The sequence below is a fragment of the Pteropus medius genome, unplaced genomic scaffold (genome assembly GCF_902729225.1).
Source record: "Pteropus medius unplaced genomic scaffold, Ma_sr-lr_union100, whole genome shotgun sequence".
Classification (NCBI taxonomy): Eukaryota; Metazoa; Chordata; class Mammalia; order Chiroptera; family Pteropodidae; genus Pteropus; species Pteropus medius.
Window position 1 is genome coordinate 12,671,209 of NW_024340849.1, and position 72,089 is coordinate 12,743,297.

At 41.4% G+C, this 72,089-nt stretch overlaps 1 long non-coding RNA gene across 3 annotated transcripts; it reads left to right on the forward strand.

The window, feature by feature from the left end:
* The first annotated feature begins 9,750 nt into the window (after nt 1–9,750).
* LOC120584772 (uncharacterized) lies at nt 9,751–36,540 on the forward strand. 3 transcript variants are annotated; one of them, XR_005648140.1, is made up of 5 exons: nt 9,751–10,108; nt 16,359–16,485; nt 29,223–29,345; nt 30,264–30,428; nt 35,288–36,540. It is a non-coding gene; the product is annotated as an uncharacterized LOC120584772 (long non-coding RNA). The 3 variants fall into 3 exon arrangements; XR_005648139.1 differs by lacking the exon at nt 16,359–16,485 and having other exon boundaries at nt 35,288–36,535; XR_005648138.1 differs by lacking the exons at nt 16,359–16,485; nt 29,223–29,345 and having other exon boundaries at nt 35,288–36,533.
* Nucleotides 36,541–72,089: the final 35,549 nt, after the last annotated feature.

Below are 72,089 nucleotides of genomic sequence, written 5' to 3' on the forward strand. Positions count from 1 at the left end.
GCAATAAATAGAGCGATGGAAGGCACAGGCAAATAGACCAATGAAACAATCAAAAGCACAGAAACAGACTCACTCTGGACACTTGAAAAATGACAGAGGGAGTGCATAAAAGCAACGGGAAAATATTTCTTTAATTAATAAATGGTGCTGTGATTATTGGTTATTCTTATGGAAGGAAATAAAATTAGGTCCCTATCCCACACCGTACACAAAAATCAATCCCAGAGATATTAAGTTCTAAATGAAAAAAAGCAAAAATTGTTTCAAAATTAGGAGGCTATTTTTATGATATCACAGCAGAGGCTTTCTTCAATATGTCTTTAAAAATACAAGCCTAAAAGAAAATTTTGATAAAATTCAACTACATGAAAAGATAAAACTCCTGTGTAACAAAGGGTTTCATTAAGTTAAGAGACAAGACTTAAAATGGGACATATTATTTGAAATGCATGTAATAATGGAGGATTAATATCCAGATTACATAAAGTATTCTTACAAATCAATAAGAAAAAGATAAACAACCTAATAGAAAAAAAAAAAGATCAAGGACACAGACGAGAGACCATATAAGGACACAGAAGAAGTGGCCATCTGCAAGCCAGGGAGAGAGGCCCCGGAACAAACCAAACCTGCCGACATCTTGATCTCGAACTTCTAGCCTTCAGAACTGTGAGATAATGCATTTCTGTTGTTTAACCCCCAGCCTGTGGTGTTTTGTTATGGCAGCCTGAGCAAACTAATACGGGCTGCTGCAAGAAAATTGGCCATGTCACTAGATTGTAGGCTGACTATAGCATTTTCTATGAAATCGAACATCTTCTACGCCCCTGCAAAACTTTACCTCTCCCCTCTTAAGGCCTCCAGTTGGGCCTGAGGATGACATTGCCATAAGACAGAGTAACAAGAGAAAAGCAAATTCTCTTACATATACATGGGAGCCTCCGTAGGAATGAAGACCCCCAAAGTGAATAAGCCTGAGTGCTTAGGTACTAGGTTGAACAAAGAGTAGCAATTACAGAAAAGTAACTAAAATATACAGGGAAACTAAATAAAGGAAGACAAGAGTTATTCTAACAAGGTCTTTTCCTACAGATTTCTTTCAGCCTTAACTCCCCATCTCTGATGATAAGAATGGTTCTTTCCTCCTGGTACAGGGAGGGCATCTTTTACCTGGGAGTTTTATCTCCTGCTTTGAGGAAGAAAGGGGGAAGTCAGAGTGCGCTTTTTGTACCTGCCGTTTTCCAAGAGTCTTCAGCTCAAAGTAATCCAAACTGGCATATTTGGGGGTAGCATATTCTGCCATCCTTCACCCCCGCATTTTCGATTTTGCATTGAACTTATCATCCTCCCTTCCTCCATCTACCCTTTCTCTCTACTTTCTTTCCTCTTCCCTTCCTACTGTAAACATTGGTCTTTGGCTCTGTCCAAGATGCATGTTTCTGGCCAGTCACTATGAAACCCACTCATTAACCAGGGTCGTAAAACAAAACACTGGTCCTTCCGTTTTCCTCATGAAGTAATCAGAGCCCAGGATACTGTCACAGAGGGTCCCTGAGTCATTTATCTTCTTTCCCACTGCTATCGTTGACTCTTCATCCATCTAATCATCTGTTGCTAGGGTGTTTTACTGGAAGTTCGGCTATTATATTTAAATTGATTTTCCAGGTAGGGACGAGAAGAGTTCTGCAAGTTTTGTTATAAGTCAGGCAAGGAGGTTCAGGAAGAGAGAGAAGTCTATACCATCTACGATGTATCTGGCTACAGGCAGCAGAAAATTGTTAACCATGAATTAAACAATGAAGGCATCTTGTTGTCTCATCTAACAAGGAACCCGGAGGAATGCAGACCAGAGCTGGACTAGCTGCTCAGTGATGACATCAAAAAGCTAGGCTCTTTCTATCTTTCCTTTTCCACCATCGTCCACGTGTTGGCTTTTCATCTTTGTGCATAAGGCCTCATAATTACAAAATGACTGCTACAGCCTCCAACGTTGCAACAGAATTCCAAAATAGAAAAAAGTAGTGTGGAGCGATGGGGGGCAAGAACTAACAATAAGATGACTTTTTTTTCAAATACCTCTCAATAAAGGAAAAGGTTTTGCAAAAGATTCTGTCACACATCTCCTGGGTCATATAACTGCCTCTAGCTACAAGGGTGGCTGGGTAAGTGGTGATTTCGCTTTTCAGTTCTCTGGAGGAAGTCACTCGAGGAGGAAAAAGATTGAAATGGCTGTGTGTTAGCCAATTGACCATATGCATCATACATAACTCCCGACACTCAAAAAAGCTCTGAAATCACAAAAATTCTTAACTTTACCTCTACTCAAAGTCCATAAGGGATCAAAAGGTAGAAGATATGATGAAATTAGAAGAAAGCTATCTCTGGCATTGCCCAGCGCCTCTCCTTGCACACTTGCTCAAGTCCCACCTCAACACTGTGTGCCCAGAGCTACCTGGATGTGGGTGCTTTGCTTAGTGCTCAGGCTGTGTGTATCCTCTGAGAATCCTGGAATGCTGGAATGGGGGTCAATGACCTCTAGTGCTTGGACTCATTTATCAGGCAGACCCTGTTGGCAGGAATCTATGCATACACATAATTAATTCAGTATTAGACAGACAAGAGCCAGTGATAATTTACCAGAAAAGAGAGCTCACATGTAGTGTGACCATTTAGGCCCAAAACAGTGTTTGGAAGGAAGGCTCTGGGGGCAAAGGCTTGTATTGAACTTATCATCTTTAAAAAATACCCAGCGGACTCTTTAAAGGAGAAAGAGAAGAGCATAAACCTTGAGGAGGTATTAATAGGTATTGCCAGGATGGCTCAAAGGTTAGCCTATGGTCAGGCAGGATTATAGCCCAAGTTAATCCTCAGACCTTTTAGGTTTCAAGTGTACAGGGTTAAAAACAATAGTAGAAATGTTTTGTCATTTGTATGTGAAGACAATATTGATAACTCACATCAGTAGAGTGTCTTCTACTTATTTTTTCCATAAGAGCAGTAGATTTGTGTGGGCTGTTCACTGTCTCCCTGTCCCCTCCCTACCAGAAAAGAATGTTCTTTGAGAGGATTGAACAGGGTTAAGGACAGACTGTGTCTTTGCACAGAACAAGTAAGTGGCCTGTCTCCTTTGTAATCCCCTTAAGCCTCTGCTTCTTTTGGTCATACCAGACGCTGCCTGAGGCTGAGCCTAAAGAGCATGCTGTGCTTTTCTAGCCTCGTGTTCTGTCCCTAGCCCCTTCTCCAAAATGACTCCTCTCTAATCTGCCTCCAAGCCCTGCTGCCTCTACCCATGCCCTTCCCGGCCCTGAATGAGCTTCTTCAGCTCATCTTGGTAAAATCAACCCATTTGTCAAGGTCTCTCTTAACTGTCACTTCCTCTCTAATCCTTCTGGGACCTCATCCAGCAGAGTGGGCTGTTCTATGCTTTGTGTGCCATGGCATCTTGTATTCATGATTTATGTGCACTTGAATTTTAAGACTTAAACAGGTATTTTTTTGTGAACATACATGTCTCTGTCTGAGACTATGAACCAGTCCAGGTCAGAGACTGAATCTCAATCACAGTGGATGCAGTGCTTGCCCCAGAGAAGGCACCCAGTAGAGATTTGGTAGATGAAGAAATAAATATCTCCATACTAGATAAATTAACCCATCGTGAAGCTTGATTACAGTGTGGTTTGATCTCAAATTTTAAATTTTAATTGAAATAGGAGTATTGTGGTATTAATGATCACTTTATCACGAACAATTTTTTGGGGAAAAAACAATGTTAGAGGACTTATATTACCCAATTTCAAAAGTTACTATAACGAAGGTATAATTAATTAAGACTGTGTAGTATTTATGTAAAGATAGACAAATAAGTCAAGAGAACAGAATAGAGTCCAAAAATAAACTCTTATATTTATGGCATTTATGGTCAATTGATTTTTAATAAAGATGCCAAAACATTCTTTTTCCGCAAACAGCACTGGGAGAATTATGTATCCACATTTTTAAAAAGTAAATTTAGACACTTACTTTCACCACACACAAAAGATCATAGACCAAATGTAAAAGCTAAAAATACAAAACTCCTAGAGAAAACAGGAAAAAATTTTGTGACCCGGGTTTAGGCAAAAGGATCTTAGAGCACTAAAAGCCATAAAAGAAATGAATTGATATATTGAAGTTTATTAAATTTTTTAAAAATTATGTTTCAAGAGATGCTATAAAGAAAATTAAAAGTCAAGCCACAGACTGGGAGAAAATATTTACAAATTATATACCTGATAAAAGACTTGTATCCAGAATACATAAAGAACACTTACAACTTAATAAGAAGACAACTCAGTTAAAAAATGGGCAAAATACTCGAATAGCTATTTCACCAAAGAAGATATACAAATGGCTAATAAGTACATAAGAAGATGCTCAACATAATTAATTATTAGAGACATGGAAGTTAAAGCCACTTTGTGATACCACCTCACACCCACTAGGATGGCTATAATAAAAAAGAGACATTACCAAATATATAGAAAAACTGGAACCCTCATACACTGCTGCTGAGAAAATAAAATGGTACAATTGCTTTGGAAAACAGTTCTGAAGCTTGCTAAAAAAGTTAAACATAAACATGTCTAGCAAATCTGCCCAAGAAATCTACCCAAGAGAAATGAATACATGTGTGCACACTAAGACTCATACATAGTGACATGATTCATAGTAGCCCCAAACTGGACACAATCCAAAGGCTTATACAAACTAGCGAATGGATAAAGACAAAGTGGTATATCCCTACAATGGAATACTATTTACCAACAAAAAGGAATAAAATACTGATACATGCTACAGCATGAATGAATCGCAAAAACATTAAGCTACATAAAATAAGCCAGACGCAATAGACTAAATAATGGATGACTGCTGACGTTGGATAATTTTTGAAGCTGAGTGGTGAATACATGTAATGAACTAGTCTCTATAATTTTGTATATGCTTGAAAATTTCCTTTATAAAAAATTTTTAAATCCCCCAGTTACTGTTTTGTTCACCATGGTTTTGTTTGTTTGTTTGTTTGTTTGTTTGTTTTTAAAATGTTAAGTCCACATACTGGATTTAATGGAGCAATGGCTTCAAAGTTTTGAACCTAGAATTAAATACCCAGCCAGACTATCAAACAAATGTAAGCTTGAAATGACATTTTCAGACATTCAAGAACCAGGGAAGTTTACCTGACATGTGTCCCTTTGAGAAAAAAAATTTCATTAAGTGTAAGAAAAGAGAATCGATATTCTATTGATGCCTAAAATATTACCCTTCTAGTGACACATGTTTAGGGACATAGAATCATTGTTACTTCTCTGCAGATAACATCCCACTACATTTTTCAAGTACATAGTAAATAATATTTATAGTATTTAATTAAATTATTATTCATATTTATATTATATAATATTGTGAATGCTGCTTATAGGCTCTTGATTTTTCAAATTTGACCTATAGACACATCGTGGAATATTTATGTTTACTGAAAGGGATAGTAATATTATAAATCTTCACATCATCAAAAGAATGGTACAGTTGGCAGAAACTGGGAAGTGGAGGGAGGAAGACTAGAAGATGGTGAGAATGGAGAGAAAGAGATACTGTTTACAGTCGAAAGATCAAGAAATAGAGGTTTAATTCTATTATTTAAAGTTATTAATTTGTGAGAGACTGAACATACAATCAGACAATGTCCAAACCATATACGAAAATAGAAATTTGATCCACAACGTGCAGCAGCCGGCCCAGGAAACCAGCCCCTTACCTATAATAAACGACCTGGGAAGACAGACAGCCCGCTGTAAGTCAGACTTGCAGGAAGCCACACTGCTGTCTCTAATGACAATCCAGGATGCTGAACAACACATTCTGTAACAATCAGCCCCAAATGGCCAGGACTTGATTAATAACCGACAGCTTCCCCAATTTTTGTCCCTATTTCCAACCGAAGACCTACCAGAGAGAGCCAAACGCTTCACCAATCGCATAAAAACCCTTAACCAATCAAAAAGGATTCCCCACTTTTAATGGACCTACCTACAGCTTTCCAGGCCAACAGCCACCGATCAGAGCACACTGAAGCCTTCTCTTTTTTTCCACGATAAGGCTTTCCCACTCCTATGCCTGCCTTGGGTCTCTGCCAAAACACAGTGATGGTACTGACTCTCCTGCTACAGCAAGCTCAGAATAAATGGCTTTGGCTTTTCTCATTTGGTTGGTCTTCATTTATTTCCACAGTGACTCATTGAAGGACAAAGAGATAAAAATATAATTAAAAAATTTAGTGAAGGAGGGAAAGGGGAGAAGAAAAAGTAAACTCCTCATTTTCATGGTGAGAAGGCGAGAGATATTATTTAAAGAGATAAGTCAAGAAACAGGTATATATTATCTAGAGTTATGGGGGTACTTCCTCATGATTTAGAAGCGCAAAGGGTCCTGAGGAGTGGTGGGAGGGTGGGGGTGATAGGGGTAACGGGAGGAGGGTGTTTTCTTTTCACTCAGGAGCCTTTTATAATATTTTAACTTTTGTTTTCCTGTTGATTCATTACTTCTATAATTAAATGCATTTCTGGATTGCTGCGTTTTATCCCTCTGGATAAGAATTCTACTTTTAAAAGTAGATGCACCTAAAGAAGTAAAAGTCCTTGACAGTGACCTTGGCAGGGAAGACTCAGGCAATGGGAAAGACAGGAAAGGAGAAAGCGGGCAGTGCCAGGGGAGGACCAGATGGGGCCTGGGAAGAAGTGGGTGCTGTGGGATGGGTGTGGTGTTGAGCAGCCATGGTACGCATGGTGGTAGGTCATGGTTGAAGGATATCAAGACATTTAAACTTTCCTACCCCACACTTCTCCTGGGGACATTTGTTATTTAGTCCAGTAACAGACACACAGGGTTAGACCCATGGCAATGACTGTGATTGGAGAAGAATCTGCAGAAACAAGGTTTAAAAACAGTAGGATTTAATACCAAGAGGCAAAGCAGAGATTGATCTGAAATTCCCAAATACATGTTTCCTAAAGAAATCGTTAATCCACTTTCACTCACGATCTAAAATAAAACTGTCTGTTCTACTTTATATTTGTTTTAAATAGTGACTATTTAAGTGTCTGATTCTTTTCCTTTCATATCGTTTGTGGGGGTGGGGTAGATGAGGAATACTTAAGTAATGTTCTTGGCAGCTCTAAGTTAATAATTGAGTTGGTGTCCAGAGCTAACTGAGGAGGGGGAGGTCACAAAAGCCTGCTGTATTATTTAAGAAGCCATGCAGCTTGCTCCTTATGCATTAACACTACAGAAAGGACCGAGTGTGGGTACATTATTATCTTTAAACACCCACTAAGTGGATGCTTGGTACAGCCCGTCTGAGAGTGGTGCTGAAAACACGCCATGTGACTAGTCACCCTGAAGGAAGGCCTCCTGCATGCCAGCGCAGCAAACTGTTGGCACCACCTCAAAACTAAGACTTTCTTTTCAGCATGGTGTGTAGAGCTGTGAAGGACCAATCACTTCTGGCCTATATGATTCTTAAATGAAGATTCAACGTACAAATATTCATTCATCCCTGGCACCATTGCCCATCAGGATGCAGCAATGTCTGTGCTATGAACAACATGCTGCCCCTTTCCACCTCCCGTGGCTCTGTCGGTGCTCGGGGGTCTGTCCATTTCCCCATCCGACTGCATAGGAGCCTGGCAGGATCTCATGAGGCTTGGCCTCTTGGCTCTAGGGGTGCTTGTTAGGACCTTTCTGAAATCCTACCAAGAAATTTATTGAAAACATGGCCACTTTACAAGGTGCATGGTACAAAGAGAACTGGTTTGGTTACCAAGTCACTGGGGTTTTCAGCAACCCCCTCCATTTGCTTTGCTGGTAAAGTCCTACGAGGATTTTCTGCTCTGTCCTCACTCCCCTGGGCACAGGTACTCTCCTGGGATACTTCACAGTTTACTGGTGCATCAGAGAGATGTTACAGGAGCATAGAATCCTAGAGAAACATATTCAAAGTTATACTAATAAAAGTTAAGGCTGAGCACTACATGGAAGCTTCTATCCCTGCCTCCTTCGTGAGATTTTGAGGATTCAGTGAACATTTGTTGGCTTTGCCACCCAGTAAGAACTATTCCTTCTGATGATACTGTCTTTCTGTATTGCTATTTCCCACTCTCTTCCCAACAACTAGAATCTGTGCCAAATTCAACAGAATTTCTAATAGATTTAAGTCAAACACAATGCAAAGCCTGCTTTCTTTGAGAAGGCAAGAAAGTCACAGTTAACAGGCAGTGGGACAAGAAATGATATTGATCCTGAAAGGTTGTCGGTTCATTAAATTTGTTCTTCTCTTTCTCCATGATGAATATATGTGGACTACATACTGTACAGGTCTATCTGACTCAGGGAATTGCTGTCGGAGTTTAAAAACCAAGGTCCATTCGACACGATGAATGCTCTGTCCCTTCTTTTACCAAACATAGCTCAGTCTTGAATCTGAATCTCACATGAATGCATTTGATGGGCAGGACCTAAATCAATTGTGGAAACCTAGCTTCGAATGTCGTTTTCTGCTTTCTGTCCTCTGCCATTCCAGAAGACACACTAGCTGAGGACTGAAAGCACCTTAAGCTAGGCAGCCCACAGTCTCTGCTATGTCCCTTCTGGGCTAGAAACTCAAAGATAAATATGGCATTAACCTGTCCTGGAGGAACTCCCTGTCTAGCTCGGGTGATTGTCCTATAAATATGCAATTATGTTTCAGAGTGAGATGTACTAGCCACGTGCCAGATGCCATGGGAATGCACAGGAGGGAATGACTCACTGCCATGGGGAGTCATAGAAAGCTCTACAAACAAAAAGGTGACATCAGAGACCTGAGTTGTAAATGTGACATGAAGGTGTACAAGGAGTATCGCAAAGGAGGCAAGATGCAGAGACTTCAGCTATGGGATGAGGGAGGCAGCAGGGAAATGTAGCAGGGGATGTGCCTGGCTGGATGCTGGCCAAGCCCAGGGTCCAAGCACAGAAGACATTGCAACCAGCATGGCAGCCTTGCTCTTGTGTTACCCAGCTGTAGGGTTGTCGAGTAGAAGCTGTGTGGTAGTTAAGAGCTAAGGGCTCAAAGCCCACCTCTTCTATTACTACCTTAAAATCTCTAAGCTTCAATTTTCCCTTTTAGAAAATATTGATATTATTGGTAAATATCTTATAAGGTAATTTTGAGGATTAAAAATGATAACAATGCAAAACATTTGGTCAGGTGCCTGGATGTTTATGTCAGTCCACGTTAGTTACAATATAGTCCTTATTATGATTGTAAGGGTCAACATTCAAATCAGTTGAGGATGGAAGGATAACAAGCGGGATCTAGACAAAGGTGGTGGCTGGAGCCATATCAATGTCATGTGAGGTGGACAATCTATTCATCAGAGGCTACAGGTGTGAGATGAAGGACTCAGCATCTCAGAAGAGGCAGTTGGCAGGAGCAGGGTATCTAGGACCCAGTGCTCACAGCTTTTCCTTCCTTAGGAAAGTTATAGAGAGAAAGCTGGTACTTCTGCAAAAACAATTGAAACAAAGTTCACAGAAAATGTACAGTAGTCCCCCCCACACGTATCCACAGATTCCCTTTCCAGAGTTTCAGCCACCTGCAGTCAACCATGGTTCGAAAATATTAAATGGAAAATTCCAGAAGTAAACGATCTATAAGTTTTAAATTACACATCATTCTGAGTAAGGTGATAAAATCTCACGAGGCCCCAGACGTGACTCATCCCTTTGTCCGGCGCCTCCACACTGTGGACTCTTGTGCCAGTTAGTCATGTTGTAGCCATCTGGGTTATCAGACTGATTGCAGTGGTACCGCAGTGCTTGGGTCTAGTCACCCTGATTTTACTTCAGAATGGCCCCAAAATGCAAGAGCGGTGATGCTGGCAATTCGGATATGCCACAGAGATGCTATAAAGTGCTTGTTACATATGTCAGAAGGACAATAGTAACCCGACGTGACACACAATGCCTACATGACTCGCCTCGCTTTGTCTCTCCACGTGGGCATATTGCATCATCTCGTGTCACCACAAGAAGGGTGACTACAGTGCAATAAGATATTTTGAGAGAGAGCGAGAGAGACTACATTCACATAAATTTTATTACGGTACATTATTATAATTGTTCTATTTTATTATTAGTTATTCTTGTTAATCTCTACTGTGCCTAATTTATAAATTAAACTTTATCATAGGTGTGCATGTATAGGAAAAAAACATGGTACTGTCTGTGGTTTCAGGCAACCACTGGGGGTCTTGGAAAACACCCCGCATGGATAAGGGGGGAACCACAGTGTATGTAAGATCACAAGGTCACTGATGCTGCGCTCAGATATTCAGATAAAATGCAAGGTTTTCCTCAAGAATCCTGCTCATTGGGTAACAAAATATTAGTAAACTTTCAGTCTTATCTAGTAATCTATACATGACACAATAACGTTACCAACTTCTTTCCATAAAAAATGGCGAGCATCTGAGAAATACTCCTCTGCCCCCCTCCCTCTCCTCTCTTCTGAGACGGCACCTCTGGGTTTGGATTATAAACCCTTGAGGCCCTGGGGAAAGGAGTGTAGACCTGCAGCAATGTTCTTTGTCCACCTGGTTGCTATTTCCTCTGTCAGCCATAATGGCACCAGCAACGGACCATCTTGGTCCAGGTGGGTTGCTTGACCCTTACACCCTAGCCCTGCCTAACTTCCGCTGTTACTTTCACCGCGGATCTGGCTGCATTTCCGCTCTGATCTTCTCTATCTGGCCTCAGCTGGCGGGTGTGGGGTGGAGTGGGTTGATGCCAAGGTCTGTGGCAGGCTTGTGCACCTTCACCCAGCTCTCTGCTGAGCCCCCTTCCAGCTCACGCAGAGGCAGAACCTTCTAAGTTCCATTAGTGCCACATAGAGCTACTTCCTCCCTCCTCTACTTAACCATATTATGTTGCTGTATTCACTCGGATGGGGCCACCCCCAAATTGGTGCACGCAGGCAGACTAGAGCCATTAGCAGGAAGCAGGACAGATGCCCCACCGCCTTCCAGCTTTTGAACACATTTCTAGACACTTCAGAAGCTACTTCCATCCTATTCATTGAGAGGGCAGGGAGAGACAATGAGGATCTTTACACCTGCCACCCCCTCTACCTTTGCCTGTCTCTTTTCTTCTCCCCACATTTTCCTAGGGTCAAAGGGGCAGGCTTTCTCCTCTTCCCCCTAGATAGAAATGGGACCTCTCTAATCTACAATTCTACGGTGCCAAGGACCAGGCTCTTGATATTCTCTCGGAGGAGATAAAAGAAAATGCAAATCATATTTCTCAACAAAGTGTGGCTTTTAACACTGTACCTCGGGCAAAAATCTTATTTGAGATGCCAGAGGCTGCCTACTCTCTCCTAGCACTCCTAACACCCCCTTCCCTGGCTAGAATCTTACCTCCTTCTCCCCGCACATGTATAGACAGGCCAGTAGGGAGAAGGTCATGAACACAAACATACGAAGGAGGAAAGCACCATCGTGCTTCTTAAAAACATTAATACTCTGAGCTCGGAACCTTCTCCAAGATGGGGTTTGGTGAGGAAGAGCACTCGGAGTGCGCGCCGGGGGAGAATCAACTTTGGCGGAAGGAGGGAGAATCAAAGACGAGGGAGCACCGCAGGCACCTGTAGCTTTCATCCCAGTTTGACCAAGGGCAGGCACTCTCCTGGCACCTATGGAGGGGTAAAAGGGCAAGTTCGACGCCAGCCCACACGCGTCCAGCTGGCCTGCCGACCCCATCGAACCTCAGCTTTCCCCTCAGCCGCATTGGTGTCGGTATCTGCTACCCCGCTTCAGTTTCCCGACCACTTGCCCTCTGCGAACTTTTTTTTTTTTTAAGACTTTTAAACATTTCAAACAAATATTGAGTATAATATGATGAACACCCATTGTGCTTATCACTAGCTTCAACTCTTGGCCAATTTGCTTCATCCATATCCCCGTCTTCCTACCTCCCCTCCCCACCCCCAGGAAATGTCAAAGGAAATCCCAGACATCATATAATTTTTTGGAAGCTTTTAAATATTCCCTATGGCAACTTATCATCTCACCTAAAATGCACGAGCCTCTCACTCAATACCTAGACTATATTCATGACCCATTGTATGTAGCTCAGACTTAGTAACTAACTCCACTCACATGCCACATCTGCCTAGGAATTCTGCATAAATGTTAGTAATTAGAATAGTAATCCCATAATTTATCTGCTTTAACAAACACACAAAAAATCATACACCAATGACTTGAAAATAACTAGATGCTTCTAAAGCCCTTTAAGGTGGTTAAAGTTTCCTTTTTAAAAGTTAAAATTTCTGTCCTCTTCTTCCTCCTTATTTTCCCTGTGTTGTTTACCTAAATAGCTTGCTTAGCAAAACCTGTCTGTATAGATAAGTCGAAGAAATTTCTACCCAGCTCTGGTCTTTGTGAATGATATTATATATTTTTTCGGTAAGGTTTTTTTGAAAATAGAGAGAAAGTACATATAACTCGAACAAGTCTTTTACCTCTAGGTTATTGAGAAGACTGGGACTGCAAATAAATAAATAAATAAATAAATACATACATACATACATACATACATACATACATAGATAGATAGATAGATAGATAGATAGATAGATAGATAGATAGATAGGAGAATGACGGTCTCATTTCACAGATGGACTTGAACTTGCTCCTGCACAGGAACGAATTTTACTGAGATAAAATGATACTCTTTTCTCTTTCTAAATGGCTTCTCCAATAGAGGTTGTAACATGAGCGTCAGTAATAAAAGCCTGGACTCTCATTTCCCATAATGTGGCTAATGCTTTCCCTTTACTCAGAAGTTCATTTAGCATGGGAACTCCAGAGGCTTGTTTTTTTGCTGAAACACTCCAATGTTCCTAGGATGATGAGCCTATTTCTTTGTGTCTTCATTTCTTTATGAAGGCTCCAGTGCCATGTAAAACTTATATTAAATAAATTTGTATGTTTTTTGTTGTTGTTGTTAATCTCTTTTGTTACAGAGTCCCATCTGAGAATGGGTAGCAGGAAAAGATTTTTTTCCCTCCCTTACGGTGGTTTGTCTCTAATTTTTATAGGTAACACTTGCTGGTACATTAGCAAGCTGTCCCTGTATTTTGCTGTCAGCAAATGGCTAGGCAGGTGAGCTGGCTTAAGTGTTTACTGTCAAAATCTGATATATTTCCAAATAGTCTAGATATAAGTATTGTGTTACCAATATTTTGGCATAGTCAATATTTTTCTGATATGTATTTGCAAGCAAATATTTTTATTGCTAATATTGTTTGGAATGAAATGTGAGGTGTTCATTCAGAAAAAGCATCATATGGAATGGTGATTTTATATATTAATGTGAATCATGCTGGAGAAGTACATTTTCCTCTCATTTTATTAAAAAAAAACATTTATTTTTTCACCTAAGTTTTTTTTTTTTAACTATTACATAAAGGCCAATTTCCAAACTTTAACTTCTATTTACATTTTGTATTATTTAGTGGTTTTAGGACCAACTATAAATTTGATTCCCAAATTTTTTTCAGAACTAGGAGATTTCGCAAATATTTAAGGTGATTGCTAGTTATGGTGATTTCTTGGAGAGAAAATGAGACAGTCCAGTGAATTTCAAATCTGTCATCTAAGGAGACAGGGGCTTCTAGAAGCTCCTACTGCCAGGAGAGGGGAAGGTCAGGTTTACAATCTCACATCATAACTACCATCCACTCTACTGGGCCCAACATTCTGTTGTTAAAAAAACGATTTGAATGATTTCAGCATGATATAGCTTAGTTGCCCTTTAGCTGACTTAAACTGGGATTACACACTAAAATATATTTAGCTTTTCTTTGATTCTCTTCCCTTTATGGAAATAAAACGTGAGAGTGTCAGAAATATTTGGAACAATGAAAACTCTGGGGGGTAGAGCCAAGCTCAAACCTCTCTGTGTTCTCAGAGCACTTCGTTCTTTAAAAGGAAAAAGGTGGATTATCCCCTCTCATTCCAGTCCCTTGTCCAGGGGGAGAATAACAGCCATTAGCCGCCTTCCCAGTGAAGACTAGTGAGCTGGTGCTGAGCATTCGATAAATAGTGGTTAATCACTGGATGGTCATTGTAATGAGGAGTGTGTGTCTGGGGTTCTACCAACACTTTACTTTATGATCTTGTGATCGTAGTCTCTGGTAAAGTCAGCACTGGAAGCAAGCAGAAAGAGCATCTGGAAGATTTCACTTATTTTATAGATAAGAAAAGTAAGGCCCAGATGGCGTTGAGAAAAGCATCGTGTTGTCCTATAATGCTATGAAGAGTGAAGAGCTTGCAGAGTGAATAGTAGGGACACGCAGAGCAAGAACTCGGAGTAAGAGACATGTTTCTTAGGTTCCAAGTGCTCACCTTAGCTTAGTGCTTCTCAATTTAGAGGTGTCAGCCTCCCATAATACCGGCTGGTCTTAGGCCATGCAGGTAACTGAAATAACATTGAATCCCGTGGGGGGAAAGGAAGGTGCTCTCTTTCCAATGCTTTTTCCAAATCTCTCTGATTAGTTAAGGAGAATTTTCTCTAACACTTGCTGATCACCCTTTTCCCCTTAAGCTTAAAGCCCAAAGGCAACGCTAGCTGGCTTGAGTTTAATAAATAACAGCATTGTTTTTCTTAAGTACTTATTTTTATGCTTCCTTCACTTTGTGGCAAACTACTGGTTTTCTATTTATGGAAAACTTCCCTTTAAAAATAAATTAATTTAGATAAAGAATTGAGTTTATTTGCAGAAAAATGTCTAGTAAAAATAGAATACGTGCCTTGAAGATGAGGCAAAATTGGAGATGGCAGGTGACATGATTGGAAACACTGCACTAAGTAGATAAAAATGGGTCTGATGTTCAAAAGTGGAATTTAATAATGATCGAGTGACAAATACCTGTGCAAGAACTCACTCCTGCCTTTAAGAACCTTAAAATATATTTGAGAAAACAAGGCATGTACAAATGAAAATAAAATAAAATAAAAAATACATCCCAAGTGCAAATGGTAATCGGTCAGGGAAGGCCATGTCTTGCTTCATTTTCTGCCATGGAAAGGAAATTGTTGCTTTAAGCACATGGAAAAAGAGACACCCTTAGGGCTGGGCATGGGGAAATACCAGGAGGAAGGTAGGGCTTTAGGCAAACCTAGGGAAGTACCATTTTTAAAATTAAACAAGAAAGTGTATTGCCAGCAAAGCTGAGGTTTCCAGCAGACTTTTTAGGATTTCATATAGAAAAAAAAAATTTATTTTTCACGATGGAGTTTTTTAAAACTATGTTTTAGAACTGTAAAAGCGCACGCCATATACACTCCGACGAGACAGATACAAGCTTAAACGTAATGGAGACTGCCAATGTATGAACTGTGCCGAAAGGCTGTTTGTGCTGACCTCAATCACTGTATTAATATGCTCATGTATGTACATAATGCATCAAGGATAAAAATGAAACAAAGTTTATCCCTAATATGTAAAACAAAAAAAGATTTGGTTGTTTTGAAACTTTGAGTATGTAAGTATCAGGAATAAACCTAGAAGTTTTTTAGTTTCTTTTGATTTATATCACTGAACATTTCATAATGTTGTAAAATATATTTGGAAAATATTTTCAGTGAACAGCAAAAATTGTAAGTGGTTGAGAAAGCTGTTTCTCAAAACCTTCTAAATTAAACAATCACCAAGTTAATTATAAGCTGTTCTTAGGTAGTCTACATGCTTTGACTTTGAAATGGAAATTTCCTGTAACTTTACTCTCAAGGTTCTGGAGGATGTTACTTAAGTGTATCCTGAGATTGCAAAACAAGCTGTTAAATTACTACCGTTTTCAAAAACTTATTATTGTTACCAAACAACAACAACAACAAAAAACCATAAATAAATAGTATACTGATTCAGTCAGTATTCGTTGTTTTAAAAAACAAAATCAATGCTGGCTATCTTATGCAAAAAAGAAAAAAAGAGCTATTTATTGCAAGAATTCTGGGGGCTCGAAAAGTCAACAGGTATCTGATGAAACTTATCTTGGGAAATGATCAGAAGCCAAAGGGATTGGGGAGGGTGAGACAATAGGAACTCATGCCGGAGTTCCATTGCACACCATTGCCACTGGGATCCCCTCCAGTTATCTATATTCCTGTGATACTTGTCAAGATTTAAATCCCCAGGGGAAAGCATCCAACTGGCTGAGACCAAGTCAGGTCTCTCTGTTGGGGCAAGGAAGAGCATATTGCTCCTTTTGTTTCCATAGTATTAAAGTAACCATCTCCTACTAAGAATACACAACAGAGACACCCCACGGAAAGATGAGTTACTAATAGAAGGACGAGAGGGTTGAACGCTGCACTGCCCAAAATGACGATTGTCCACTACAGATGGTAAGTCTGATAAAAGACTGAAACTACTAATCATGACTCCCAAGTTCAAAGTTGGTTGTTTGTTGAGCTCACCTAACTAGTACCCAGATCTTGGTCTCTGATACCATGAAGCAGGCTCCATGGAGGGAAAAATGATTCCAGGGCTGGAGCAGGGTAGGTACAAGATGGGCCAGGAACAAGATTTTCCCTAAGTATGTGAGACACCAGGCAAATCACTTCTATGCGCTCTCTGTCTTTATACAAATTTTTATTAGAAAATCTATTACAAAATTCATGAGATGTGTAAGGTATAGGAATTATCAATAAACATTCAGACTAACTGATAGAAGAGAGTTTATTACAGATGTGTCGATTATCCAAATAATACACACGAAGGTCTTTCTGAGTGTCCAGGCATCATCCCCTCCTGTTCTTTATTGTCATAAGCACTGTCCTTGGCTAAATCCATACCTCTCACCATGAGATAAAAGGTAGTTAACTCTTATTACTCATAATGCCATGGCTTTTCAGGACCTGTTCTTCCTGAAACGATATAGAGTTTCTTGCCTCTATAGTTCTCTCATACAATTTACTCATGATGCTGCATCATCCATGGAGCAGCCCATGATTGCTGACTTCCAATGACTCAATCAAAGGTTGTTACTGTGCTTTGTCATTGATATTTACAATGCAGGAAAGTGTGCAGGAAAATATAAACTATTATTTGTTTTCTGGACCATGTTAAATTTCTTATTCTGATTTTTATTGCCTAAATGTAGAATAGCATGTCTTCCAACTGTTTTGTCTTGAACTCTTTAAATCCTTCATTACAGCATTCCTGGAATTCACTCTCTGCCAATGTTGACTACACCCTTGCTTTGCACACACCACCAACAGAAGGGAGGATACATGAGGGGCTCATGGGTGGAGTGAAAAGAACTGTACCATTTATGCAAGAAATGTCTAGCCCACCTCAGCACAACTTCAGACTCACCTGGAAGGCAAGAAGTAACATAGAATAAAAAGGCTCATTGGCATTGCAGAGTGTGTAGTGAAGAATTAACTTACCCAAAGAGAGATCTAGCCTTTATCCTAGTCTACTGGGAAGTGACCTTCTGGCCTCTAGAATGTCCTGCTTGATGGGAGTGTCTTTGTTTGCCTGGGAGCCTTGGCCACCAGACAGTCTAACAATGTGATTTATGATGGAGGCTTTGGGCCGCACCATATCAGTTCTGATCTTTAGAGGAACGAAAGAGTAAAGGTATTAGCCCAACCTCTGGGAAGGACTGGAGATGAAAGGTCACTCATGTGGGCAGTAGATGATTGTGCCCCAATAAAAATTCTGGACACCAAAGACCCAGGTGTGCTTCCCTGGTCGGCAATCTCCATATATATGTTATCGCATCTCATGGATAAGAGAGTCTGCTGTCCACAACTGCACACGGAGAGAACCAGAGCTCTGCATTTGGACCCCTGCCTCTTCCCTTTACTACTTTAATTTGGATCCTTCCCCTGTAGTAAACTGTTACCATGAATATAATAGTTTTCAGTGAATTCTGTGAGTCCCATTGAATGATCAAACCTGAGAGAAGCTCTTCAAACTTGCAATTTGTGTCACAAGTGAGAGCAGTCTTATAAGGACTGTTCCCTTAGACCTTGCACTTCGCCTAACACTGAATGCAGAGCAAGGTCTCAACAACCCTCAGCAGGGAGAGGCAAGAACAATGTGCTGTAGATCAGACCATAGGTGGATGGGAGCTGACACCCAGGCCCACACAGGGGGCTTAAGTCCAAGGGCCTGTAGTGGACAGTAGGCAGCCCACACTACTGAACTCATCCTGTGTCCAAATGAGTGAGAGATATCCCAAATCAGCATGTCAGCACCATGCTGGTGGCCCAATCTTGAGTGTTCCCATGAAAGAAATAAGAAGAGGGCAGACTGAGGTCAGGAAAGTACATCAAAGGGAAGAAATAAGACAGGGTGCCCCACCCGAGTGACACTGCTGGCTCTGGCAGGTCCCAGGAGCCACAAGAGGACTTAGTTCAAGGAAGGTGGTCTTAAAGCACACGGCCTCCTAAGGCACTGGCCCTGAGCTTGCCAGGGGTCTAAGGATGGTTCTGCCTGTAACATTTTTTTTTATGCCAGAAACTAAGGAAGTGCTCCAAACAGTGATGGGCATATCATAGGGACACTGGGACCAGCTTAATGAGGCTCCCACGAGCCAAATCTGGCACAATCTGAGCCCCAAAATGATTAAGCACAATAACAATTTATAAACCATTGAAAAAATAGGAGTTCATGAATCCATACAGCTAATGATAGATGATATGGATGGATGGATGGATGGATGGATGGATGGATGGATGGATGGATGGATGGAGGGATGGACGAATGGACAGACAGGTGGACAGATGGACGGATGAACGGATAGACAGATGGATGGACGGACAGACAGACTAAGGATAACTGATAAATGTGGAGAGAGTGCTAGTGTTGAACATGGCTTTTGTGGCGATTCAGAACCAGCCACCCCAAATGTGCCTCTGTCGTATGTGGATTATTTTGAGCTAAGGCAATTTTAATTTCAGGCTCAAGAGAAACTTCTGCCCATCTCTTTAACTATCTAGAAGAATTTGAATTAGGGGCAGAGATAACTTCTTTTGACCTATCAATAGGGCAGGACAGACTTCTATTTATTAAGCATCTGCTCATCTCATCATCCTGAAATGACACTTTGAAGCCCACAAGGCACCTTACCTTATCCTCAGCTCAAGATGTCTTATATACCCATGTTCCCTTTCTATCTGTGAACCTCTTGTGAATGTGGGGTCTCTGACTCTCTCATGTATGTGAGGTTCCCATACATATGTATGTATTAAATTTAGTTATTTTCTCTTGCTAATCTGCCTCGTGTCTATTTGATTATTAGACCAGCCAGAAGAACCTGGAGGGGAGAGGAAAGTTTACTTCTCCCCCATGCTTCCAAAATTCATCATTTTGCAAACATCTGAGTGAAGACTGAAACAGGCAAGAATTACAAATGAATGCTAAGCTAAATCTAGGGGGACATTTTGATGAGGAGCAGAGTACTTGTATAGTCTTAAAGTGTCTCCCCAGAGAAGGTGTCTTAGTAACAAGGGAGGAAGTAAGAAGTTATTACACAGTGGAAACATCAGGCAACACCTAGACTCAGTGATCAGAATTAACATCACTAAGGAAAAACAGATGGGCATCCAGTATGTCCAGATACGATGCTCGGAGAAGGATCCAACATCACCTGAGCAGTGTTCTAGCCAAGGAAGTGTACCTGACCTCAATCCAGTTCCAAAGAAATATCCAACAAATTCACAATGAGGAAAGTCTTATTAAAAAAAAAAAAAAGGCAGAGGGCGGAACAATATATTTTTAAATGCTAATGGCATAAAAGACAGAGAAATGAAAATGCTCTAAACTAAAGGAAGCTGAGGAGGCATAAAAACTAAATGGAGTAACTGCCCCTAGACTGGACCCCACAGTAGAGGAAGGAAATGTCATAAAGGACATTAATAGGTTATCTGACAAAACTGGAGCAAGGATGGTAGAGTATTGAATCAATGCAAATTCATTAAGCTGATAACTGTACTGTGATTACTTAACAGAAAACCCCTATCCTTAGGCATACATGCTGAAGTATTTGTGGATAAAGAGCCATGACATGTGTAACTTGTCCTCGAATCCTTCAGAATAAAAGTGGGGAGGTGGAGGACAGGGTGTGTAGAAAGAAGGAGAGAGCAAATGATAAACTAAATAAGGCAAAAGGTTTACAATAGGTGAATCACAGTGAACGACATACCAGTATTCGCTGTGATATTTTTATTTTTGCAACTTTATGTGCAACATTATTTCCATATAAAAAGCTTAAATGTTTGGTGTTTATCATACCATGCTTCATCTTCTCATTGATTACCTTTGTTGTAAGTAAAAATTACTAACTCATATTTAAATTGATGTCTTATAGAGTTTGTACAAGATTTTGTTAATCCACTTTAAAACATAAAAGGTTTGACGCTGAGTGACGTAGAGACATATTCCTGGGGAAATACGTTGAGAATGTATATCAGGTGGCTGTAAATGCTAGTTTAAAAGAGCTTTCAAGCACATCCAGATGCACACACATACAAACACGTGTATAGACTTCCACATATTCGGTATATCATAGATGGAGCAACAGAAACAATATTTACTTAGAGTCAAAGATTTAGAAAAGTCTATGGGAGATTATTTAGTCAATTCTCTTGCCCTAAATATGAAAATCTCAAACTATCCCAATACAGTTTCCCATAAAATAAGGTCCCTAAAACAACCTATTTCAACGTTTATCCATCCCAACTGTCAGATTTCTTTCATGTGTTCACCATATCGTCCTGTGCTTCGCTCAGATCTTCCTGTTCTGTCCTCAGAAGAGAGGCAGAAGGAACATTTTTATTTTAACAATCAAAAGAACCTCCCAGGAGGAAAGGCACTTTATAATCCCACACATTACACGTATGTTCTCAGAGTTTGGTCTCATTATATCAAAAATGGGCAAACAGCATTGACTTGCCCTATAGGGGTGTTACGTGGATTAAATGAGCATGAGGTATTAGAAACTCAGGCTACAGTGGAGAGAAAATACTTCTAGAAATTCAATCTTTCCTTCCGGAAAATTTTTCTTCTTTCATTTCTTTAATTTTGTGAATGAAAGGGGGGCTATATAATAAACCTGACAAGCTCAGGGGGACCATATGGCAGGCCTGACAAAACCAGTGCCCAAAAGGAACCACTCAGTGGTCTGATCACAAATCCCTAACTGGGCCAGGCCATGGCGGGCAGTCAGGTCCCAGGCCTACAGCTTCCTTAGCCAAAGTCGCTCTTTACATTGAGGGAGCCTGTCCATTGTTCTCATGCATCTAGGATAACATACCTTTGAAATATCAGACTCATTTTCTTTTCCTACCCTTATAAGGCTCAACCACTGGCATCAGAGCACAAGACCACTAAAGCACAGACCACAGAATCCCTCATGGTTATCTGGTCCCCTGCAGACCATGCCTCAGTGCTGTGTTAATCATTAATGCTCCAGTACCCACCAATGTGAAAGAAGTGTATGCTTCTCCATTTTGTCTTTTATCCAGTCCCAGAGATTTTCCTGCTTTGCTTTCTCCCACCCCCTTAGCCTACTACCAACGGATTTCATGTAACTCTCCTTATATCTCTTACTTTGATTCTAATGTATTAAAAAAAAGCTGCAAAACTGCCATTCTCCAGAGCATTTTTTTTAATCTATTGAGATTTTGCTTCCCGGAAATTGTCATCAGTTTGGCTCAAATAAACTCATAAAAATTCTCTACTGGTTTGGACGTTTCTATGTCGACAATTTTCTTTAATAACATTCTCTGTGGAATGCCTACGTTTCATATTAAATATTCTTATCTCTTTTTTTCTTTTATCATGAATCCTTTCTCACGATAACATTAAGTGCACAAAGTAAAATGCATAGGATTATACAGAAAAACACACTGAAATACAACGAACGAAACATGAAGAAGCAAATTTGTCATATGTGAGCTTAAATAACAAGAAGTAGCAGCAAGTTTAACAACTATCATGACTTTTTAAAGTAATAATGAGTACGAACTAATTTCAAAATATCTGTAACTACTGTTATACGATTTGAAAATACCTATGATTTCTGTTGGTGACACAGTTGTGCGACTACTGTGGTTTGCGGCTGACATTAATAACGGAAGGAAATGTCACACGCGGAAATGAAGTCAAAGTCAAAATCTTAATCATGTCAATTCCAGGGAGAAAAAAAAATTAACCATTTTAAGAATCAGATGATGGGGAATAATTTTCTACCTCCCTGTATGCATTTGGAGTATAAATGGAAGTTATCAGGAATGAATGCAAAAGGAAGATTTGGGGATAATTTCATGAAAGGGAGTAGCTTGGCTGATTCCCTGAAGAGCTAGTTTTAAGAGAAAAAAACCTGAACAAAGGAAAATTATTTGTATGAAACCTTTTCAAAAATATCAATAGGAAAAACAGTGATTTTCAGCCTTGTTTTAGGTCACCTATTCCCTTTAACATAGAGAGGAGGCAAGGAAACTAAAAGTTACATCAAGCTATATTCCAAGACTGCAGATCAGCCCTGTGGCCGGACCACAAGGAAAGCTACAGAACAAAGGAAGATTTCTGCTGGGCTTGCTATCAAACCATTTCCCCACACTGTGAAGGGAAAACAGGAAAACAGAGTGTCTAAGTCAGCCCTGCACTAAATAAACTCTACCATTCATTCCCTACAGCTAAAGCCACGAGGAACCTATGGATCAAAGGCTGGGAATTGCCAGCAGGTCTTTTACACTACATATTCTTATCTTTCACACTGTCTGCCCATACCACCAAAGGAGAATGGGTAAAGAAGTCTTTAAACTGTAATTCATAGAAACTGAAAATGACATAAAACTGAATTCCCCAAACACTCGGGGTCCTTCTCAGTGTCTTTTCAATGTTCCTCTCATTGTCTCTCTTTCTATGTCCCTCTGAGTCTCTCTCAGGCTCTCTCGCTCTCTGCCTCTGAGAGGAGACCACACTCTGCCTGCAGAGTGTTACCCCTTCTCTAATAAACTTGCCTTTTGTCTGACGCTGGCGTGCATTTAAATTCTTTCTTGGGCTCAGTCAAGAACCTTCTCTTTCGGTGCAGGGTTCTAGCTCCCTGCAACTCGGGGGAATTTTCCCTGTCATGCATCACTTTGAGAAGCTGTAGAAAGATCTTTACCCTGGAAAAGCTTAAATGCAGAGCCATATCACTTTTTGTATAGTTTCAAACGGTCCATGGAATTCTTGAAACCAATCTATAAACTCTTAGCCCTGTGAATTCTTAGGGCCCCATGAGCTTCAGGTTTGAAACCTCTGACTGGGAGTTAATGAGAACCAAAATGGAGACTATTTGGACAGGGCCATAAACACTTTTCAAGAGTAAAGTTAAATCAAGCAAAAACAAAGGATACAAGTAGAGATTGCTAAGAACTGAGAAGAAACTAGCAGCTAACCCAGGGGTCGTGGAGTCACTAGAGGACTGTATCTCAAATTGGAGGCTTTTTACATTTAAATTGGACAGCGTTTTGCTCCCTTTTGGTTAAGAAAGACACTGTGCCTTGAAAATAATTACCGATTCCAGAACACAGGATGACTCGGGGCTGGGAAAGGAAACAATGAGAGGTTAAATTCTTCAATTATTCTTATAGGAAAAACCCAACACTTGCATTTACTGTGGTTTTAGTGAAGAAAAGAAAGTCCATTTATAATAAATAGATGATTACATGTGACAATAGGTCCTAATTGATTAGGATTTCATTTGAGTAATGGAGTAATTAGTGTTGCCTGGGGAACTTGTGCTGGACTGTCAGAGAAAGATGACACAGAATTAAAGCATAATATAAGAAGAATTCTGAATAATGTAACCTTCAAGTTTCAGATGTTTTGATGTGCTTATTATCTTGAAAAATCATTTTTCATGAATACTGATAAAACATTTGCGTCCCCTTCATGAAAAAAATTACTGAGACGAGCTTCTACATATGCAATGTTCTCTAACTGGGGAAGCCAGCAAACTTTTAGAACCTAAGAAAAACTCTCATCTTTCTTGGACCTCAATGTTTGCATTTGTAAAAGAGGGACTCTTATAGACTCTCAGGTCTACAGACAACCTTGAAAAAGTACCAAGTCAGTCTTTAGGCAAGTTTCCCAGAGAAGCAACTCTGACATCCTTCGATGATCGCCTTAATCCTAATGGATCCACTGAGATTCTGGAACTGGAGATATCCACTATTAATATGAGCTTGGGGCATTCGAAATATGTGCCAGGGCCAGTGAGCTCTATCAGTGGGTGTTGCTCTGATCTGACCAATGCCTCATTGGCTGCTTGTCTTTTCTTTGTGACTCTAGACTGAATTATGACGCTGGCCCTTGTACTTGAATCCCTTGGATATGAGCACCTCTCCTTGTGTTATCTGACGGTTTAACTAGGCCTTGACTTTGACTCTCTTTTTTCCCACCAGTAGCCCTTCAGCCTTACTATTTCAGTGCCCACCAGCCTGACTTGCGATTGCCAACAGCTGCCTCTTTTTGCCTGAGGACTTTCTCTAGCTGTCAGAGCCTCCTTTGCTCAAGCTTACCACAGGCCAGAAGTACCAAGGAGTTAATAACCCCAGAAGCACTAGTAGGAGTGGTTGATAAGTCTTCCAGCTCCCTTACCTTCTAGGTAGGACCACTCTGCAATGCATGCTCTGCACTCTTTTCCAGAATTCTCTAGTGATATTAAGCTCCCGTTGTGCATCCATTGGTAACTTGCTTAGTAAAATAAACCCTATGGGCTGCCTTCTCCTCTCTCTCCCACACCCTCGCCTCCCTCCTTGTGTTTCCTTGGCTCATCTACCAAATAAATTATTGCACTCAAACTCTTGTCTCAGAATTTGTTTCTAGGGAACCAAGACTAAGACAAGAATCTCAAACTTACCATATCCAGGACAATTCTTAACTCTCCTTTGCCTCTCTGTTTTCCACGCACACATACGCACATTGTTCTTCCACTATCCAATGCCCCAAACATCTCCCCAGTTGGGTAGGCTACAAAACTAGGCGTCATCTGACATCCTGTGTCCAACCGATCAGCAAGACCCATGAACTCTATCCACAAGGTAAAGCCCCCATTTGGCCGTTTCTCATCGGTTTCATTGTCCTAACCCTAATCCAAGTCACTATTATCTCACCCTACCTGCTACAACCACTCTTTACTTTTTCCTGCTTCCACTCTTAGTCCTACAGCCCACTTATATCTGACAGCCAGAGTGACTTTTAAAAGTATAAAGCAATTCTGTTACTCTCCTGCTTAAAACCCTCAAATGGTTCTCAGATCAGATAAATACAAAACTCATGGCCCAGAAGCTCCTGTCCAGCTCCCTACTTTCTGTCTTCTATCTCATTCTCTTTCATGTATTTATATTCCTTCTTCCCATTACTTGCATACGACAGACAAACTCTTATCTTAAGGCTTTTGTATTTGCTGTTTTCTCTACCTGAAATGCTCTTCCTCCATATATTTGTGTCCATTGTTGTGGATGCTGCATCACACTACTGAGATCCCTCTTCAGCAATGAAGGACTTTCTCCCCTAGTGCTGACAGTTTATCAGCAGACAGCCCTCACCTGTCAGTCCCCTTTGAGAGTTGTGTCATGTTTCCTTATTGGAGCAGCCCACACTCAATGACTGATTATTGCAGAGGCATCAATGCCTGCTCCACTTCCCCCAACTCTGAAAGGACATCTCAGCAACAGAGTTCCCTGCCGGGCTGACTCTGGCTCATGGAGGCTGTCATTGGTACTGCATCTGTCTCTGCTTCTCCCTCTGCCCAATGCTACTTCCTTCCTCTGCATTCAATGGGTGTAGACCCCACGTGCACTCCCTAATCAACACTGTGCATGCTAATCTCCATCTCGGAGTCTGTTTCTCAAGGAACCCAACTGGCAACATTCATCACTGGCTGTCAGCCTAGCGTCACCTCTTAACAAACCTGCTCCTCCTGTCTAAGGTTGTATCCCGCTACTGAATGAATGAGTCAAGACAAAAGCTCATGAAAACATTACAGATAATATGCCAGTAAAGTAAACATTGAGAGGGGGCCAGAGCAACTAGTGAGGTAAGATATCACAGAATGGGGACATCAGGGAGGAGGGATGGCTTAGGGAACGGCTTGGACTTATATTCACATTCCTAGTGAATCCTGAGTTGACATATCAAGATTCTGGACTCTTTCCTCCTCTCTTCTGACTATAAATTGGACTACGAGTGATTTCAATCCTGCCCCCTCAGTAGGGGTGACAGCATTGGTCCCTGACTGATCCATTCATCAGTAACCGTGTAAAGAGTATCTTGATGGTGACATCACAGCTTTCACTTGCTTGTTAGGGGAACTGATAAAAAGGAATGTATGAAAGGCATTTTTTTTTGGCATGTTGGAATCATGTGAGCAAAGCAGATTTCTCCATGGGACAAAAAACCAGCTGCCTTTGCCATCCCCTAGCAAATGCTGTACAAATGCTAATCCCAAATTCAGTTTCTCCTCTCACAAGCACACTTTCTGGCTACTTCTCTATAGCATTAATTGCTGCATACTGGAAAATGCAAGTGATTTCAATCCTGCTACGAGTGATTTCAATCCTGCCCCCTCAGTAGGGGTGACAGCATTGGTCCCTGACTGATCCATTCATCAGTAACCGTGTAAAGAGTATCTTGATGGTGACATCACAGCTTTCACTTGCTTGTTAGGGGAACTGATAAAAAGGAATGTATGAAAGGCATTTTTTTTTGGCATGTTGGAATCATGTGAGCAAAGCAGATTTCTCCATGGGACAAAAAACCAGCTGCCTTTGCCATCCCCTAGCAAATGCTGTACAAATGCTAATCCCAAATTCAGTTTCTCCTCTCACAAGCACACTTTCTGGCTACTTCTCTATAGCATTAATTGCTGCATACTGGAAAATGCAAGCTCATTTCAGCACCACCTGGAGCAAACCAATTAAAAGAAAGGCACAGCAACTGTGAGAGAACATCGTTTCATGGAATCCCACTCTGCAGATGAACTAATAGGTGATTTTTTTTTTCAACCACTGATTTGAGTAATGATAAATCAATTAAAAGTATTTGTTGGATTGCTGTGTATACAAAATAGGGACATTGTAGTATTGCTCTCCTCCATGACCACTGACATTTGAAGGGACATTGAGTAAATGTTGATGACCAATAGATTACCCAATTAATCTGACTTAGACTAATAAGTAAGCTCCATGTAAGTTTACTTGGCATAATTGCCTCCCATATTAGAAAGTTCATTTTCATAACTTGGCACAGAATATGCTGAAAATGCAGAAGAATCCACTTTTGATTTCAAAATATGACTCTTGTACCCCACCCAACCCAATGGCCTTGATACCGTGTGCCTGGGGAACCAGGTGACATCATGAATATCACCTTAGATAGAGTAAAGATCGAACTCAATCAGGTCTTATGTTGAAAATGAAAATGTATTTTGCACTAAGAAGGGCTCCCTGTGCACCTGAGGGCTTTCCCACATGCATTTGGCGGGTCTAGGCTGCACCATACACTTTTGTCAGCTAAACCTGGAAGCTGGCTTTGACCAGACAGAGGGAGAAGCCTCCATTCCAGCTCCTCCAGCAGCTGTAGCAGAAGGGTGGCCTCCTCGCCACCCAGCAGCAGTCCATGTGGCTCTCGATTCAGGAGCACTTCCAAATCATTGCTGGCAGAGCTGACTACCCAGACCACAGGGCCAGAGAATGCATTATCTCCCCGATGTGCTAAAGCAAATGAATTACTAATAACGTGACTAGATTTCTGATCTCAAAGCACTTTCTCCAGCACTTTGAGCCTAAACCACAGGGTAAAAATATTGCAGAGCACTAAGAACTTTACCTTTCCAAAGAGCGTTTCCTTTCCACAAATTAAAACTAAAGCATTTGTTTCAACACAGCCTTTGTCCAGTCTGCTGCTGAGGTACATAAGCATGACTCCGCTTTAAAGATCGGGCATGAGGGGCCCTGCAGTCTCTCATCTCAAACTTGTCAGCCACCTGTATCCTTGCCATTTGTTTCTTTTTTCTGACGATTAAATCTTAAGGTTTACAAAAACAAAAACAAATAAACAAATAAATAAACAAAAAACAGAACATACCTCTGTCCAAAAAGAGTTCTACATTTTCTGAAGTATGGATAAATGGCAAGAAAATGAGCTAAAGCTGTGGATGGAGTTGGATTGTTATAACATATGCATTTGGTGACTTGTTATAGAAGTGAGATTCTAAAGGTTACATGGATACAGACGAATCCTAATTTGAACAGGAGATAAATTTGTGGAGAGAACTTCGTTCAGGCAAATCTGATATAAAATATGAAAATCCAGATTTAGAGACAGATTTATTCAGGGAGTGATTATTCGCTTTACAAATGGTCTCACCATAGGGTTCCCTTATATAGTCAGCTCCCCTGTGTATGTTTAAAATAGAATCCTCACTTATAACACACAGTGTTAAGAATGTAGCTGATATGTCTAACCTGTAAAGAAAGGTAGGTTTCCTGAAATGAGTGCTGTTCTTACAGGTGAAGCTGTTGCATTTTTAAAAGCTGTCTGTTGAGATGGGAAATTGTACAGGGTATATTTTCTCCACTTTTCTCTCCCTTTTCAGATAATAAAGGAAATAGATACATGTTCTGTCTTCTGGTAGGCACAGAATTATTGCTGGAATCAACTTGGATATGATATAGCCCGATTCTCAGCACAGCTGCCACCCCTGCCCTCAAATTCTCTAAGATGACAACCAGTACATTACATGTGGCTTCCTTGACAGTCCTGGTTTATGACAACTTGCTCCTCTTCCCATCACAGTTCTTCTATCCCAGCTGCTCCAGAGGTTTAGGGTCACCCTCGGAATCTCCTAAGAAGCATGACATAGAAACATTCCGAACTTGAATTCCAGCTGTATAATTTCCCTCCAGAGCCCCGCTCTTATCCACAAAGTCCTCAGTTCTTTTCTACCTCCCCGACCTCTGCAGAAATGCTGCCCCACAGACCTCTTTGCTGGCGTCTACCCTTTCTTGGGATAATAGTAACTTTATTTTGGACTTGAAAACCTTGCACACTAAGCTGGTCACCAAGACTCTTTCAGATGCTGGTACCTGAAGTTGAGATTCCCTGTCACTGGTGAGAAGGTCCACAGGCAGGTTTCACCCCTTCTGGAGATACCCTACTCCTCTAAAAGTAAGCAGCTATGGCTCCCCAGGACCCAGAGGTAGGATAATTTCTAGAACTTTTCAGATCATGAAATAAGAAATTGTCTCATTCAAAAGTGACATATAGCATAGACTTCTTCCCTGATCTTCTAAGAATTGTTTAAAATGTCCTGTTTGGGTGGCAAGTATTTCATTGCTTGAAAAATATTTTATTAATCCCTTTCTTTCATAATCTCTTTTTGTATTCTATTTTTGTTAGTCTTCACAATGAAAAATATTTTTGATTCTTTAATATTTCTGATGAGAAGTGTGGGTTTAAATTAATTTTTCTGCTTATTGATATCTAGCTACAGAGATACTATTTTAAGAATAATAAATCTATTGTCTGTTCTTTTGTTTGATTTCTCATATATTAAATTTTATATATACATTAGAATCTACTCTATTCTATTTTGTTCTTTTGGTCTATGCTTATGTTTTAGAGCAAATCCCTGAAATAACATTTTAATTATTTACATATTTTAATAAAATCAATTTTCAAGTGAAGCTAATTGTCTCTCACTATTCTTTTTTATCAATATTCTTTTTATTTTCCCAACAAACTTTGGATTTATTATATTAAGTTCTGTAAAGCATATAATTAGAATTTTAATTGGACTCATGTTAAAACTGTGATTTACTATTGGAGAGAATTATTGTCTTTACCATATTTCTCCTTTCCTTTAAGGAACATGATGTTTTGCTCCAATTGCTTTAGATAATTTTCAATCATGTTATATTTTTGTCTGCTTTTATGAACATTATATTTGGTTAATTATATTTTCTTTTTATACTAGTACTGAAATTTGGAGACAGTTCTCATAGCCAGACATTTTGTTAAACTTTTAAACAGGCTTTACTAATGTTTGTGCTTACTTCTTCGGGTTTATTAGAAATATGCATTTTTCCAGTTGAAAATAATCTTATTTCTTTTCTAGGATTTTTAACTTTCCTAGGCCCTTCTTATCAGGCCCTATGGATTTTAACAACCAGCCATATGCAGAGGAAAAGAAAAAGGCTCATGTTGAGGACCAATTATCTAAGAGATAATCTATCCTGAAGGGAAAAGTGACCCAGAAGTGGAAGGAAGAAAGAATTTCAAGGTGAGGGGATTCATCCCACAGATTCTGTTTCTCACAATCTCCCTTAAAGAAAAAATTAAAAATGTGGACAAAGTTTGAGATGTGAGAATGTTCAGAGTATTACTTGCCCAAGTCAAAATTTGAAAACAATCTAAATGAACTACAGTTAGGAAAAGTTTAAATAAATTACGGCACCCCATGTAAGGGAATTGTCTATGAGCATAAAAAGTAATGTGAGGAGTATTCGATCACTTAAGAAAATGGCCATGAGTTGTTCATTTAAAAAACAAGATTTGAACTATGTATAATGTCATCTCAATAATGTAAACTACAAATGTAAATATGTATGCATAGTAGAAAGAATAGAAAAATCTGTTATTTATGATTGTCCCCAGATCACATTGTGGCATTATGATATTTTCTTACAATGAGCATGTGTTACTCTGTGATGACAAAGAATGCTGCTGTGCACTGAATGCTTTGTCCTCTCAAAATTCACATGTCGAAGCCGAACCCCAATTGTGATGATATCTGGAGGTGGACTTTGGCAGGTGATTAGGTCACGAGGGTGGAGATCTCATGACTAAGATGAGTGCCCTTCTAAGAAGAGACACAGAGAGATGATGTCTTTCTCTAAGCAGGAAGGCAGCTGTCTACAGTAGGGAACAGACCCTCACTGGAAACAGAATCTGCCAGGGCCTCGATCTTAGATCTTCGCAGCCTCTAGAACCTTGAGAAATAAATATTTGTTGCTTGAGCTACCCGCTCTATTGTGTATTTTTATAGCAGCCTGAATGGCTTAAGACAAACACCATATTATTTATTATTAATACAAAAAGTAGAAGGAGAAGAATGAGACGGAGGAAGAGACTGGATCGAGAGAAAATAGACCACAGGATCTGGCCATTAGAGTTAAGCCACCAGCATTCGGGTTAAGCGTTATGGAGGTAAAAGCCCTTTGTCCTTGATTAGGTGCGCGAACTCTGAGGTCGTCAAACCTATAGGGTCGTTGGAAAACCACTGGACCCGCTCTGGGTTGTTTTCTTTTTTGGGGGTGGGGCGAGTGTTGATGGAATAGAGATGGCTGCAAATGTTTTGCTATGCTTCCTACTGAGAGGTAGAATTTAATTCATCGCCCCTTGCATCTGGGTGGGCCTTAGTGACTGACTTCCTTCATCAATAGAATGCTATGGAAGTGGTGTTCTGGAACCTCCAAGGCTACATCATGAGATGCCTCACTTTCTACAAGGCCTCTTGGAATGCTCTGCAGGAGCCCTAAGCGGCTGAGTAAGAAGTTCAGCTCCCTGGAGACTCCTGTGCCTGAGAAGTCCAGCGTAGCTGCTCCAGTCACCAGTCCCAGCTGGGCCCAGCCTTCCAACCACCACTGCCAAAGCAACAGACATGCCAGAGAAGCCATCTTGGATCCACACACACACACACACACACCATTTAGCAGTTACTAAATGACCTCTATGGGAGAACCACCCCACCATACATGCCTTGCCCGAGTTCCCCAACCATAGAATTGGGAAATATAATAAAATGGGAACTATTTTAAGCCAGTACATTTTGGGTTAGCTTATTATGCAGCAATGGGTAACTGGAACAGTAAGGTGTGAGCTGCTCTTTACTGGGGTAGAAAACTAGCTGGGCTTCCTTTTTTGATAAGCTCCCTTTCAGCATCTATAAAATTCACTGGAGCACTCGGGGTGGGGGGATACATGGGCTGCCTGACGAGAAAATTCCAGTAAGAACAACTAATTTTCACAGGCCTCAGCCTCTTAAATCACCCCTTAACAATTCTCCCAGCAAAACGTCTGTGCCTTCCTTCTGCAGCAATGATCTACTGACCACTTTCACAACTGTGATTGGTCTTAGATTATCAACCACAGACATTTGAACGAGGAGGGAGGGCGCTCTGAAGAGGAAAGGGCCGGACGAAAATGCAAGAGAGGCTTCCCATGGCTGCAGGCTCCCGTCAGGAGGGTGAAGATTTATCAGTGGGGTGGTTAGGATTCAGAACAAGCACTTTCCTTGTATCTGCTGTAGAGACTCTCTGTATATTTGGGCCGTTTTTAACCCCTCTAGAGGAACTCTCCTCTGAACTGTGTGAGGTACAGTCCTGGCCACTGAGCTGTTAGAGCTGGGCTGGTCCCCACTGAGCATCTAATCCCACCTCCTCATTTTATAAAAAAGGAAACGGAGGTCTCAAATGTGTGAGAGTGTTCTAAGTCATACAGTTTGTGGCAGAGAAGTAGCAAAAAGCCCATTCTCCTGGCTCTGAGCCCACCTTTGTATGTGTGTGTGTGTGTGTGTGTGTGTGTGCGTGCACGTGCACCTATGTGTATGTTTACATGCATGCCTTCACATACCCGTGTATGGAAATGGGAGAGGCAGACAGAAAAATCTCGATTTTTAGCATGTGATCAGCAGGTGCATTCACCTGTTGATTCATTAACTTGCCCCACCGACAATAAGTGCTGGAAGTTTCTCCCTCATGAGCATTGATGACTACACAATGACTTATTTGAAAAGTGTCAGTAGGGCCTGTGAGGAGCTGAGCCTGAGGGGAAAGGGAAGACTTCAGAGCAAGCGGGAGAGAAGGCCATGGCCCCCTACCCTGCAGAACCTGCCCAGCTTCCTCGCAGGCCCTGGCTCGGATAACGACCTGCATTTCAAGGTTTTCGGCAGGTGCTATCAGGATATCACGTTTGCTGGGAAGATGCTCTCTGAAAAATCTGGGCCTGTGCCTTTTGTCAACTACATCTCATTTTCCCAGTTTTCCCTTCTGAATATGAATGTGCTCTTTGTGTGAACAACAAGTGTTACATAAGGAAGGAGTCAATAGGTAATATAACCGGAATAATTTTCCTAGTGAAACTGCTGCAGGCATCCCCTTTTTGAAACTATTCTCCCAACTAAATAAATTTTTATAGAGTTTGTCACACATTTTGAAGTTTTGTTCACCCTAATTCCATTACTAAGACCAGATAAAATCAGTAACACTTTATTCTTCCAGTCTTTCAAATTCTCTTTTAAATTTTAGATCGAGGGGAAAAGGGTGTCGAATTTTTACCTACAGCCATCTATCTCCGTGGGGTATACGTTTATTCAGAATGTTCAATAGGCCCCCAAACCGAGCTCTAAGATGATTTATACATACTGTTTTTTAAAAAATTAAATACTTCTGAGCTAATATAATCATTTCAAGCAGGAATAAAAATGCTTATGGTCCAGAAACTAGATTAATTCTGCTCCCCCGACCCTCCTCCATGTGCTGTTTATACGGTGAAATGCTGGGTTTGTTCTGTTCGTTCAGACCTCGTGTTTGTTTGGTGGCAGAGGCATTTTGTTCTGTGTTCCAGACAACATCTGTCTGGTACAAAATCTCAGCCAGTTCCTGGGTTACCTGGGCAAAGGAAACCGTGTCAAATGCCCTCAGGGCCCAGAAATTAATTCTGAAAACACCAACATAATCAGTTCTCTGGGGCCCAGGTATAAAGATTAAAATAAAGAACTTGAAGTTGTCAGGCAATGATCTTACATACATTTAATGCAAAAGAAGAGGCTATTTAAAAAAGACTCAGTGATTTTTCCTGCCTTCTTCATTTCCTTGCACAGTTGTGCGACAGTTTCTGCCCACTGAATTCCTGAAGCAGAATTGCTGGATCAAAGGGAATGGATTCTTAAATGTTTAAAATCAGTTTTGTTGAAGTGTAATTTACATACAAGAAACTCATCTATTTAAAATGTACAATTTAATGAGTTTTAACAGATTTTATAGATATACAAACATGTATATGTACACCCGCCTATGACACTCTATCTGTGAAACCACTAGCGTAATTAACATACAGTATATTTCTGTCACCCAGAAATTTCCCTTTCCTATTTGCAGCCTGTCCCTCCATCCACTCTCTGCTCCAGGCAGCATGATTTGCTTTCTTTGCCAGAGATTGGCCTACACTTTCTAGATTTTTTAGAAATGGAATTATACAGTACATACTCTGGTGTCTGAACAAACAGAATTTCTCTGAGATTCATCCATGTTGCTGCACATATCATTAGCCCTTCCTTTTTCTTGATGAGTAGCATTCCAGTGTATGGACAGGATGGCATGGGCGTGGCACAATCTATTTATGTATTTATCGATTGACAGACCTTTGGGTTGTTTCTAGTTTTGAGCTGTAATGATAAAGCTGCTATGAATATTTCTGTATATGACATTGTGTAGACATATGTTTTCATATCTCTTGGGTATCTAGGAGAGTAATGAGTGGGTCATATAGTAAAGGTATGTTTAACTTTATAAGGAAGTATCTTAAAAAAAAAAAGAAAAGAGAGAAGTATCTAGTTTTCAAAGTAGTTTACCATTTTTTCATTCCTATCAGCAACGTACTCTTGAACTTCGGATAATTATTACCAAATTCCTCTCCAAGATAACTTTACTAACACTCTCCAAAAGTGAATAAAAATGTCTATTTCCCACACTCTCACCAATGCTGATTATCAATCTTTTTAATCTTTGTCAATCTGATCATTAAAACAGGACAATGTTGGGAACTGCATTCAATTATATGAGAATCACAGCATCTATTCATATATGTATTTGCCATTGTATGTTTCCCTCTTAGAATTATTTTCATATCTTTTTCTCATTTTTAAAATGTCTCATTCCTGCTTTTCTTAGAGCTTTTTTTTTTTTAACATTAAGACTACTATTACTAATATTTATATTTTGATCTTTGGGCTGACTGGGAGATATTCTGAAATAAGGAGGGGGTAAGAACCCAAAGAAAGAGTCCTTAGACAGGCCTGAGGCCTGGTCCTGCCAAAGGATAGTCACACTAAATTGAACTTTAATGTTCCTTGTCTTGCAGTGAACATTCAGGAAAGTCCAGGAGCCATTTTAAACGAATTACTTAGACTTGGCGAATACCAAGCACTGAGCCAGAATTTCCAGAACAGTCAAGAGGGACCAAGGGGACACAGAGACTCCTTAAGAACAGGAGGGTGTGTGCTTCTCCCTCCAGAAGAATGGTAGTCTAGGTATGTGTGCTTTCATGGGGAGCCTGTGGGACTTGGAAGGCCTCCCCTGGGACCATGCTCCTCTGAACTCTGCATGGTTTGGCCCTGTTGTTTTCAGACACATTCCAGTATCTCGTGCCATTAAAGAAACTTTATACCATTGGTGATATTTATTGGTATCTTTCCACCAAGCATAGCAGTCTCCCATGTTGGAGGCTGCTCGCCCCAAATGGCTAGCCAATTGTCCACGTACACCATCTACTGAATAATCTATCTTCTCTCCTGATTCAAATTCTCATTTCGTGAACTCTATTTCATTGCCTTGTTTTTTACTGCAATACTCCTATTTATGCATTAGTTTGCTTTCTCATATATTGTAATTGTTGGTAGAGCAAGTCCCTTCTATTACCCTTCTCTCAGAAAATTCCTGACCATCCTCATCTTGCACGTTTGTTCTTGCAGATACACCCCACCGTAGAACCCAGTCTCGGAGAACCTTTTCTGATAGAGCACTCGTAAATCACCTATGTGTGGTCGGTAATAAACTCATAAGCACTTGGCCACAGAGGGCTCTTTGGTCAATGCTGCTGTGCCTGGCATGGGCAAAAGCAGCTCAGGGCTATCAGGTGGGTCAGGTCTGGGATCTGGCTTGGACGTGGTGGACACTTAGTAGAAGGAGATCAAAGTCAGAGAAATCAAACATTTTCTGTAATAATGCATGGCATGTTGTAGGAGATCAACAAATGCTTATTGAATAAACATTAATGAATGCATAACTACATTATACCTCCACTCGTAATAAGATGACAACTTTCTGTCATCGTTGTCTTGTGTATTTCTCTAATTCCTTTTTAAATCTAGCCTTAGTCTTTATTTCCTGAATAATGTTCAATAAGAAATTGTTTTGCTCCCTAAAGGTTACTTTTGCCCAAAATTTTAATGGAATCATGTATGTGAAGTTTCATTGAATAAAAAATGAAAAATGAGTTTGAGATTTAAAAAAAATCGTCAATGGTTAGAAAAAAACAAGAGGTCTATGGTCAGAGTCTGCCATCCATGTCCATAACTAAGTTTATGGACATGGGAACACAGGCCAGGGCTCCGAGCAAAGGATGTGGGCACAGAGGCGTCACAAGTCCTATACATAAGGTTTGACTTTTTTTAAGGATAAATTTCAAAATGTGATCTGTATAAAAGCTGTTAAAGCAACAGTAACAGAATGGAATTTGTAATTTATAAGAGGCATCGAAGCCAAGAACTTCGAGTTCACCGAGGCTGTGTTTATGCTGAGTTATACTTCACGAGGAGCTGTGGGTCCCATCTTATTTGCCCATAAAACAGTGTTTTACCAGGAAATGAGAGTCCCAATCAATGCCTGATACCTAATTTTTAAAAACAGATGATTGTAAACAATGTAATTGACAAGTGCAACAGTTTGAGTTTCTTGGTGACAACACACAGGTCAACTGAGGTCAAGCTTAAGTAGCAAAAGCCATGCATTGAAATGATAACAGGTAACCATAAAAATAATGGGAATATTGAGGGACAAAGCTCTGGAAATGGATTGGAACAAAAAAGGCACCAGAAGCTGGGAACCTTGCCAACATCTGCTGAGAGGGACTGTCTGCTTAGGACACTGTCCTTGCCATCTGGGCCCCACACGCCTGGATATTCACCACAGGCTCCTGGATGCTTTGCTGCCTCAACTGGGGATAATCTCTCACTGTATCTTTGCTTCACTCCTTGAGGATAAGAGTCCCAGCTCCCAGAACATGATTGGCCAAGCCTGGGTACATGCCCCACTCCTGTCACCAGGAGCGATGATAGGGAATAGCTGTCATTCTCTCTGTTTCATAATGGGGAGCAGGACCTCTTTCGCCTCATATTGTGACATTACTGGCAACCAGGAAGGATATTCAGATGCAACATAATCAAGGAAAATCTCTCATCTCTATTCTTAATCATATCTTAAAAGTTCTTCTTCCAGGTTACATAAATATTCACGGGTTCTGCACAGGTTCTGGGCATTAGGATGTGGACACCTCTGGGGGCCATTATTCTGCCTAACATAATAGGAATACTTGGTGCCTTTTTTTGTTTTGTTTTGTTTTTTAGCTTTCAACCTTTGGCATGATTCCAGAACCACAGGAAAAGCCCCACTCAGCATCTCGTCATATGCTCCTCCTCCAGTATAAGACATTTTCCAATAAATAATATCTATTCCAGGAGATCGTCATAGGAATATATGGCATAGTGCAATCTGAAGGGCTTAGCACATGTCTGGCACACAGGAAGGACTCAACAAACGGTACCATCGTTATCAGGAGTAATTCTTACGTGAAAAGAGAGCCAGGGCCAGCGAGGGGTGTGGGGGTGCAACCTGTGCAGTCACACAGGCCCACTCTCAAAACACCTCTGCCCTTGGCTTAACGCTCTGCTGTCACCATCTGGAAATTCTCAGTACTTTTTCAACAAGGGACCTCATCCTTCCATTTCGCACTGAGCTCCATAGCTTATAAAGCTGGCCCTGGAGATTACTCATCATTGGAAATCCACTTATAGGCAATTTCCTGAATTCCCAGCTCCTGCTGAGCATCTTGTAAAGCGTGGTCTTGGTTCAATTTCCCCAAAAAGAAGATCCCGAAGTAAGGATTTAGATGCAAATAGTTTGTTGGGAGATGGTCCGGGAAGGTGCGGTGAGGGAGTCGGGCAGTGAGAGAGGGTCATTGGAAGGTGAATAGAGGGCACATGGGTGAGGGGGGTATTGGCGGGGTGACCAGGGCCCAGGCTTACTCAGGAGACCCAGGGAACAAATATCTCAGAGGACGGGGTGAGGAATCAGGGGTATTTAACCATCCGTTCCCCTCCCTGAGTGGTCATGTTGCTTCTGGAGAACTGGTCTCCTGGCTCTTCCGATCTGCCCCAGGTATGGGTCTGAAGCCCTCTGGCAAAAAGACCCAGGGGCTTGAGACAGAAAACCATTGATGTGTGTGGAAAATGAACCCCATCCCATGTTCAGTCCTGGGATTATTCTCTCACTTCAGAACGCACCGATTGTTGAATCATCATGGTTTGATAGAAATAACTCTGAACTCAGAGGCAGGATAGATCTGATTCTGCTGTGTGGGCAAGCCAGGTCTTCATCTCCCTGAGCCTCTTGCACCATCTGTGAAAAGTGAGAGTTGGATGCTATCTGAATTCCTTCTATTCTCAATGTTCTATTCTAATTTGTCTCTGTAACTAGGAATTTTGAGCTTGGGGGAGGAAAAATGCCAATCCACCAAACAAGTAACTCATTAAAATAGAAGAGTCTCATTAATTTTTTTTTCTGAAGAACTGAATTCTTAAAAATAGGGAGGCATACTGAATAAGAGTGCAGGAGCAGCTGTTCTGTTTTTCTCTGAGGATAGAATGAAAGGGACTGCACTTAAATTGTGCCAAAAGGAATTTATTTAAATGAGACATTTTTTAAAAAGTTGCGAGACAATGCCACGTGTTCCCCAAGGAGATTTTGGAAGCTGCTATCCAGAAAATTATTTTAAAGGAGGTGTTTTATTTTTGTTCTTTAAAGTGTACATCTATGTTTCTATTCAGTCTTTTGTACGTACACTATACCTCGTCATAAAATGAAAAAGGATAGCTAGGTCTTTCTAGGAGAAAATGGCGAATAAGAGGCAGACATTACTAATTAATCACTGCTCTCTTCCTGTCCAAGCCCAGGCAAGGCCTCAGACTTTATCTCAACACCATGATCCAAGAGCAGCAACTACCAACCACTCACTGTCAGTTAGTGAGTAGCCCTCTGAGGTCTTCAGTGATTCTGGGGTCTCTTCCCGTGATGATGGTTATGACTATTTTACTTGCACTCATGGACGACTCAAACAAATTGTGCAAAATCCTATGAAAATAACGTGTTCCTGAGCCTCCTCAAATACACCAGTCACGGTGCTCCAGCCTGTGAACTTCGAGACTTACGAATTATCTCTTCTTATTAAAATGCAGATTCCAGGACCCCATCCCCAGAAATTCTGATTATTATGGGAAGAGGTCCAGATCCTGCATGTCTCCAAGAGATTCCGACACAGCCGATCAGGTGATTACACTCTGGGAAACATTGTCACCGAAGGAGGGAGGCAAGTCGTGGGCTCACGGGACAGGTTTGGGGACCGGTGTGGGAAATACGTGTTCCACGTTTCCCCGCTCATTTCTGGGTTGTTCTTGCCAGTCCCATCTGGAGCTCTGTTTCCAGGCCTAGCCGGGACTCTGCCTCATCTTTCTTAGAGAGAAACAAACCCTTCTTCATTGGGTCCCCAGGCTGTCTCTCTAGTTGGATCCAGGTCAAACTGAGACTCCAGAAAGCCTTCCTTCAGACCACTTATTACCTTATTATTATCAGCAGGTCAAGAAACTTTGCTCTTTACTTTCTCGTGGCTTTTTTCTTAACTGTCTCTGATATTTCAGAGTCATGTCGCTGATCCGTCTCTGGACTTTGTTTGCATGTGGTTTTCCTTTTCTTAATTCACACTTGACTATCTTGTAGTGGGGCACGTTTCAGTTTCACACATTTTTGTGCTCACTAGCTGTCTATTTCAGGCTCCTACGAATTCATATTTACTCTTCGTCCTAACAAAAGAAGCCTGAAAACAGGAATGATAGCCAGAATATTTGACAACTGGTCAGAGTCAAAATAGAGTTCAAATAGAGACAACTGGCAGAGACTCTACCAGCCAGAAGAGACCCCAGCTCTGAAAGCAACTGGTGCAGCCCATACAAGTCACACTTTGACTGGTGCCCCCGGTCCTAATCCCCAGGGCCTGTATATGTTACCTCACAGCAAAAAGGGATTACACAGAAGTGATTAAGGCTCTTGAGAGAGATTATCTTGGACTGTCTGGGTGGGCCCTGAATGTAGTCACAAGTGTTATTATTAAGAGAGAGAAAGAGAGAAGGCGATATGACTGTAGAAACAAAATACGATGCTGCTGACTTTGAAGACAGAGGAAGGGAACATGAACCAGGGGATGTAGGCGGCATCTAGAAGTGGAAAAGGCAAGGAAACGGATTCTCCCCAGAAGAATCCGGCCCTACCAACATTTTAACTTGTGAAACTGATTTTGGACTTCTGACCTCCAGACCTGTAGGAGAATAAGTTTGTGTTGTTCTAAGCCACTAAGTTTGTGGTAATTGGTTACAGCAGCAATAGGAAACTAATACGCCTGGAAATATCAGACTGAAATGGCCAAGAGAAGGCCTAAGGCATGAGAATTAGCCATCACATATTCTGGCAGAGCTGCACTGTGAACTCCAGCACAACACGGAGACTGGGAGAGGCTGGGATGGAGAGCATCAGACCCACTGGGAAAAGAGGGAGAAGGGCACATGAAGAGTAGGACATATCCAGAAAAGGATCTGATGGTCAAAGTCAAAGCAAAACGGTAATCAGGTCCTATACACATTCTTTATATTACTAGAATACTCCTCTATACAGTTCGGAGTATGACTAATGCTGAGTGCAAATGCTTGCTTGCCCCCTTGGTTGGTACATGATATAGAGTACAAAAGAAGTCTAGTCTACTATCCTCCAGGTCTCCCATCCTCTTCCCACTATGCATGCAGAAATTTTTTAGGACTTGTTAGAGTCTAGAAATGGTATTGTGCAAAGCTGACATGCCCTCGGAGACTCTCCGTGGAGGGCTTGGTAGACTCGTCAGGGATTCCCAGCGCTAAGCACTCCTCTGCCGCTATGCTCTTAACTCTCGACTTTGCTTGCTGTACTCTTGACAAGAGATACTAACAAAAGGATAGACATATAGATCAGTGGAATAGAATGGAGAATCCGAAAGTAAGCCCATTTATGATTGATTCATTTTTGACAAGGTTATAGAGATAATTCAGTGGAGAAAGAATAGTCTTCTCAACAAATGGCATTGGGACAACTGGATACTCACAAGCAAAAGGATGAATCTTGACTCCTACCTCATGTCATATATAAAAATTAACTAAAAATGGGTCATAGGCCTAAATGTAAAAGGTAAAATTATAAAGCGTTTAGAAGAAAGCATAGTATCTTTGACCTTAGATTAAGCAGTGGTTTCTTAGATAGGACACCTTAAGCACAAGCAGCCAAAGAAAAAAATGATAATTTGGACTTCATCAGAATTAAAATATATTTAAAAAACAACCTGCAAAATGGGAATAAATATTTGCAAATCAAATATCTGATAAGGGACTTGTATCGAGAACATATAAAGAAAACTTATAACTCAAAAAACATAACTCAAAAACGACAAAAACTTAATAAAACTTTACGACTCAACAAAATTTTAGAAACTTAAAAATAGGCAAAAGATTTAAACAGGCATTCTTCCACAGTAGACATACAAATGGCCCATAAGTACATAAAAAGATGTTTAGCATCATTAGTCATTAGGGAAATGCAAATCAGACCCACAGTTTCACATACACTAGGATGACTAAAATAAAAACAACAGAAACTAAACAGTGTTGGTGAGGTTGTGGAGAAATTGGAACTCTTATACATTCCTGGTGGGAAAGTGAAGTGGTACAGCCCCTATGGAAGAAGTTTTGGCAGTTCCTCCAAAAGTTAAGCGTACAGTTACAATTCTTACAATTCCACTCCTAACTACATACCCAAGAGAACTGAAAACGTACGTCCACACAAAAACTCGTACATGAAGGTACCTAGTAGCATTATTTATAATCGCCAAAAAGTGGAAATAATCTAAATGTTCATCAATAGATGAGTGGATAAACATATTGTGATATTCCATATTACCACATGCACGAACCTTGAAAGCATCATGCGAACTGAAAGAAGCAGACACAAAAAGCTACGTATTGTATGATTCTATTTATATGAAATGTCCAGAATAGGTAGATCCATAGAGATAGAAAGTAGATTAGTGGTTGTCAAGGGCAGTGGGAAGGAGAGATGAGGAGTAACAGCTAATGAGTATGGATTTGGGGTGGAGGGAGATTATTAAAATCTTCTATAATCAGATAGTGTTGATGGTTGCACAACTCTGAAAATATACTAAAGATCACCAAATTGTATACCTGAGAAGAATGAATTTTGTGGTATATAAAATTCATCTCAATGTAGCTGTCATTTTAAAAAAAGAGAAAGTAGATGGTTCATGGGGTTATTGGAAGGGCTAAAGAACAATGCTCAGGGGGAAAGAGTTAGGAACAGCGCCATGGAACCTGCTGCAGAATTGGTCTACCAAGACCACCCTGTCTTGGCTGCCATATCCTAGAGGCTGCATGTAGCAATGCCTCGAGGACACTGCCACCTTTGGCCCAGGAAGTCAAACTTACTGCCATTCTAGATTGTTCCCAACTTAAAGTCCTGAGTGGAGTGTCTGGTCAGAAGGTTTTAGGCCAGGTGCTTATGCCCAGTTACAAGGCAGGCTGGAAGAGTGAATATCAGTATCGCGATGGAAATTTGTATGATGATGGATATTTGGCCACCAAACTTGTAAGTGAAGAATTTCAAACGCAAGAAAATGGGTCAGATGCTAAACCCCCATAAAAGAATTATAAATGACTCCTACAGCATCAGATTTATTTTGTGGCTTTTCTCGAACTTCTGCAGACTGGAACCAAACAATCCTAATCACAATTTCTCTCCTTTGTCTCAATTATTACTTCCTTGCCCCTCAGCTGTCCCCCGATAATTGTCTATACCAAATCTCCATTTGCTACCAAGCTGCATTTCAATCGGCATAACCAAGACATTAGCTCTTAGGGTTTCATACTGTTCCAGAGTATTTAATTTTAACAGGAAACTTTTGAGAACTAAAAAGCTTTTATGACAGAGAAATCCGAATAGTGTAGAGAAAAAAAAGAACAAACAGGCTTTAGAATAGGGCAGTCCCGAATATCAATCTCAACACTGATCTCCAGCAAATTTCTTACTTTCTGAGTCTCAGTTTCTGCATCTGAAAATGGGGATAATGTTTACATCTAGGGTCAGCGTGACTACTAAACGAGGGCATATTTGTAAAGCCCACAGCACTCTGGCCAGCACGTAGTAGATGGTCAGTAAATGGAACTATCACAAGAGCACATGGGTGATACTGAGACACTTTGAGTAGTGAGCAGCTGCAGGCATGCTTGAATGTGTTTGGTCACTGCCCGAGGCAGGGACCTTGGGAATGGTTAGGCCGGGTACCCCTAACAGAGCTTGAAGGCCAGGACAGCAGAAAGGACATCCAATGTGATGTTGAGGCCATTTCATAAAGGCCCTTGCACAATCTACCTTTTATTTTTGTTTTTTTTGAAAAAAACGCTATATTTATTTACATTTTTTTTTTTGCTGACAGATATACTAGAATGTTTGATAATAGAAAAGTAAGTATACATATATATGTATATATAACCTATAAAACAACCTACATTTTTATTTAGACTCAGAATCAAGCCAATGCCTTTGTTCTTACATCTTCAGCTGGTAGGAAGAATCATCTTGTTTTCAAAACCTTACAGTGTCCAATTCACTTAACATCATCAGATAATAAAAATAATTTTTTTTATTGCAAGATTCCATTAAGGAAGTTAAAGCATGTGCATTTCATAATGGTTCAGAGGAAGGACTCAACTGATTCTATACCAAGAAACAGAGGATTTTGAATACTGTAAACCATATAGCTACAAAGATGGCCTTTAGGAAAATAAAAACCTACTACTAAGTGCTTCGAATAATGCATGCGTTCATTCAAATGTATACATTGAGACCTGACTAGTGATGAGGTCAAAACTGCTTTCCCTTTTGCTTCATGTTTCCATGTGGGAAATGATGGGGTTCAGAATATGCTACCCCAAAACATGGCCCCTTGGCATATTGAATATTTTAAGCTGAAGAAATGTGAGAAATCACAGGGACAGGAAGGACTCTCTGACCTTCCCGGGAAGCAGGTCTTAAGATCCTCATGTGAAGCGCCCTCTTTACACCTGGAGGAAAAGCACATCTTTGTCTACAAGACAGAGGGACACAGAAGAATCCAAACGGGGCCTGGCCGAGTTTCCGCAGTTCACGAAACTGACCTCAGGCCCTTTGTCCTTTTGTATTTCTCCACAACTGTCTGCTCTACATCAAACTCAGGATACAAACCCTCAGGTTTGACCATTTCTCTGGGTCTTCATTGCCTTATGAAAGTTCCTGTGTTATGTAAAACTTATATGAAATAAATTTGTATGCTTTTCTCCTATTAATCTGTCTTTGTTAGTTAAATTTTCAGACCGAGCCTAAGATGATCAAGATGATCAGGGAAACCTATTTCCTTCCTCAACAGAGGAATCTGGGCAATACTTCTGACTTCTAGTATTTTTCTACCATTCACTTTTTCCCCAGGACACGTGAATGCACACACATGACAGAGAGAGAGACAGACAGACAGACAGACTTGGGCTAGGAGATGGAAGCCTTTCTGCTTGTATAAGGGGTGGGGGAGGGTGTTATCACCCTATTTGTGGGAGTGAACTTGGCCTGAGGAGGAATAAATACAGAAGACGGTCTGGCCTGCTTTCTGGCTAGGGGCTCACTTTCCACCCACAGGCCCCTCCGTGCTGAGACTAAATTCTGTTCTTTCTCCAGCGGCCCCAGACTTCCTCTCAATATCAGAGGCACTTCCTGTCTCCCTGGCCTCATTCCTGCCCTGAGAGCAAAGTGTTTCCTGTGTCTTCTCCCTACCACCGTGCCAGCTTCCAGATTCTGTCAGGTCTGTGGACCGTTCTTCTGGCCTGTCCTTTGGCTCTAGTATCTCAGAAGCCATCTTGTCACTTGGTCACAGCTCCTGCTTCCCGCTAATGCCCTCGAGTCTGGTGGCAACGCTCTCTCCCTGGTTCCTGCCTCCTACAAGATTCTGCCTTGGTCACCCTGGTCCTGGCAGCTCACTGTGTCTTTCTACTTCCCTCCTCTCTAAAGTTCTGGCAGGAAAAATAAGAACAAAGGAGCTAAATGGAAGAGTTAAGAACTCTGGAAGACAAAAGGAGTCTTTGTTGTCATCTGCCTTCTCCTCGGGGCTCTGGCCTCTTTGAAGAGCTGCACCCAGACACTGTAATGTTAACATTCACCCGCTGATCCACAGCACATGGCCCTCCCTTCCCCGCCATCTGTGCAGCAACATAACTGCCTGGCTGTGCACACTGCAGACTGTAAATAAACCACTAGTCTCAACTTCTGAGGGAAAATCAAAGCATAGAATTTATGTTAATTCCATTCCTAACCCATTAACATGCATACATTAATATGACTCGTGTTCCTGCTCCAGCTGTTTCATTGTTGCAAATCATCTTTGGTGATAAAACCATCAGGTGTAAATAACCAAACAACCCCCCTCCTGACCACACTCCTCCACCTCTGGCAACACAATCTTGCTTAACCATAGCGGAAAATCTGGTTTAACAATCGAGAATTTGAAAGCCCCCAGTGATTCAATTGCCCTAGAATTATATTAACTGTGATGCTCCAAAGAAAATGTTAGAAACGATGGGCTATGGTAGCTGGACAAAGCTGGGGATTATTTTAGAACTTGAATCCCAAACACTCAAGTTCTTACACTCACTCGGATCAATGCACGTCACTTTTTAATGAGTATTGGATCTTACATAATGGTTGAGCAGATGGGCTATAGCCATGATTTTGTGCAAATGTAAATTATCTTCTAAATGAAGTGTGCTTGAGAAAGATACACCAGGCTCAAATTTCCAAACACGGAGCGGAAAAAACAGCTCACCAAAGTCCCATTATTTACTCAGCTGATTTTCAATGCAAGTGTCCTAGCCAATGTTTTGAAAGACCTATGCCCAGTCTCGGGACCAGGGAGAGTTAAAGAGGGCTGCGAGGCTCCTCTCCTTCCCAGGCCTCAGCAAGCCATCTGCAGAGAGGAAGGACATCGGCTATTGCTTGGGCATAGTTCGGGGAGGTTCACATTCTAATTCTTTCTTGTTCTCTCTTTAACATCTTTTAAATTGAGGTATAATGAACATATAATAAAACACGTGGCCCTCAGATGTTCAGACAGATGAATTCTGACAATTGCATATGCACATGTAACCAACACCCAAATCAAGATATTGAACATTTTCATCACGCCAGAAAGTTTCCATCCCTGTCCCATTCCATCCTTGCCAGGCAACCTCTGATTTGCTTTCTGTCACTGTGGAATTCGTTTTGTCTGTTCTAGAATGTCATAAGTAGAACCACACTATAAGAACCTTTTTATGTTTAGCTTCTTTCATTCAGCATAATGTTTTTGAATAATTCCTTCAGGTTTTTGCATATTTTCAGTATGCTCTTTTTTTTTTTAATGGCTGAGCCATGTGCCATTGTACGAATATACCACAAGTTTGTTTATTCATTTATCTGTTGATGGACATGTGGATTGTTTCCAATCGTTGGCTCTAATACAATGGGGAAAGGAAAGTCTTTTTAACAAAATTGCTGGAACGACTGGACATATATGTGGAAAAAAATTGAAACTTTATACAAAAGTTAATCCAAAATGGACCATTCACCTAAATGTAACACCCACAGGCACAAAGCTGTTAGAATGAAGCCTAATAACTTCATGACCTCGGGATGGGCTGAGTCCTCAGACAGAATACAAAAAGCACTAACCATTGGGAAAAAAACCCAGTAAGTTAGATGTTATCAAAATATAAAATTTCAACTCCTGTAAAGATAGCATTAAGAAAATTAATAGACAAACCACAGACTAGGAAAACTTACTTATAGTACATATATCTGACAAAGAACTTGTATCCAGACTGTATAAAGAACGCTTACAAATCAGCAATAAAAAGACAAACAACCCAATTTAAAATGGCAGAAGACTTGGACAGATGCTTTACAAAAGATGCATGAATGGTCAATAAATCCACAAAAAAAGGTGTTCAAAATCTTTAGTCATCCAATTTTTTAAAATTCTTGTATGAAATTTATCTGGTCATTCATTCAAAGCTTTTCTCATTTCGCTGTATTACAGTAGAAAGGCCAGACGTAAAATGCTGAACAGAAGTGGATTCTGTATTCGAAGACTAAGTTCTCCAGCCCCCTCGGTCTACCTGGTTTCTGCTTAGTAATACAAAGCATTTTCTAGAATTATGAGGCGAACATACCTGTAGCTGCTAGGGCCCTTTTTTGTGTGGCTCAGCGCTGCAAAAGGAAACAACTCAGAGAGCTCGTAGGAAAAGAAGTGGGTGACAGACAAGTGGGCTGCAGGGAGAGCAGGTCAGCCCAGGAGGGGGGGTAAGTGGTGACAAGAGAACGGGGTGTTCATCAATGCTGGCTTTAAGGTCTGCCCTGGCTGTCTGTGCAAAGTTCAGATTTGGTGCCGCTTTTAAAAGCAGACTAAATCAAAACCTCCAAAGGGCTAACTTTCCATCATTAACCATTTAAAAGCGAAAACATTATAGCCTCAAAATGCTTCTTTCTTGGGACTGAATTCTAGCTTTCCTAAAGAATCGCAACGTTTATAATTCATCAGTGCAGCTACCGGTATGTGCACCTACTGTGTCAGGCACCGTTATAAGCATGGCAAAGGTAGGACTGCACGGTACACGTCATTGGCAAGCTGGAGAGATTCAAAACAGGCCGCATGTCATCTCATTTGTCAAGCGTTCATACCTCGTCCTCAGGAGCAGGAGGCTTCTCACCGTGCAGGGGACGGTGCCTCAGGCCCCGGGCCTTCCAACCATTAGGAATCTGCCGTCGATAGGTGTGTGTTTGTGTCACTCTCTGAGTCTTGGGAAACCGCTCAGGTAAAGAACGAGCATTTTATTTAGATCTCAATTGGAATCAGATTGAGGTTAGATTCAGGTGAAAATGGTGTCTGCCTTCTAACGACATTTTAAGAACTGCGGAATGAGTGGAAGTGGAAGAAACGAGCTAAGAAGGTGGGAGGCTCTTGAGAATGGTGTTCACAGGGGCACAGCGACATCTAATTAACCCTCATCATTCAGGTGTGAGGGCTCCCACGTAAGTAAATTGATCAGATAACTAAGTCTCATCTATTTCAAAGCAAGTTTTAAAAATTGTAATAATATACTGTATTTTTCACCCAATATACCCAAAACATCATTCCAATCAGTATGAAATTTATTAACAAGATATCTTACAATCTGGTCTTTTCTTTCGTACCAAGCTTTTAAAATCCGTGTGTATTTTGCACACAGGCACCTCTCCACGTGGACTGCCCAAGCACTCAGCAGCCACACGTGGCTCAGAGCCACTGCCACACGGATAGATAGGGCACCTCACTGCTCCTGATTGGCTGGTCTACACTGCTTTTGCATATGCATATTTTCTTCTCAAGATTTCAACTCCTGAAAGGGAAGGTGGGTATCTACTTAACACTCTGACTGCCACAGTGCCCTGCCCCCAAAGGCTGCTTATCAAACTAAAGTTCATTGAATAAGAACTTGTTGATTAATCAATCATCTCATGAGTTTTTACTCAAAGTGTCACGAGCCTGTAAGTTGTTATTTCATGACTTAAAAAAATATGTTTCTCTCTGCTTGTTATCTTGCGTATATGCTGAGCTGCTTTTTCTGCCTTTTATTTATTTGCTTTCAAGGCAGCTTCTATTTTTCCTGTAAATCAAGAATGGATATGCCGTCACGCTCCTCTTCTCTGTCCCTCCACGTGCTGCCTCCTAGGGACGGTGCCAGGGTTGGGGGACAGTGGAAGTTATAACAGGGACAGATACCACCTGAGTGTCCCGCGCCCGCCCGATAGAATCGCCTGGAGTGCTTGTTAGAGACCAAGATCATCATTGAGAGCAAAAATTTTTAACGTTTCATCATTTTAGTTGGAAAACTTTCAAAGATGAAATAAGACTTTAAGTCTGAATAGTATTTTACCATTTATAAAATACACTTGAGCCGGATCCTTAAAACAACCTTAAGAGGCCTGGAGGATAAAGATTAGGTGTGCCTCCTGTCACGTGAGGGAACCGAGCCGAGGTGGCTTTGGGTGGGTTGCCTGACGTCACATCGTAAGTGATGGACATATTTTTGGACACAGGTCTTCTGAGTCCAAGCGTCTCCGAAATGTTTAAGCCCAACGGTTTATAATTAGAGATTGCTTCCACCAAATACTCAAATGATCTCGGCTCCGATCCTGTCTTGCTAATTGTCAGGAATTAGCAACTCTCAGTGTGTTCCCCAGAGAGTTCTGTGAACGTCCCACTTGCCCAGGTGCAGGTCCGCCTACTCTTACCTGTCTTGGGATGTCGCCCCACTCCTCCCTTTGCTGCTCACCACCTGGAGAGCTCACTGCTCCATTGTGCACCTCTGCCCTCTGCTGGTGACCCCTAATCATAGCACCTCTCTGGCCACCTTTGCTGCTTCACTCCAAAGAGGGACCCACCTGGCCCATTCTCCCCAAAGCATCTCAGGGGCTAGGTGCTCACTTTCAACCAAACTTTGCTGAATTGTTGTTCAGCGAACAGGAAGAAGAAAATACAACTCAAGGAACCACCGATAACTTCAAGTAGTTGTGCTGTATGTTCAGCTTCTAGCCTGGGTTCTCCTCGGAGTTCATAACCCGTTTAGTTCTCCGCCTGCTTGCAAGTGTAACAACGGCTCCCACATTTCTGTACCTGAGGTTCAGAAAATCTGACAGGAAAGTGCAGATAAAAACGGGACTGTTCCACTCCCCTTGTCTAAGTTCACCTTTCAGATTCTCTCTTCCTGACCTAGCATCGGGCTAGGAGGATTGACAGTGGGAATGGTCACTCATGTCAGTGACCTCCCTCTCCCTTCACGAGAGCTTGCATTATGGTCTTGAGTGAGACAGAAGAAATGACACCGGAAAGTGGTAACCCCAACATCCTTGTATTCTGGGGTGTTCAGACTTAAACATGACCCTGCATCCAAGATAGAGCCATTTCCTTTGCACAGTCTTTCCTTTCATGTGAGGTCAAGTTTAAGTCTGCAGAGCCCTCCCGTTTCCACAGAAACTCAGATCCGGATCTCCTGCGAGTTCAAGAATATCCACAATTCCCAGGAACAGGCAATATCTTACAGACAGAGCAATCTACTCCTGGCTAAGAAAAACAAAATCTCCTCTAAGAAAATAACAAATCTCCTTTAAAAAGACACTTAGTTTGTAAAACCAAGAAAAAGCTTAAATTCTCAGTCTGAGAAATCTCCGTTTGGACCAATCCAGGTTTTCTCCCCAAACAGGTCTATGCACCACGAGCTCTGTCTTCTGTACCTTTACCGAGAGGCTTTCTCTAACAAAGGGGCAGCCTGCCTCATAGGAAGAGAAATTTAATATCCACCTCATAGGAAGTAGAAACCACGCCCAGGTTTAAAATGATGCTTTTACGAGCTACTAAACCCATCAAGGTTTCCAAAAACAGATGACAGTTCTGGTCAGGGCAGCCTGTTTCGCTGGGGTATGATGTAAGCCCAGCACATTCCCCCTTACTCCCCTGCTCCCCACACAGCTCCAGCAGAGACAGAACAGACTTCACCCCTGCGGATGACTCAGCGTCATTATGAACATCAATTACCACTCTGTTCTAATACAATGATGCCTTCAGGGAAACTGGGCTGGGGAGGTCAGTTTGCACTGGTATTAAATGGCCCCACACAACTCTCCTTGGGTTTGTATTTCTTGCTCTGATTTCCTTCTTGCTGCTATTGGTAAATCTGTTTGTGAGAACCCATCTTCCTTTCTCATCCTTGTGGGCTGAGAACCCCGACATCTAAGCTTAGTAGAACTGTTTCTAAATTGAGTGTATGTATTCCAGGTGAGGCTCTCGGGGTCTTCCATCTGAATAAATGCCATGTTTAGTTTCTTTATTTGTTTCTCTTTTTTTTTCAGTCCTGTTGTTGATATTCATTCATCCATTTATTCATTCAACACATATTTATTACACTTGATTCTAGCCGAAAGGCCAAGAAGCGATCAACGCATGTTTATTAAGTGGTTACGTGTTAGGCACTAGCTCAGTGGTTCTCAACCTTGGCTACACATCGGAATCACCTGGAGAGCCTGAAAGACTCCCGGTGCCGTGGCTTCTACCTCCAGGAGATTCTGATATAACTGGTCCCGAATATGACACGGATAAAAATCGGGATTTTTAGAAGCTTCCCAGGTGATTCTAACATGAAGCCAGGCTTAAGAACCACAGCTCCAAAAGCTAAGTGATGTCTTCAGAGGTCTTCGGTGTCAACCCCCACCATGTGAACCCATGACCTTCCTCCCCATGTCCACCTCCAGGAGGAGTCTTCGATGCTTTACTTTACCTATGCTTTTTGCTGTTTGGAATATTTGAGTCTTTAAATCCGCTCTTTTGGACCTTTCTCTTCTGAATAATGTAGTATAGAAATGTGAAACTTTTGGACCAGAATCTGATATTACTGTGGACAATAGACATTCGATGGTCACTGACTTGAAATCAAATCCTGGTATTTAAGAAGTCCGAGCCTCTTACTGGAACAGAATTTCACCTTGAGCTCTAGAGGGCACAGTCTGCTCCAAATAGTGCTTTTTTATTTATTTTCCAGGCCTGAAATGTGGGATTCCTCTTTAATCTAGAAGTCCAAAGACAAGCGTTCTAGTTCTAGCATTGTGATTGCTTGCTGTGTGACCTTGGGTAAGCCACTTAACCACTCTGGGCTTTAGATGCCTCATTTTTAAGTTTTCAATAACACATGTCATAAACTTAATTTTACAATCACAGAGTTGTTGTGATCATTAGTAGGAAGAATCATCAATACATGTTTTTTTGGGGAAAAATGCAACAGCAGGATCATGAGGTAACATCTCTACTGTGAGTTGATGTTGGCCTTTTGCTTCTTCCTCTCTTTTCTACAAGTTTACCTCTAGTTTAAGTCTTTAAAATCAGATACAGAGATTATTAAAACTTATTTCTGAGTGTAATTTTAGTATAACACTAAAATTTTGGGTAGCTTTCTTTGGTATTAAATCTACTTGGGATTAGGACTGAGAAAGTGTGAAGGGACACAAACAATGTCTTTGGGAAGCCGAGTCCGGCCTTCTGAATGGAAGATAAAAGTTTCCAGGAGCTTCTGGGAGCCCAGACGCCTCCCCATGACACCTGCTACTCACGAGGGAAACGTACCCAGCAGGGAGCATGGCACTGCCCAAGGTGAAACTGCCAGAACGTGGCTTTGTAATGCAACCCAGGTTGGCGACAATACAGTCTATTGGAAACATGTTCCAAAGTTCTACCCATAGGAAGGACATCCCTCTTATAGGCCTGGGGAGGGCTAGTGGCAGAGATGAATGCTTACGGTGACAGACATCCAGAGCTGACAAAGGAAAACGAGAAAGAGAAAAGTGAACTGTCACTTTGCCTCAACGCCAGCCCATTTTCCTTTCTCCACTCCTGCATCCTCAGGCTCAAGGCTTCCCTCTCCCCTCCGTATGGCAGCTGTGACTTCTGCATCTCAAGATTTCAAGACACAAATGGCAGCTGAGGTAGGGGAAGTGGATGGCCCAGGATCCTATTATATTTCCTCTTGCTGGGATCTGAAGTAGAGGAGATTTTAAAGGATCCACACTATGGGAGGAGAAGGGAGATAGAAGCCATGGGAAGAAAGAAGTGTACCCATGAGGGGACACTGTGGTGTCCACTGTAGGGCACTCCCCCAACCTCCCTTCGAGGGAACCTGCTTCTTCTACATCTTCTGATCTGCCTCGGTCCTCACACTGAGCTCCTCCCCTTCCACCAACCAGTCCCCCTAGGCTGCCCCCAGCCAATCACTGCACCTGGCCATTCGAGCCTGACACCGGTCTCCTCCTCTGCTTTCGTCTCCCCATCTGCCTGGCTGCAACTCCTCCTGTCCAGTCCTTCTTCCTGCCTTCCCTCCTTTCACAGCTGTCACATCGGGGTCCTGCTCTGAAGGCTCTCTCCACCCACCCCTGTTCCTGTTCTCTTCATCATTCATAGACGTGTCCCCCCAAAAATCTCTTACATGTCTCATTCCATCTTGGCATCTGCTTCTCAAAGGACCCAAACTGACACACACCCTCTGGGATGTCCAAGAGAATGTCTCTAGAAGGCTGTCCCAGTGGACGTACAGAGTGCGTTCCCATCTGCCCATTCATAATTGCCTGTCCCATTGTACCACACAGAGACACCGCTCACCCACCCAGAATCTTACTATGAATATTACCCTAGGGGTATTAAAAAACATCCCAGGTATCAAACAAAAGGAGAATTTGAAATGTCAGCATTGGCCTCATTCAATCAAGACATTACTGTAGGGGAGGACAAAGATTTCCTGGACCCTCTTAGAGTCCCTGGCTGGGTCTGAAAACTAAACTGGGGGACAGATAAACAAGAGAAAAGCATACGAATTTATTTAATGTAAGTTTCACATGACACAGGAGCCTTCATAAGGAAATGAAGACGCAAAGAAATGATGAAACCTGAGTATTTTTAGGCCAGGATAGTGAAGAGTCGACGGTCGTGGAGCAATATGTATGGACAAAGGGTAAGTGTAATAAACTGGGGAAACTCGGCCAGGCCTGTTTGTTCTGATTCCACTTAGTGTCCCCCTTGGTGATAAGGATGCTCCTTTTTTTCCTCCAGGTGTAGGGAGGGCACCTTCACATGAGGGTCTTATGACCTGCTTCGGAGGAAGGTCAGAGACTCCTTCCTGCACCTGCTGTTTCTCAAATTCCTTCGGCTTAAAATATTCAATATGCCAAGGAGCCATAGTTGGAGTATCCTGACCCCAACACTACAAACTCATGATAGGTCCAGTCTTCAGTATATTGCTGTTATGTGTGAAATCATGGCATGAGAAATGGGAAAGAATGATATGAGTTCACAAGGGGAGAAAGGGGGACGCACCCATCAAATACTGCTTGCTATATGCCAGGTCTGTCATTTTATAATGGCAAGGGGCTCTTGGTGTCTTCAGGGGCTTCTATTTACAGGAAGGACAATTTTCTAGGCCACAGGACAACTTTCAAGGAGGCCAGTTAAGCTGGACAATCTGTAGCTATACCTCCTAAAGTCACCCCACCCCCAAATGGGTTTGAGAAAAGAGGGAAGCGGGGGGGAATGTGAGCTCATGCTCCATTTTCAGATGCTGTTGGAGAAGAAAGCCAAGTAACAAGAGAGATGGGATGCAAAATCTTGATGGAGAACCTCCACCTACGTGGTGATTTTAATTGACAAATGGATCTAAGGTTCAATTACTCGATGTAAAGAGGTCTTCCAGGACAGCCACAAAAATGGAATAGTTCTCTGTGAGTACCCTGCATGTGGTAAGCCCCCACTAAATATTTGTTAATGCATTGGTGTTCTCGCTTGGGAAAGAAGAGTTTCAGCCAAGCAAAGCATTTTTAACGTTGGGTAGATGGCGGATTGTTTTGATTCCATTCTGACATTTGCTTCACTAAGAGCCCTGTAACTGTCTCAGGCAGCTTCAAAGAACTCTTTGGATTGGCACAGAACTCTTTTTAAACAACAGGAATGATGAAAAGGGTTTTCTTTTAGGTTTTAAGAGCATCATCTTTATACATTTGTGATATGTAGTCCATTCTGAGCCCATCGAATACTTCGAATAAATGACTCAATGATTTTCTTTTTCTAATCTTTTCTTTACTAATCTTTCTACTTATTTATTGTCTCAGCTCTTGTAAGCCATTTTGCATTTTCTTATTATCCACTCCTTCACACACACACACACACACACACACACACGAGCATGCTGTCTGTCCCTCATAATTTGGTGCCAGCTGCTATATGACTAATAGGCAATTATAGTTTCCTCTTGAGAGTCAATGAAATATTAAATATTAAGAGTCCTCTGATTGGGTACAAGTGTTTGGGTAATGATTTTAATCACGTTGGAGCTAAAAAAAAAATAGTGACCTACCACAATCCTTCTAGAACAGAACCAAACCAGGGTCTTTCCTGACTATCCCAGGGAGTGCAGAATCAAATTCTAGGCCTGGCTCTGGCACTAATTCACTATGTGACCTCTCTGCCCATGGAACCTTTCCCAGCTGTTCTCTTTGCCTAGGGCTTTGTGCCTCGCCTTGACACCAGACTATTTTCACCTGATCATCAGATCCCAGCCTTCATGTCATTCCTTCATGGATGTCTTTCCTGCCCCTGAGTCTAGTGTAGATTCCCCTGCTTCAATCCCCCAGGTTTTTATCACCCATCACCCCATGCGCTTATTCATTTATCCGAGTGGGGAGGGACTGGGGGCACAGACACACAGCGACCTTGGACTGGATAGAGTTCGACCACGATAAGTGCACTGAAGAGAAAGAGTGGGGTATGATGACAAGATTACCAAGGGACATAAAGGGGCTGACCTCAGACCTCAGGTCCCACCTGAGGGGGTGAGAGCCCTGTGACCATCGTGCCCAAGGTCCTGCCCCACGGCTTTTGATCTGACCCTTTTATTAAACACTAGGCGTGAGGCCTACTGAGTGTCAACATGTGATGTGGTTCTTCTTCCAGCCCAGGGCCTTGCCAATCCTGGATGCTGTCTAGCCCGTGGTGGGCACAGGCTTTGTATTTGAGAGTTTAGGAGATTTCTTGACAGGGGTGAGCAGCAGGCAGAATGAGGTTAATCACTGAGTGATGAGCAGTCAAGAAATCCCCTGTGAAGCTAAGACAGGAAGCTAAGGAAAGGAAAGGTCTGGGTGTGAACGAAAATTGTTGAGGTTCCTAGTTTCCCTTTCAACGAACACTGAAAAGATGGTGACCAGTGTCCATGCTTGTGCCAATAAACTCTTCCACTGACCACAACTAATAAAACCACACGAATGAGGATGAAGTAAACACCTGACTAAGTGGTATTCGGTCTCCTGGCCACAGTTGATCGGGCCACAGGAAGGGCCCTTCCCAAGGTGGATCAATCAGAACGTTTCCCCAGGTTTTCCAAACTAGAGCTGAAGAAAGGATCCAATAGGCAGGCCCCAGCTGAGCAGAGGAAGCCAGTCTGCAGCAGGAGAAAGTGGGAGAGAAGGAAGTTGTTGTAAAGAAAAAGAGACACAGATAGATGAAGAAGGGGGGGAGAGAGAGAGGCTCTCGGTATTACTCAAATCCCTGTTCTAAGTGTTTCTGAGTTCCAGAAGGACGCCCCTGCCTCTGCTATGACTTGGTTGTTCAATTCCTTAAAAAATAACATCCCTCCTTTCTTTAAACTGGATTCAGTTGGGTTTTTGGTACTCAATATCTCAAAAAGTCCAGATGAGCATAGATTGTCTGCTACAGGGCAAGAGACAAAGCCAGGACATACATATAGCTCCAGGCAATTACTCCAAAGACTTAGTGACACAATTGAGCTGAGTCTCTCCCATTTCAGTAATTATTATTTCAGAGAAATTATTTGAAGATGTTATTTTAAACAAACTATCTCAGAGATAGCGAAGGTTTACCTTTACTTTTATTATAATGTTAATTCAACATAATTTAGCAAATATTTCTTAAGTATCTATTAAACATCTAGAACATAATCTTATTCCAGCATTCTGAGGGAAGGCAATGGCCAAATAAGACAACAATTTCTATCCTCCATTCTAGTTGAGGATAAATAAACTTGAATTTGTACAAGTACATATGTCTAAAGGTGATCTGCTGTACCTCCTTTTGCTTTTAGCTCTTACATAAACTGTATGTAAGCTATAAAACCAAAATGCATTTACAAATTTTTTAAAAGCTACAAAATTGATCAAATTCAAATGAACAACACAATTTCATGTGGAAAATGATATTGCGCTAAAATTAAATTGCTTCCATTGGGTTTCATTATAGAAAGATATAACTTGGAGTCTGGTTCTATACTTAATCTTGTTTACATACTTGTTCTATACTTAATAATGTTAATGATTTAAGTGTATCATAAGGAACTGAGTAAATATATCCAAGATTCTGCTAGTTTAGTATATAAGACCTCATACTTATTCCAAGTCTTCTTGCAAGCAAAATCCAAATACTGGTTTTAATTATGGGGCACCTGATTACTCTGTAAAACCATCCTGTTCATCCAAAGATAAGGCTAGCCAGATTGCATCATTAAACTCAGCATTGAATGGATAGCTATTCCATGTATTGCTGGTACTAAAAACAAAAAAACATTTTTTTGCCTAGTTACTAACAGTTATTCCTAAAGAACTGTTTTGATGATTGGTATGCAGAGAGAAGCATAAGCATTTTCACCTGTGGTGTGGCAGTTGCAATAAGTATGAGCAGCTTTTCTAAACACTTCATGGGCATCATGGACCAACAACCCGTCTAAAGAGGTACAGTCTCACTTTATAGATGAGGGGAAGCTGAGACACAGAAAGGTTAGGTAACTTGCCCAAGGTCAGATACAGTGGAAGTGACAGAGCTGGGATTTGAACCCAGGCAAACCTGGCTTCAGATGCTCCCATCCAAAACCCCCCATGGTGCTGCCATTGAATATGGTGCCAACTACTACAACGTAGGTTCTTCATCATCTGGCACAAGGACTGTACTGGGTGCCTGACGTGACTCCCTGCCTACACCAATGTGTTCTCTTGGAACTACTGAGAAATATTCATTTACCCATCAAAGCTTTATGTCTTTTGGCCCCCACTGGGCTAGAATCGATTAAAAATGCAGTTGCACATTTTAGAGCTAAAATTACATAGCTCAGGGATCCACAAACTATGACCCATGGACCAAAGCCCGATTTTCTAACTAAAGATTATGAACACAGCCACACCCATTCATTTATGTCATTTATGCTGTGTCTATGGCTACTTTTTGCACAAGAGGATTGAGTTATTAGCTGCAATAGAAACCACATGGCCCTTCAAAGAAACTGAAAATATTTACTATCTAGCCCTTTACACAAAAAAGTTTGATGGCTCGTAATCCAGATGAAATAAATCATGTTCATATCATTTTTTATGGACTATCATCAAAATGAGAACATGTAATTTCTCATAGAGAACTCAGGGGGCTTGGATGCCAGATTGAGAAACATTTGAGAAGTTATTTATGAAAAATGCAGCTTTGGGGTATTTTAGTGACTTTGAAAGGCAGAGCACAGCAAGGCATTTCTTTTTCTTTGGAGGACTTTGTAAACCGAATGCACTTACCAGCTCTGAGGTTCCTGGGTAGCTCTTTGCACACAGCAAGCATGTTTCCCCTGGACTAGGACCTGTAGTGCCACCTCCCTGACACATGTAGGACTGAACTTCCTCCTCACTGTGGTTGAATGGGGCCATGTGACTCATTCTGGTCAATGAGCCATGAGTGGAAGTGACATGTGCCTTTCTGAGCCAGAGCATTTAATTATCAGTGCAAGACCCTCCTGAGCTCCTTTTCCTTCGAATGCAACAACTGGAAACATTCAAGACGGTGGCTGCCTCATCGGCTAGGGTTCCTGAGTCACCATTATTAACAAAGTCTACTTGCCAGACCCCACGGATACTTAGCATAAACAAGAAATAATAGACCTTTGTATTTGTTGGCTAGGGCTGTCTTCATGAAATACCACAGATTGGATGGTTTAACCAATAGAATTTTATTTTCTCACAGTGCTGGAGGTTAGAAGTGTGAGAGCAAAGTAGCAGCAGCATAGGTCCCTTCCGAGGGCTGCAAGGGAAGGATCTGTTTCAGGCTTCTCTCCGTGGCTTATAGGTGACCATCTTCTCTCTTCCTCTTCATATTATCTACCTTCTGTGTGTCTCTGTCTCCAAGTTTTCTCTTCTTATAAAAACACCAATCATATTGGAATAGAGAATATCTTAATAACCTCATTTTAATTCAATTACCTCTTACAGACCCAATCTCCACATTCTGAGGTCATGGGAGTTAGGACTTCGATATATGAAATGAATTTTTTTGTGGGGGGAGGGGGCGGGGTACAGACATAATTCAGACCATAAAAACCTTTATTATTTTAAGCTTCTGAGGTTTAGGATTGTCTGTTACCACAGCATAACCCAGACTATGCTGCTGGATACAAAGGAACAATCACATGTAGACTCAAAATGACAGCTTCTTTGAGTTATCTGTGCATATTTATGGCCCTATTAAAAACCACACCGGGGAATTTTTTTTAAGTTACATATGTCATATCCATGAATAAATTAGCCCAAAGTAGTATTCTCAGAGCTGGAATATCTTTTTTTTTTTTTTTTTACATTTTAGGAAGCTGAGGGCCAGAGAAGATAAATATTTCTTTCCAACAGACAGAAAAGTCCCAGCCCTAGGATGACTCCCAGTCACGTGCACATCCCAGCCAGCATGGCCACCTTCTTGCCTCACTAGAATCCAAGATGGCCATGCTAGTCATCTGGGCAGCATTTCTTCCCCTCAGGCCAGACTCGTCAGTGACTCCCCAGAGCTTGTCAGGCTTCCTTGATGGTTGTGAACTCTGGGTGCCTCTTGCTCACTGAGAGGTTATCCTTTGACTTGTGACAGACTAATTCCTTAATCACTTGTTTGAGTTTTTACACTTAATATTAAGCCTCACATCCTATTTCCTCATGGTAATGAGACTGTTAGAGAGCTAAGAGGTGGCGTACTCCTCCAGGTAAAGTTATAAAAGGGGTTTCCCGGGGATGGGACAGGCCCTCTGTATCAGTTTCCTGTGGCTGCTGTAACAAATTATCACAAATGTGGGCACTGGAAACAAAAGGAATGTATTCTCTCACAGTTCTATAGGCCAGAAATCCAAAATCGAGGAGTCATGAGGGCTATGTGTCCTCTGAAAGTTTGAGAGAAGAATCCATCCTTGCCTCTTCCAGCTTCCTTTGGCTCCTGGCATTCCGTGGCTTCCTTGGCTCTGTCACTCCAATCTCTGCCTCTGTCTTCATACAGCCTTTTCCTCTCATGTCTCAAATCTCCCTCTGCCTGCCTCTTATAAGGATGTTTGCCATTGGACTTAAGGCCCACTTGAGTAATCCAGGATGATCTCATCTCAAGATCCTTAACTTATTTACTTCTGCAAAGACCCTTTTTTCCAAATAAGGTACATCCACAATTTCCAGGCATTGGGATGGGCCATTCCCTTTGGGGGCCACCATTCAACCCACTACACTCTCTCTGCATAGCATTAAGAAAATGTCTTCCCAGGACAAGTGTGGGATGTCAGTGAAGTGTGTGCTCAATCTGTCGGCTCCCTTCTTCACCTGTGTGTCTCCACTTAGCCACCTTTCACTTGTGCCTTCTCTTCACAGCCCAAGATCCTGATGCTCACTGACTAATTCAGTCTAAGGTGTTAGGGGCTTAATATGCGGTCCTTCACAGATATTTGCCGTTTAAATTTGAATAACAGTGAGGACAATGCTAACACCAGTAAAAAAAAAAAAATCTCCTTGTAAAATTATGGATGTTGGAAAGCAATATATTCCTGGATGGGAAGAGGAAAGTGGAACAACAGAATTCCCTCCAAAGGGTTCACACTTCCTACCAGGCTCTAACAGATTCTATTGTTATGATAATTTCTGGGAAGACTCAGAAAGCACCTGGTCAAACAGGTGCCTCGTTTGAAGCTAGGTGGCATATATGATTAATAGATAGATAGATAGATAGATAGATAGATAGATAGATAGATAGATAGATAGATACATACATACATACATACATACATACATACATGCAAACATAAATACATAGATACATACATAGATACAGAGATACAGAGATATATAGATAAAGATGTGACAGAATTAGTACTTAACCTCAATAAGCTAGATTGCTAAAATCAGGAAAATTAAACCTAGCAAGGATAATACTAATATTACTAATAAAATGCTGTCATTTATTTAGTGCTTACATCTGGCTAGACAAGGTGCTAGTTTCTTGTAAATTTCACCATTTGATTTCCAAAATCAGCTATACGTGTTCAGGACAGGGAAAACTTATTTAATTAAAAGTAGTCCTGGAAGTTTCGGTCAAGATGGCGCAATAGGTAAATGCTCACCTCCTCTCACGAACACATCAAAATTACAACTGAACTACAGAACAACCATATTGAGAATCACCTGAAATCTAGCTGAATAGAAGTCCTACAACTGGGGATACACAGAAGAAGCCACCTCGAGACTGGTAGGAGGGATAGAGATGCAAAACAGGCTGGTCCCCACACTTACGCGTGGCAGTTGAGAATCTGAAGGAAATCTCAGCTGCGGAGGTTCCCCTGGAGGAGCGAAGGGTCCTGGCCCCACACCGGGCTCCCCAACTCAGGTTTCTAGTACTGGGAAGAGAAGTCTCCACAACTTATGGCTGTGAAAACCACCGGAGACTGTAGCTGAGATGGAGAACTGCCTCTTTGGGGGCCCACGTGCGAACTTCCTCACTGACGGATTCACTCACAGTGAGCTCCAGCTCTGGGACAGCAGCTCAAAAGCTACCAGGGACATATGAGGAGGAACTGAGTTGTCTGGCTTCAGGCCAAGGGCTGGAAGGGCAACTTTCTCCCAGACAGAAATACTGGCAGAATCCATTATTCCTTTGTTGATACTCTCCCCCATCTCAGTGAGCAGACGTAGGCGGCTGCCATCTCTGACCTTGCTAACACTGGTTGCCCTGCTCAGGTGATTCCCTGAGACCCAGCCCTAACTTGCAGGCCCACCCAAGCTGCTTCCGATGGCGTTTCCTGTTTCTTTAAGGTTCACAAAACCCAAACAAGCAGCATCTGGCCTTCTTACTGAACATCTTCAACCCCGAGACTGGTGGCAACTGGCCTCAGTTTGTGGTTTAACCTCTTGAGGCACATCCAAGTCTATTACAGGTGGTGGCCATCTGTAGATTGCTTGGTGGCTCATGCCAGGTGGCCTAGACAAGGCACAGGCTGTGTGGCTGAACTTGGCCTAGGGCAAGGCCCCTCCCAGGAATCCCAGACCTGCATGCCCATTGGCTAGATCGGTTTGAACATCATCAGGACCACATCCAAGGACAATACACCCAAAAGGCAGACTAGGCACCATAGTCCTGCTAAAGTGAATCCTGCTCCATAGGGTCAGCCCCTACACAACAGCTCCTCCACTATAGTCATGGCCAAGAATCAACCAATGAGCCCGAGATTCAGTCCCTCCCATGGACATGCAAGTCTCAACTACAACGGGAGGGCACACACAACCCATACAAGGTACAGACCTGGAGCACCTGGCTCAGGTGACAAGGGAGATTGTCATTGGGCCCCATAGGACACCTACTATATAAGGCCACTCTACTAAGACCGGGAAACATAGCAGCCCTATCTAGTACATAGAAACAAACACAGGGATGCAGCCAAAATGGAAAGACAAAGAAATATGTCCCAAATGAAAGAACAGAACAAAGCTCCAGAAAAAAAGAACTAAACAAATTGGAGACAAGCAACCTACAAGATTCAGAGTTCAAAACATTGGTTATAAGGATGCTTAGTGAACTTAGGGGAAAAGTAGAGGAACTCAGTGAGAACTTTAACAGAGAGATAGAAAACATAAAAAGAAACCAGTCAGAAATGAAGAATACTGTAACTGAAATGTAGGATATCTTATGAGGAATCAACAGTAGATTAGATAAAGCAGAGGTTCGAATCAGTGACTTAGAAGATAAAGTAACAGAAAACACGCAATCAGAACAGTAACATGAAAAAAGAACCCCCCAAAATGAGACTAGTTTAAAGGGCCTCTGGGGCAACATCAAGTGTACCAACATTCACATCATAGGGATACCAGAAGGAGAAGACAGAGAGCAAGGAATTGAAAACCTATTTGAAGAAACAATGACAGAAAACCTCCCTAACCTGGTAAAAGAAATAGACATACAAGTCCAGGAAGCACAAAGAGTCCCAAACAAGATGAGCCCCCAAAGGGCCCAGACCAAGACACATCATAATTAAATGCCAAAGGCTAAAGACAAAGAGAATCTTAAAAGCAGCAAGAAAAAAGCACTTAGTTAACTGCCAGGGAGCTCCCATAGACTGTCAGACAATTCCTCACCAGAAACTTTGCAGGTCAGGAGAGATTGGCAGGATACATTCAAAGTATTGAAAAGTAAGGACCTACAACCAAGATTACTCTATCCAGCAAAGCTAACATTTAGAATCAAAGGGCGGACAAAGAGCTTCCCAGACAAGCGAAAGCTAAAGGAGTTCATCGCCACCAAGCCAGCACTACAGGAAATGTTGGAGGGACTTCTTTAAGAAGAAGAAGGCAAAAAAAAAAGATTTTAAAAAGTTTAAAAATATGAATAAAAAAATGACAATAACTACATAACTATAAACAATTACTTTAAATGTAAATGGATTAAATGCTCCAATTAAAAGAAAGTATAGCTGAATGGATAAGAAGAGAAGACCCTTACACATGCTGCCTACAAGAAACTCGCTTCGTATTGAAAGACACATACAAACTGGAAGGCAAGGGATGAAAAAAGATGTTGCATGAAAATGGAAACAAGCAAAAAGAAGCTATACTTATGCCAGACAAAATGACCTTAAAACAAAGGCTATACCAAGAGACAAAAAAGGAGCCCGTAATCCCACTTCTGGGTATTTATTTTAAGAAACCCAAAACACTATTTTGAAGGAACTTGTGAACCCATATGTTCATTGCAGCATTATTTACAAAAACCAAGATGTGGAGGCCACCTGGGTGTCCATCAATAGATGAATGGATAAAGAAGAGGTGGTACATATATGTAATGGAATATTACTCAGCCATAAAAAAGAGTGAAATCTTCCCATCTGCAACAGCATGGATACACCTAAAGGACATCGTGCTGAGTGGAGTAAGTCAGACAGAGAAAGATAAATGCTATATTATTTCACTTACATGTGGAATCCAAATGACAAAATAAACAAAACAGAAACGAACTTATAGATACAGAGAGCGTTTTGATGGTTACCAGATGAGAAGGGGATTGAGAGGCGGGTAAAAAAAGAGAAGGGATTAAGAAGTACAAACTGGTAGTTACAAAATAGTTATGGAGATATAAAGTATAGCATAAAGAATTCAGTCAATAATGTTTTAATAACTATGTATGGTGTCAGATGGGTATTGATTTATCAGGGTAATCCCTTTGTAAGTTATACGAATGTCTAATCACTATGTTGTGCATCTGAAACTAATATAATATCATATGCCAACTGAAATTTAAAAAAATTTTTTTAAATAAATAAAACGTAGGAGAAAACATTTTCAAAAAGTGGTTCTGGAGAAAATCTAAAGGTTCAGTTGACTACAAGCTCAGTCAATGAGAAACATCATCACTATGTGTGGCTGCAAAGGGAGGACACAAATTTAGACTGCAGTGCCCAGATCAAAGGGAGTAAATAGACCCAATTTAGCAAGAGGCTCCCTCTTGCACCCCATTAACTGACCTCAGGGTCTCAAGGGACACAAGATAAGGAAGTGCCTCCCAATGTCACAGTCTCTGATTTGTGAACAGAATATCTCCATTGAATCCTGGCTGGCTTCTTCCTCCTTGGAGAAAGCTTAACCATTCTAGGAGAAAAGCTTGAATCTCCCCCTTCAGCTCTCTCTCCCTCCACACGCCACGACCTCTGGGCTCCAGGCCTTGACCCTGACTTTCTCCTGGAGCACCCCAAAGGCCTCCTCTCACCAAGAATGACCCAGCCCCCAAAGTTATAATCCTTTCGCTCCAGGAGCCCACTGCACCTCTTCTTGCTTGAGCTCCTCTTGCAAGACTGTGGGTCTCTACATGACAAGGACCAACGAAGACAGGACAGGAGAAGAAATGAAGCAGCATCTGAGGAGAGGTGACCAGAGTGGGGAGGGAGCTGCCACCAGGCCAGGTGGGAACAGCTGGAGGACATGAAGATTTAACTTAGAAAAACTCTGGGGTTCCAAGAGCTAAACCCAAATAATGATAATTGTGACTGCCAACCATTGGATAAATGTTTGTTTCCAGGCTCCATCCTCCATGCTTTATGTACATAAACTTATTGTGTACTTGTTAACGTAACCTTCACAAGAACCTTCTGAAAATTCAATGCCCCTCTTTGAAGATAAGAAAATCAAGGCAATGAGAGCTTAAGCAACTTATTTGAGGTCCAATAGCTAAGTTAATGTCAAGGCCAACATTCTACCCAGAAAGGTCTAACCCCACTCTATCATCATCAAAAGGGAGAAAGTGATTTATGTTTCACACCAGAAGATAAATATAGCAACAATGGGCCAACATTCCAGGGAGGCAGATTGTTGGCTCAGTGTAGGGAAGAATTCTGTAACCGTTAAAGCTGCCCGGGAACCAGTGGGCGGCCTTGCGGCCCCCCAAGGCCCCCATCACTGAGCATCCAAGCAGAAGTTGACAACCATCTGCTGTGGAGATATGAAGGAATTCTGCCCTGGAACGGAGGTCCGGCCAGGGGAACCTGATGAGAGATATATGTGCTTTGTTCAATGACGCACTGACCAATTTTGAGCAGTTTTATAAAAGCCTGGCATTCTATGATTTCCAAAGCTTGATAGACTCTATAGCAGTCAATGTCTTCTGACTCTTACCATTAAAACCAAAGAAAAGCAGTTTTTGACCCTGCTCATTTCCTGGCCTGCTTTTCATATTATAATCTCTCTGTCATTTAGGATTAATTTTTTAGGATGTTTATAAGTAAATATTTTATTTATTAGGATTAATTTTATAATCATTACATTTTCTTTTCCTTTATACACAGAAGAACAAAGCATACTTATACTCTCTTTAGAGCATGCCTGAGACGTGAATAAGACCTGAATTCTGTACTCCTTTAAGGAATTTCTCCATGTGTGCCAAATACCAGTCCATATACCTTATTCTACAACAAGTTTTTGGTTTCCCGGGCTGTATGTTCTGAGCATCTGCTATAAGAACTTCCTGGCATCCTCTGCTGGATTGTGATTCTCCATTTTCCATGGTGTGAATGTCTGAAATGAAGGCCTAAGAACAGTGACACAGGAAATGGGCAATCTGAACTGAACAGTAATAATACAACTGCTAAGACCTCCCCAGGACTCATTATGCACCAGGTCCCTGAGTACTTTTAATATATTAACTCATTTAATCTTCATCATAACAACCCATGAGGTAGGTACTATTCTAATTATTCCCATCTTAAAGATGAGGAAACAGAGGCACGAGGAAATTAATTTGCAAGGAGCAGGGCTAGGACTGAATCCGGGCAGCTGGGTTCTATTATCCCCATCCTTAATCCACACTATCCTCCCTTGAGTTACAGGCCTTTCGATGACCAAGGAACCCTGGGTGAGTTTTCCACTTCCATGGGCTGTGGCTTCCTCATCTGTGAAATGAAGAACTGTTCAGATGCTGTGCCATCTCCATCTCCAAGGATCCAGAAGGTAGCATTTCCAGGCGGTGACACTGTGTTTGCATAAGGTTTTACGTCACACCTGTGAGCTAGCCAAGACCCTCTTCAATTCCATACCTTATAGGATAGGCTCCTTAGTGTGTTACAGCACTCTCCATCATAAAAATAACCTTATTTGACTCGGAAATCCCTTCCACTGTGGGGCTCTCTTTTTCTGCGTCAATGGCAAGCCACTTTCGTCACTCCGATGTGCAGCTGGAGAACCAGTGCTCAGCATGCATTAAAATGCCCTCTGTGATCTAAGTTACTTATTAGCATTTCCTAACTTCCTCTGGGTAAACTATACCATTATTCGTACCCATTCGATTCATTAATTCATTTACCCTATATACATTTATTGTGCGCTTAAGGTGTGCCAGGCACTGCGATAGGTTCTGTGTTTATGCTTCTGTTTTGGTTAAACTGGATTTTGGTGGCTGTATTAGAGTTAGGCTAGGTGCTATAACAGATAAATCTCCATATTTTAATGGCTTAACAGATTAAAGTTTATTTCTTGTTCGGATAAAGTGTAAAACCGGTTCTGATCCAGGTTCTTTCTTGTTCAGATAAAGTGTAAAACCGGTTCTGATCCAGGTTCTTTCTCTCCGTGGCTCCACCCTCCCCTGGGGTGTGGGAGCGATTTATGCTCAGCTGCCTGCTGGGAAATGAGCCAGAGTAGAGAAGGCACACCTTTCTCCAGAAGTCACTTTGGTGATGCAATGCCAGGTCTGAGGTGGATGGATAGAGGTAGGGTGCTGAGATATGTCACCCTAGCTTGTCAGCCTCTTCTCAGAGGACAGTCTCTCTCTTGGGTGGCAGCTAGTGTGGCCGATCTGTGGCGAGAATACCAGAAACGCGCCTGTCGGGGACGGCAGGTGTCTCAGGCGGAGTTTCTCCAGGCAGCTGCGCCTTATGTCGGTCACCCTGACATTGCTCAGAATATATTTTTGGCAACTCGTCTTTGGAAATTACTTTTAAAACAATTTGGGAACAAAAGCTCTTTCTTCGTAAATCTCTCAGTCGCAGCCATATGCATTCTTTGTGGGCTAATTCTTGCAAATTAGTCATGAGTCATTCAGAGTCCAGTCTGGAGCATAAAGCCGAGGCTCGGTCACACTGTTTTAAATCAAAATCAAAATGTATCAAAAAAGTGAAGAGATTGATCTCCTGAGTACCTGCTGGATTGGCTCTGAAAGCAATTCCCTAAGAAAAGCTGAGCTCCTAGAGTGTTTAGGACGAGGGTAGAACAGTTTGATAAAGGCGGCAGGAGTGAGAAAGCTGTTCCTGGTGTCGGAGGATCTGAATATTAAATGTGTAATCCTGGACAAGACTCGGGAAACTCTCTGGGCCTCAGTTTCCTCCTCTGTAAATTGAGGAGGAAGAGAGCAGATTAGACCACCTCTCACCTTCCTTGACACTGAGATCTAAGCTAAAGCTTTCCAACACACCTCTCGTCTGCATAGGCCAGTGCCCGAGGGTTTGTTTAAATACCACTTCATCGTTGCTAAAATTTGGCCGTGTATTTTCGGTTATTTACACACTGTCTGTTCTAAACTCAGAGAAGTCCAGGCAAGAAGATCATCCATCAGGGTGCTTGTGGGTCCCGTGTGACACTGGACAAGCTTTAGAGCCTCTACCTTTTCAAATATGAACTAGAAAAATACTAGTCCCCTGCCCGTGGGAATGACATGAACTCGCACATAAAGGAATATAGTATTCCTAGCGCAATGCCTGGTACAAGAAGGTACCAGTCAGTCATTGTCCGCTGTCGGGATGGGTCATTTTGACTACTACCGTTACCCATCCACTTCCTGACCCGCGATGTAACATCCCTGCCCGGGTGATCTGCTGGGTGGGACCCCTCAGCCTGTCCTTTGAAAGAGGACTCACTGCTTTCCTTTTTGGATAGTGCCATATTTAAATTTTTATTTTATAAAAAGTAATAATAGTTAATAATTTCCAGTCCCTGCTCCCAGCATCTCTTTTCAGAGCCGGCCATAAAAAAGAAGTGTCTTCCATGTGACAGTCCTCAAATGCTGAATGCCACATACAAACTTTCCAGAGTCTTCATATATGTAGGCTCTCAATTGTTCCTCTGACAAAAATGAGTTCTTGTTCGTCCACAATTCTGACTCCTCCTTGGATAGGAACCAGCTTGTCTTTATTTCCCTTAGATGGGGCACACGGAGTGAACCGTAGGCGTGATTGGGCCTGAGCCCAACACAATACGAATGTCTCAGAGTCTTAACCTGAACCATGTGCTGGAACCCTGATGCCCTAGCCACATCCCAGTCCATTCACATCAGATCCCCCCCTCCGCTGACATTGATATTTTTTAAAGCTTCTAGGTGATTTCAAAATGCAGCCAGGATTGAGAAGCATTATTCTAGTTGCTTGTTCCTGTTAATGTGATCTAATATTATAATCAATTTTTGCTAGTCTCATTCATCACAATGTTGAGTCACAATTAATCTACTGTTAAGAAAAATCATATCCTTTTTTTTCACAAAGCCATGGATTCCCAATTCTTTATTGTGTAATACTTGACATTTTTACATATCAAGTACAAGTATTTTACACAGATGAAATCTTTTCTGGTTAAATTTCTCTCTTTCATACACCTAAAAGGCAGTATATGTTTCTTAAAAGGGCCAAATAGTAAATATTTTAGGCCTTGTAGTCCATACAGTCTCTGTCCCAACCAATCAATTCTGCCTGAAAACAGCCATAGACAATACGTAAAAAATTGACATGGCTGTGTTCTAATGAAACTTTATTTACAAAAGTAGGCAGCAGGCCAGACTGGCCTTCACACCTTTGTTTGCCAACTCCTGGTATAAGTGATTGATTTTAGCTCGTTTCTCAATTCTATCATATAACACATCAGCTATGCTTTCCACCTTCTGTTAATTAATAAGTCAGATGATCACCCTTTCTGTGCTTCCATCTAAATCACTGATGAAACTGAACAATACTAGTCCAAATCAGAGCCTATCAAAACCACAATGAGATACCACCTCACACCCATTAGGATGGTTATTATGAAAAACAAAACAAAACAAAACAAAAAAACAAAGAGAACAACTGTAGCTGAGGATGTGGAAGGAAAGCCTTGTGCGTTGCTGGTGGGAATGTAAAATTGTGCACCTGCAGTGAAAAACAGTATGGTAGTTCTTCAAAAAAAAGTTAAACATAGAATTACCATATATATACTCTAGCAATTCCACTCCCAGGAATTGAAAGCAGGCACTCAAACAGATATATGTACAGCCATGTTCATAGAAGCATTAATCACAATAGCTAAAACATGGAAACAACTCAAGTATCAATCAATGGATTCAAGGAATGAGCAAAAGATTGTATATACAAACGATGGAACATTATTTAGCCTTAAAAGGGAAAGAAATTCTGACACATGCTGCATGGATGAAACTTGAAGACATTATGCTAAGTGAAATAAGGCCGATACAAAAGAACAAATACTGTATGATTCCATTTATGTGAGGTGCTTGGAGTAGGCAAATTCAAAACGACAGAAAGCAGAATAGAGGTTACCAGGGCCCAGGGGAGGTGAAGAACAGGCAGTCACTGTTTAACGGACACAGAGTTTCAGTTTGGCAGGATACAAAAGTTCTGTAGGTGAACGATGGTGATGGTTGCACAATATAAATGTACTTAATGAACTAAACTGTGAATTTAAAAATACTTAAAACGGGCACTCGATTCTCAGACTTCTCCCAAGTGTACTTTGTTTTGCTTAATAAAATCATGTCTGAAAAAAATGGTTAAAAGAGTAAGTTTTGTTATTTACATTTTACCTCAAAGTAAAGAAAAAAAAAAAAAAAAGCCTGAAGGCCAACTGCTAAAGACCTCTCCTTAGCTATCATCAATGCCTGAGTCAGTACATTTCAAATCCATTCAGTCTGTAGCTTAGAGCAGGTGACAGAAACTTGTGAATAAGAATAAGCGAATGAAGGATGTAAAGTGCAGCATAGAAAATATTGTCAATAATATTGTAATATGTATAGTGCCAGGTGGGTTACTAAACTAATTGGAGAGATCTCTTTGTAAATTAAAAAATGTCTAACCACTATGCCATACACCTGAAGCTAATATAAAATAATATTGAATGTCAACTCTAATTGAAAAATTTAAAAAATAAGTAAAAAAGATAAATGAGTTAACCTGATACTAAGCTCCCGTCAATGTTGTTTTCCTCTCATTGACAAGATCGTAAAAGCTCATCAATGTCTTAGCATGGTCACTAATCTATTAGTCTATCTATTTATTAATTATCAGCTCAGTGACCTGTCAAGGAAGGAACCCGGGTTGGCTTTTCATCCTAAAGAAAGAACAGCTGGCAGAATAAGGACCTGCAGGAGAGCAGCCTGCAGGCTGCCCAACCCGCGGCGGCTGAGCAGCTCCCTCTGGGGTCCGCTAATGCCTCCCGACCTGAACACACAGACCCATAGAAGGGCCTGTCGGGCCCCTTCTGACAAATATACAAATGAAACAAGATATTCGTCTCCCGTATTTTTGCTTATCTCTGTGCATACAAAGCAAAATATCCACAAGAGAGCCGAGCATTACAGTAACGAGCTGGGATAGTGAAGGGCGCCGTCTTCGTGGTGTGTAGCTCTCTCTAGTGTTTGATGGGGGAAAGGGCGGACAAACAGGCTTTGAAAACTTTTCTCCTTTATTTGCCATTTTTTGCACCACAATTTTATCATGCAGTTTCCAAAAGCTATCCATTGTACCTATAACATTTTAATGAAAACTTTCACGTGTTGATATGAAAACATCCAGGACCACTTAAATTAACTGTCAGCAAAGAGAGAAGGAAAAAGAAAGAAAAGAAAAACTATGGGTTTTTTTGTTTGTTTGTTTTTTGTTCTGTTTCTCAAGACAGTGTTCTATGGTGGTCAAAAACCTCTTATGGCATAGCATTTATTAAGGAGTAAAATTAATTTCTATTCGTTCCATAAACCAATCCCCTTCCATTATTAATCCACAGAGTTCCATAATATTTCTTACGCTGCCACAAGCTAAAGTGGCCTTCCTTTTCATCTAAAGGTAGAAAACTATAACAGATCTACTTTAAAAGCAAAGTTTTCACAGCCCAAGCCCTTATCCTCTAAGGTTTGGTTTGAATATTTTTCTCTTAAGAAGAAGTTGCTCACTCTTAATATTTTTGAAGTTACAAACTCTTGAAAAATAATGAAAGCTATAGGCCCAACCCCCTTCCATTGCCTCAAACATATACACAGACACACACACTCGCAAAAGTACACACACAACTCTGGTAGAGTCAGTCTCCCCAAAGTCCACTCATCGACTGTAGATTCCAGG